The 72,089-nt window shown below is 39.3% G+C and overlaps 1 protein-coding gene across 1 annotated transcript; it reads right to left on the bottom strand.

The window, feature by feature from the left end:
- Positions 1-31,702: 31,702 nt before the first annotated feature.
- KCNA4 (potassium voltage-gated channel subfamily A member 4) lies at positions 31,703-38,768 on the bottom strand. Its single transcript, XM_061381001.1, has 2 exons — positions 38,350-38,768; positions 31,703-35,245 (listed from the first exon to the last, which is right to left on the bottom strand). Exon 2 carries the CDS (start codon positions 34,482-34,484, stop codon positions 32,502-32,504), a length of 1,983 nt encoding a protein of 660 aa, XP_061236985.1. The 5' UTR covers positions 34,485-35,245; positions 38,350-38,768; the 3' UTR covers positions 31,703-32,501.
- Positions 38,769-72,089: the final 33,321 nt, after the last annotated feature.

Genomic DNA, 72,089 nt, shown 5'->3' on the forward strand with positions numbered 1-72,089 from the left:
TTCACTTGGCCTGGTATACTGGTATTCTGACTTTTACTTCCCATTCATAACAGGGCCACAACAACAGAGTTTAACCAATCACACTGATGACTGGAGAGCCTTTGTGGATTTTATGAATTAGTGATAAAGTGGAACAAATCTGTAAAATAAAGGAAAACATCTCATCAAATTTATTCATTTATTTTGACAAGAGCAATTTTGTTTTAATTGCTTATGATAGCATCTCAGGAAATGTGTTGCAGCATGTTTTCCCAAATTAATTAGGCCCCCTTTTCCCACCAAGGACTTCTGCTTACACAAGAAAAAGAAAATGGAGAAAAAGCCCCACAAATGTAGTCATTTTTAGGACTTCAGGAGAATATATGAAAATTTTTTAAAAGACAGTATCTGTTCTTTTTGAGTAAATACTCTATAAGCTCATTTGGAGAGAAAATTAGGTATTGCTCTTAAAAGATAAATTTGGATATGAATTGAATTTGGAGCTGAATTTGCTTCTCTATGTGAAAAGTGTTTTGAAATGTGCTCTAAGAGGAAATAGTTTCAACTAAACTGTTTTTACTGATTCATAGACTTTCGGTACTAAAAGTAATTGAAAAACTGTCTAATCTAATATACTAATAGATGCAATATTTTCTATTTTGTGTCCCATGTATTACCTTATGAAAGAACTTAATCCCAATGCAGTTGAAATGAAGACTTTTGTTTCCATTTAGAATGTCTCATTTTTTGACTAGTTTCATATTAATACACTGGAGGAAGTATAACATGTCACTTAAGAGAAAAGACCCTGAAAGCCCAGATAACTGGGGTCATATCTCATCTTCACCATTTCCCACCCATATAAACTTAAATAAGTTCTGAACCTCAGTCTATGATATTATTTAAATGCAGATAATGATAATATATTCCTCATCATATTGTTCTGAGAATAAAATGGTGTAAGGTACATAAAGTGCTTGACAGAGTGTCTGGCATTATAAGCACTAATATACATAAACTATTTTTAGGAAGTTGAGAACCACACATTAGGAGAAGCTTGATCCAAGCACAGAACTCAGAATGTGGATCCACTTGCTGAGTTGGAACAAATTAATGAAGTCTCCTAATACCCTTATTTCTCACCCTACAAAATGGAGTTGAATGGCTAACCAAGAAGAAAAATCTACATTAGATGAATTTAGGTCCATCATAAATGTCCAGGACTCTATCTTATGGCACTTAATCACAATATCCATTATCTTGATTTTGTGTGTAGAGCAAAATACATAATCCTTGCTGAGGAATCATAGCATACTTTAACTTGTTAAAGCCCTTCTCTGACCTTGGTAAAAGATTTTTACTTGACTGAGTTTTGTGTTTCAATTAACACAGTGGCACTGATTCAAATCTACTGCATTTTTTTAAACTAGCACTTTAGCAAACTCAATTAGGATTATGGCTAAAGTTCCATACTCTAAAGTTACTTTCCCATCATACTCTTTCAGCAAACAGAAGACTATCATATTATGGGTTGACCACAGGCACCAATTACACATACATGATAAACTGCCTGGCATCAGGTTGTACTGTGAAAACATTTTCCTGTTTATGTAAAGTATTATATAATGATACTTAAATTTTTATTTCTCTTTAAAGCACAACACTCCCCTTTTGTTCACGAGTGGTAATGGCTTCTGGATAACTGAAAGCTGATTTCTAAATGTGAATAATGCATTTGTCTTAACTGTCATTCTCAGTGATGCTGAGAAAACATACTCAAGGAAATTATGTATCTGTATCTGACAAATTAAAGAAGAATGGAATTGTATTTACATTTTAAAAGATTTAAAAATTTGAGCAAACTCAAATAACCATTTGAGTTTTATTTCAATAATTGATTTAAAACTTGTTTTGACTGAGTTGAAGCTTTTGATTCTTTCTTCTCCCTCTCCTCCCCATATATAATTTTGATTGAGATATTCCCTTGAATTGTTTTATGTTCTAGACTCTGCTTATGGCCTTTGTCAGATTTTATGCCTCCTTACAGCCTGAAGAAAAATAGACATGATTGGGGATTCCACAATTAATACACTTGCTCTGCAGAGAGCCCCATGTGGGGTATTCAGAAAGAGAAATATGAAAGACATGGTCCTGCTCTCCAAGAAGATTATCCATCATGCTATGATCTCTTCTCCCCTATTCATTGACTATGTGAAGCTGCTCAGTCGGGTCCAACTGTTTGCGACCCCATGGACTGTAACCTACCAGGCTTCTCTGGCCATGGGATTTTACAGGCAAGAGTACTGGAGTGGGTTGCCATTTCCTTCTCCAGGGGATCTTCCCAACCCAGGGATCGAACCCTGGTCTCCTGCATTGCAGGCAGATGCTTTACCATCTGAACCATCAGGGAAGCTTTGTATAAAGCTACATGAAATAAATTTCTCTATTTTTTCTGCCTGGTAACCTACATTCTCATCTTTTGTGATATATAAATGAGAAAACAATATTCTGTACACACATTTGAATTAGCTTTTTTTATTTTCTTCAAAAGCAGTGTGGTAATCATACAGCAACAGGCGCTGAACTTACAGTAGTACAACTATGATAAAATTTGCATTCTTATATTATAGAGCTATGATACATACCTTCTTAGAGCAGCCAGAGCCAGCCATCTAAACTTTTGAAGAGGTGGACACAGAGTAGCCCAACACATTATATACAACTCAGAAATTGGAGACAGCTCATCCAGCTCTTTATCCTGACTTTCTACTACCAAGTCAGAAAAGCTCTTATTTGGATTTATATGGGGAACAAGAAAACTAAACAAAGTAAAACAATAATATACGCTACCACCAACACAAGAACATATGTCCTAGAATATGCACCAGTACCCAGGATATTTTATGTCACTTAAAAATTGTAGTTTATAGTTGAATAAATCACTAGATAAATTTGCATCTGTTTTTCCCCCCACAGTGGATGTCTATATTATGTTGAATCTCTTCTGCTTCAACAAACAAGATGAAAAAAGCATTTTGATTGTTATTATTATTAGTGCTTTATTATATTATTCTAGGAATATAATAAAATTGTGATTCAGATTCAATTAATTTAAAATTTTTGACATGACTAAGGAGTAGACTAAAGATAAACTTTGTCACAATCATGAAGAAAGTGTTTGTAATCAAAACTGCAAAAAATATGTCTAATCTACTGAAAACTTTTAGTGACTCCATCATTTGTTTGCAAATAGTAGTTTCTAATTACAAATAAATCTGAAATAATTCTGTAATAGGCCCTCTACTACAAAGAATTTGTTAGCAAGGAATGTCAGTAGTCGTCAAGCAAAGCACTGAGAAGGGAACTAAAGGAACAACACTGCATTTATTTTTAGCACAATCTAGATATTTTGCTGGAATCTCGGCCCAGTTACTCTGAGTACAAAGCCTAAAAATCAATTTTAGTACTTGGAAAAATAATAATAAAATGGCATTTGAGGCAGATCATTTTTATAATAGCTTTAACCAGTATTTAAGTATTTGACAGTGAATGCTAACCAGACCACAGTGGGAAGCAAAGACCATCTGGTGACAACATGGCTCCAGCATAACCCAATGCCTTATCAGCTCCACTACTGTGAGGGTATTTCCCTTCCCACGCCCAGCATATATACACATCACTAACCAATTGTGTCACTCTTTTCCATCAAGCTCAGACTATAGTCTCTGGAGCTTTCTATAGACATCTGTTCAAGAAGAAAAGAATGGAGTTAGTCGAAGAGATGAACCTTATTTGCTACTTCCATCTTAAGATTAAATCATGATAATCCTTTCTGAATTGCTGATAAACTGTCATGAGATTCAGTAAACTCTGTTCCAGGCAGGGTGCATGAGTGTTGAAATGGGATGCGGTTTATGTGAGTAGGTCTAACTAAGAACTTTAGATGTGTCTTTACCATTCAAAGCTATTATTTACAGAACAGAGACTCAAACTCTCCCACTCTGGACTTCTCAAATATGCCATGGGATACTTTAGACACAAGTGTCAAAGCACAGAGCTGCTTGCCACTTCATTGTAAATCTATGAATGTGTATATCCCCTCATAGCCAGAAAAAAAAATTATAAGAAAAAATAAAGAGCATGTTAAGTCATATATAAGTGCATTATCTGACTTGCACGATAACTACTTAGTTCAAACTTCGAGTCCCATAGAGGAAATGCCTTTCTAAACAGCTCACCTCTGAAGCCCCAGGTAGCAAAGACCATTTTAACTTTTTTCACCTGGGAATGCCCTGAATCAAACTGTGCTTCAGAGATCAGTAGCATTCGTATCACCTGGGAGCTTGTTAGAAATGCAAAAATCATGGCCCTCATTGAGACCAACTGAATCAAATTCTGCATATTAACAGGCTATTGAACAAATCTGTATGCACATTAAAGTTTTAGAAGCACTTATCTAGACTTGCAGATGCCCAGACCCAAGAGAGATGTTACAGAATTTTAATACAAATTTTCAAAAATTTTCTTTTCTAGATTCTACAGTGTAGACCAAATTCTGCTCTGTGGAACAAAAAAAACCCAATGAGATTCTCTGAAAAGAAATAAGAGATAGAAAGGGGGGCAGTTATGTTTAAAAACATGAAAGCCCATACACGAACCTTTTGGAAATTCACTATATACATTAGCATAGTATAGGCTCTAAAAAGTACCATCACAAAGAAACTAGTTTCTCTTTGTTTAACTTACTCTTTCAAAAAAATGACTATTAACTGTTTATGAGCCCCTGTGGGAAAACTGCTAAAAACTAATTTCCTGCAGCACACAAAACTCTGCAGCACATGAAAGCCTCCTACTTCATCTTTGGGATCTATATTATTCAAAGACAAAGGTATAGTGAAGTCTTTTTGGTATATCTGAAAGCATAAAATAAAAGAAAAATGAAAATCTAAGGCCCCAGAATAACCTGTATCAAAGTGAATTTTTGCTATATAAGACTGTATTCACAAGCTCGTATATATTTGTCTGGAATCAAAGTACAGATAAAGATCTAGAGTTGGAAACTGAACCATGTCAAAAAAGTAGCCACATCCTACAAACATAATAATAAAAGATTTTGATGTTCTCTGCTCCATGCTTTAGAATTAGTTCTCAGGGTGATCTTACTGCTCAAGATGATTCACAAATACTGAGTTTTGTCCTTATCTTTATGAGTATCTTTGCAGGTTCACAATAAAAACATCATTGCTCCCTGAACACTGTGATCAGGAAGCTACTCAAATGTAGGGTACGACCCAACACTCAAATGGACTAACGATTCAGTACCACCCAAATCTGTATATTTAAAGAAAGCAGACAGAACTTGAGACAGGGCGAAACAACACCTGAATGAGAAAGCAGGGTGGTAACAGGATGAAGAAAACCGCTTCCAGCCCTTGTACTCACCACCCAAGTCTTCCACCCTCGAACGTGTCACAACCTGGTTATATGGATTCACACATTTTCTTAGCAAGTTTCCAAATTCCCGTCTCTCCCAAAAGACATTTCTAGTGGGTTCTAAAAATTTCACAAAGCCCCAACCTTTCACTTATTTTTACTTTTACCTTCTGGACAGTTAGCCGAAGGCAAAACTTGAACCAGTAGTTGAGAGCAGCCAGGTCCTTCAGAGGAACCTACTCTATAACCCAGACACCTGGGTTACTATCTACTCACTCATATAAGCAACACCTGATGTTAGGATTAAAGGTAGAGTCCCTTCTCTGTCCACAAAACCCTACTTGTTGGATCCCAAATGTGAAAAGAACAAAATAAAATGACAGGCTCCCATCTGGGGAGGTAGATGTTGCCCCTCTGAATCCTTACCACTAAGATCTCAGAGACTGTGATTCTTTTTAATGGCAGAGAATCGCCAGCCAAGAAAGGAAGGCCAAGCCCATCAGCAAACAATTGTTTGATCCCAAATCAAAAGGAATACAGCCCTCAGATATGCCTTGTTATGAACCAGGAATGAACAACCATACAGTCACTTATCTGAACATTCCCCCAAATCTAAATACATCCTCTTATATCATGATTATTATTAACAGCTATTAATAATTAAGAACTCTTAATAGCTTATATTCTAATCAAAGTTATCCACTTTGGGGCCAAAATTCAGTGTTGCAATTTAAAGGAAACTAATTTTTTTTAACTGACATCTGAAAAGGAGAAAAGGGTCCTTAATAGTAAAAAATGGTATAGCAACCAACCAGGTTTGAGCTATGCACACAACACACACACACACATACATATATGATAAAATCGGCCCTTAAATTGGATTCTATATAATATATTCCAACTTTTGATTCAGAAAATATGATCACTCAAACATTCACAAGAGTAAAGGTATGTGAGAGATCTTGAATCAATTTTGGTAGAGGCTACATGACTTTGGAGGTAAATAAGGAGGAAAAGCCACATCTGGGACTCTTAATCTAGTACAAATTTGTAAGTCACTAGAAAGGAGTAACTCCAAACAGCTGATCCACGGCTTATGCAATTTTCTAAATCAGGTCTTCAGTGAAGTGCAGAGGTCAATGGAGGCTGCACTGCTATTATGAGGGACTACGATGCGGCGTCATAAATGAAACGAGTTGTGTGGGCAACAATGGCGAGGAAATCCAGAATCACACACCGAAAAGAAAAACAAATCTGACAATTGCTTTTTCTCTGAAAGAAAACTTGGATTGCAAGGGTCATGAACAATTCCCTTCAAGAGCTTCCCCCAAAACTAGCATAGATCTTTGCCCACCAACCACAGGAAATTACTCTAATTGGATCCATCTTGCTATCAGAAATTATTTCAGAGGAAAAAATGACTCCTAGAAACAGATAAAGTTATTTTATTTACGTGAGATAAAATTCTAAAAAGTGTAAAAGCATCAGACCAGACAGCGTGCCATTGCAGGAAAATATATTAATTCTGAATGATATACGAGCACAGCCAGAAGTCAGAGAAAACCCGAGCACCGGATAATGCACAGAAAGCAAGCTAGTGGAAGATCAACCAGGAGATAAAAGCACAAATCACAGGGCCTGTATCTTGACGTGTCTAAATTTTCTTCCCTTTTTAAGGGCTAGGTAAGATGCCATGAAAATACTCCAAGAAACCTTCTCTCATCCCCATAACAAAATTCATGTCTGACCTCCAACAGCTCCTTATCTGGCTGGACCTCTCTCGTGCCACTTCTCACTTCTGCCTTATATTACAGTTATTTATAGATAGCTCATCTTTTCTACTAGGCTGTGAGCTCTTTGAAGATGGAAACTAACATTTGGTAAATCACTCGCTCTGCCCAAGGTACTGTATTTGGTGTTTTCACATGCATTACCACAATTAATCCTTGTAAACCCCCCTGGGAGATAGGTCTCATTTTCACATTTCTGGAAGTTCAAAGAAGGCTTTGCTCACAGTCTGACTTTTACTAAGGGCTGTGGTGGCTCAGTGGTAAAGAATCTGCCTGCCAAGCATGAGATGCAGGTTGGATCTCTGGACTGAGAAGATCCCCCCAGAGAGGGAATGGCAACCTACTCCAGAATTCTTGCCTGGGAAATCCCCTGGACAGAGATGCCTGGTGGGCTACAGATCATGAGGTCACAAAAGAGTCAGATATGACTTAGTGTCTAAACAACAGATAGAAGATAGGAACTTAGGTTGAATCTGAAGTTGATGGCTATCCCATTATAAAGAATTATATCTAACTCATCTTGATAACCAACCCCAGCATGGTTATCTGAACATATGAGATGCTCAATACACCCTTGCTTATTTGGTTAGGTAATGTCTACTGAATACAAAGACAAGATTAATTGTCTATCTTTCAGGGCATCTTCTAAAATCCTGCCCAGAAAATAAAACAGCATCAAAATGACTAAATGTATCCTCTGTAGACTGTAAAAATTCAAACTTCAAAAAGAGTAAAAAAGAAAAAAGAGGCAGCAAGCCAGTTTCTAATTTATCCTTGGATGAGCTCCATAAAAACCATGTATGTTGTACATAAGAACACACTGTTCTGATTGACTATAGCATCCTGACACACTACACAGATGAAACATAGGAAATTAAATGGTACTGGGAGTTTTCTCAACAGTCCATTAAATAGTCTATCAAAATAAGCAATAACATTGCTCTAATCAGGCCCACTTTTCATAAAAATCAATTGTTTATCTTTTTTTATATGGAAGCTTCTTAATTGTGGCCTGAATGGGGAGAATCATTCACAAAGATCATATTTTCCCCTCTAAAGAGGAAGAATTCTGAGTTTCACTATTTCAGCTGGACCCACAGTTATAAATTTGATAAGCTTCTTGGGAGTGCCTTAAGTATTTTTCCCTTTAATAAACAAGTCTCTACACTAATTTTGAAATAGCCAGCTCTTTTGATAACTGTGTCAAAATGAAGTCCAAGAGGATAAACTGCCTTGAGATTTGAAAGTGGCTTCAAATTCAGTCTAAAATTATTTAGAATTTTATAATATGGCTTCTTAATTTTAAAAAAGTAATTAATTGGACAATGGGCACAGTGCTAAGAAATGCTGCATACAAACTGGAAAAGTCATCTGATTAGAGATATAAGACCTAGGTTTAGCCCCAGGTAGTATAATCCTTATTTACCAAGTTTTAGTTACTTCATCTCTAAAATGACTGATCTAATGACTTTTAGATCTAAAGTCCCATGATTCTACTCAACAAGTAATGGTCATGGTTTTCACCAGAACTTCGATCAGGGAAAATGTGTGAAGTGTTAGTCACTCAGTCATGTTTGATTCTTTGCAACTCCAGGGACTGTAGCCCACCAGGCTCCTCTGTCCATGGAATTCTCCAGGCAATACTGGAGTGGGTTGCCATTCCATTCTCCAGGGGATCTTCCTGACCCATGGACTGAACTTGGGTCTCCTGCATTGCAGGCAGATTCTTTACCATCTCAGCCACCAGGGAAGACCTCTCAGGAACAATCATGAACCCCTAATATATTCACATCCTGATTCCCAGAATGTGTGAGAAATTTTGTAGATGCGATACAGTAAAAGATTTTGAGATGGGAGATTATCCAGATGGGCTCAATGCAATCATAGAATCCACGTAAGCATGAGTTGAAAGGGTCAGAGTCAGAGAAGAGGTGAAGTGGAGGCTGGAGTGATGGCAACTGCTGGCTGTGAAGATGGAAGAGGGCCAGGAGCCTAGGGATGTGGGAAGCCCCTAAAAGCTGAAAGAGGCAAGGAAGTAGGTCCTCCACCAGAGCCTCTAGAAGGAATGCAACTCTGCTGATTTCTTGATTGTAGAAACTCTGATCTCCATAATTGTAAGATAATAAATTTGTGTTGTTTCAAGACACAAATCTGTGGTAACAGAAAACTAACACAGACCTGAATATGCTTCAGTACCATTTGTATCAGATATACCACAAAAATATGGAAATATTATGTTATCTTTCTTACATTTGTCAATTGATATATTCAAAAGTGAAAATTTTTCTATTGCTTATGATTATGAGGAACAGTATCAATACTTAAATTACTCAATCCTATAATCATGAGATGTTCATGTAAAAGTGGAGTAATGAAAATAATAATCACAACAATAAACAAATACTGAGCATTTAGTCACTTTGTGTGTGTTATCTTGGTTGAGGCATATTCTGATTTCAATGACTCTGTCTTCTGCCTTCTTACCTCCTTCCCAAAGGTGGGAAGCCATGGAGGAGGAAGGCAAGACAAGATTAGTTAGTATTACATACTGTTCTTCAGAAAGAGGAACTGAAACCATTTTTCTGATTTAATTCAGAGACAAATTCATGCTACAATCATGAAATATGAGGTCAGCCTTCTCATTAGACTCCACATCAGAGCAGTCAGCCACAGTCTACAATGTATCAGACAACCTCTGTTCCATTTGAGACTCAAACAGGCAATACTTTGTATTAAAGCCATCACCCAGAAGCCAAGAGCAGCAACTTAAAAACAAATGCTTAATTGATCCATTTACCTAGATACTTCCTATGGGAAGAATTGTATTACTATTACTTGACTGAAGCTCATATTATATTTTGTGCATGTGTGTGTGGGGGTGTGGGTGTGAGAAAGAGAGACAGAGAAGGGAAATAAGGCACAGCAATTGATTAGATGCTTCCTCATTTAATTCAATTACTTAGAAGAGCAAAAGGCCATAAGTGAAATTCTAACTGTTGCAAGAGACAGATGCTAATAGATGCTGAGAGACAACCAAAGTTATATCTCTAGGAGCAATATAATAATCAGCTAACAAAATATCAAGTTAGAGAGACATGAAGAAGTCATGGAAAAAACATGACCCCTCCATTGTAAATGTCAATATCCAATTTTAGAATCTTCTGCAAAGAAAATATTTCATCATATGTGAGAATATCCCTGCTTTCACTTGATTCCAATCAATTTCTCGCATCATCTCTCTAAATATGAAATATAAAATGCTTCTTTTCAATAGGACCATTATTTCAAAAATAAGCTACAAAATTTAAAAAATATTAAATCTACAAAATTTAACCATTATTAAATCCAAATACATATATGCAGCAGTCTAAAATAAAAATAGCAAAGTTTGTGCTTTCCTCTGAACAGAAATGTTCCTAAAGCAGCAGACTGTGTTTAGCTGACAAAATCAGTTTTCCTCCCTCCATTAGTTTTCATAAAGATCTGGTATAAAAGAAATGTCAAGTCAACAAAGTCAACGACAAATTTAAGATTTCCACAGCACTGATATATACTCCCATTTACATGTCTCACAGTGACCAACATGATTTTTTCCCAAATCAGCCTCTCTCACAAGACGGTAAGCTCAAGGGTAAGAATGAGTATCTTCCTGATCTCTGTGCATCTCCAGAACATCAAATATTTGTTGGCAAGTAATGAGTGCCGATAGGTACTCACTAAGAGTTTTTTTAATGATAAATTAATGAATTAATGACAAAGACTTTGATCTGAATATACATTGAAGTCAAGTGTATGCCTCATTGAAACTTAAGCCCCAGTCTATTAATAATAAAGACTTGCAGAAGATGATGAGAAAAACAAAGATTTAAATGGATGTCAGATGTAACCTTTTGAAGAAGAAAGTCAAGTGTTGTGGTGCTACTTCTGTATACATCCTTTTTTAATACCAAAAAAGAAGAGTATGTTTCATCCATGCCACTGACCCAGCACAGGAGTCTTCATATAGTAAATGCTCACTAAATATTAGCTGACGACTGGATTAATGAACAATTATACGATATACTATGAGTGGTCTTCTTAAATTTTAAAATCAGTGACACTTGTCAAATTATAACAATTTTATAAGACCCTTAAATGTCCACATGCAAAGTCTGATGTATTTTCTCCCCGCTGTAAGAGTGATTGCTAACATGGTTGTAAATCAAATTAAAACTGGCAATTTTCTTTTATTAATGCTCATAGACAACCCACCCTGACCTACAAGAACATCTTTTCCATACCTCTCCCACCACTCCATTCACCCCTCCATCCACTTAACCAACTGGTTGACCACAGTTCAGATCTGCAGTTGAAATCAGAAGTGCAGCTGCCTGTTGTACAGAAGAAATTAATGTAACATTGTAAAGCAGTTACGTTCCACTTGAACACAACACTGCAAATCAACTATACTTCAATACAATAAATTAAAAATTTTAAAACAGAAGTACAACTGCCTAATTGTTATATCATTATGACTAAGGTAAAAAAATACATGATTATTTGAACATGAAATGTAATGAGTCCCAGGAGCCTTACACAGTCAGTGCTGTCAAAGCAACTGAGTAGGAAAAAGGAAGTGCTCTGGGGGTATAAGAGGAAGGTGCTTCAGTGGCTTAATTAGTTTGTGTAAGTGTATATATATATATATATGTATGTATATATTCAAGTATATACATACACACATTTGCATTTTATATACATAATCTTTACACTGATGAAGTGGTCATGTACTTTGGCAAAACATTTCAAGGAAATGAATTTGGCTGAAATCTTTTAGGAAAGCAAACTGAATGATGCTACAAAGATCTTAAGGCAGTTTCTAAAACAGAAATCCCACTGTGACCAGTTCTAGGAGCTTTGCCAGGGTATAAGATACAGAGCTCACTCCAGCAACATCTTTGAGAATTCTGAGTTAGGAAAGCAAAATTTCATAGGCAAGATGGTGAAAACAAAGCAGAGTTTCTCTTGTGGTGCTCAGTCCTTCCTTGGAGAATCTGTAGCTAGAGGGGAAAAGGAAGAAAAAGAGAGAACTATAAATGCAGATGGAAAATACAGAAGAAAGAGAACTGGAGAGAAAGAGAGAATAGGAATTAAAATGTGAATTTAAAAATTTAAATTCTTAGTGGAGAGGCTACAGTTCATAAGTGTAACTTCTAGAAGAAGGCTGTTACTTTAAAAAAAAAAAAACAACGAAAACTTATGGAAAGCTCAGAGTTTGTATTTCAAGTGGGGAATATAGAAAACACTACATTCCATTAATCAACTTTTATAACTGAAATCACTCTAATTGCCATATACTGTTTTTTGAAGCAAGGAAGGGCTCTGTCAGCACACTTCTGGTCTACCTATATGTCAGCATATATTTCTAGGGAAATCTTCATCACTGCTGCCAACAATGTGACAGAAAGGGCCCAGAGATAAAAGTGACCTCTGGAAAAAATGACTATACATTCTTGATTAGAAGAAAATTCATTCAGGAAAGAAATCATTAAGAAATATTGTTTTTAAATATTAAGCAATTCCACTTACATATCCTATATAAATTTTTAATCCTAGATTGGTTTCTTATAGTGTATAAAGTATATATCTAATTAGTAGAGTAAATTAACAAAGGATGAATAAATTTAGGTTTAAGGACATGAAACTATTAGCAGATGACACCAAGAACAAAACTTGGTGGAAAAAAGTCAACAAAACACAGTTTAAAAAACCTAAATATCCTTCAAGAGGTGAATGGATTAAACAAAATGTGGTACGTCCATACAATGAAATTGTACTCAGCAATAAAAAGAAACCAACTGCTGACTGATACATGCCACAACACAGATAAATCACAAACATGAGGCTAAGTAAAAGTAACCAAAAACAGGAGTCCATAGTGTATGATTCCATTTATACAAAATTCTAGAAATTGCAAAACTAATCTATAGGGACAAAATGCATATTTCATTGGTGCTGGAGTCAAGGATCAGATGTCTGCATCTTGACTGTAGTGGTGGATTCATAGGTATATACATTTGTCAAAATTCATTGACTTCTACATTTAAGTGGGCACTACTTATTTTACAAATGCTATATATACCTCAATAGAGATGATTTTTTAAAAATAATAGAAAAAATAGATATGGGTTTAATTTTGCCATATTTTCCAAGATAAGTTAGCAAGCATTTAACATTTGCCATAACAGAATTAATGAGGTAGAGTTGCATGGTGGGGCCTATTTCCTGAATGCTTCACCTACTGATTGGTTCAGCTCTTTCACAACTATTGGATAAGTGAGAGGTCCAAAATTCAACGGTTTCCTCCATCAGAAGGGAAAAGACTGAGGCATGGACATGAATTGGACAGTCAGTGTAGACGACTGCACTGCAGCAATAGGTGGTCCGATAAAACAGCTTCTTACTCCAGTCTTGCTTTTGGATTGCGACTTTTCACATTTTATAGTGATATTAAAAGATGTCTGAAAGTACCAGCAGCATGTCACAGGATACAGAAGTGTAAGTCTGTCCAGCCATTTTTGACAAATATGCCAAATTGAAAGTTCTTCCAGATCTTTCAATCCTGGTCCCTGTCACCTCTGGATCCTGAATATTTTTTCTTTTGCTTTGAAATATTAGCCATCACATCACTGGGCAAAGAGCACACATAAAAAATGACCTATAAAAATAGTATGTGTTCCTTTTATGAAAAGCAAGATAAATGTTATAAAATGAAACAGAATGTAAATTTAGGTTTTGACTACTACTATCTTCTTTCATTAAATATACACTTATAATTTTTGTGATCTTCCCCATGCTGTAGTCCATGGGGTCACAAAGAGTAGACAAGACTGGACAACTGAATGGAACTGATTATTATATGACTATGGGTAGTGATGAGAACTTTTCTAAATACATAGATTTATCTGTTCCACCGACAGTACTTTCCAAAGTCTCTGTAACATTATATGATTTGCTGATAGAAAGATTATCAAACACATTTGGAAAAGCATCTTAATACCATAGGGAGGGGCAAAAAAATATAGTCATTCTTAAGTCATTTTCTCACAGGCACATTAGAAAAAATATTAGCTTCCTTGTTCTGTGACTGCTAGACATCTACTATAACATGGCAAGAAAAGTACCAAGTTTAACATAACTATTATTGGTATCAGTAAGTAGCCAGAAAGAATACTCTGAAATCACTTGAAAACTTATTGCAAGATTAATACTTCACTCAACAGATATCAAATTGAACACATTTTAATACCAGATGTTTCACTGGCAGCTGACAGAATTGAAATTCATGTGTGCTGCATGTAGAACAACAGATCCAAAGTTTGACACTCCTTATCAGATTTCACAAGAAATAAACTTTACATTCACAGTAGAAACCAGTGTTCTTGGCTCAAAATTCAAGGCACAAATAAGTAGCTCAAGCTAATGCAAAGATTCATTTTTCAAATAATTCTTTCAAACAACTGCTAAAAAGCACTGAGCCACAAGTAAACATAATAAAATGATATAATTACACTTAACATGAAATTCTTGTCTATGTCTAGTCAGTGGAGACTATGGATTAGAGAATAACGTTATGTGCAGGCTACCAGACTGGGAAAGAATACCAAAAGAAGCAATCAATCCTTTATCTCTCAAAGCTTATAATTTTCTCAGAAAGAAAAAAATTTTTTAAAGTAAGAGATAAAAAAATAACTTTAAGGCACTTGTTATAAACTACTTCCTTCACAAGCACATATAACCCAGAGTCCATAAATGTCCCAAAGTACACTAGACAGAAGAGAGTTTCAAAAGTGAGCTAAATTAAAATATTCTTTTTCCCATGCATTCTCTCTATAGACAAGGACAGCTATTTGTTCTGGGATACATTTTTGTTGTTGTTGTTGTTTTGGGGGGCGGGCGGCTAGGCCACATGGCTTGCAGGATCTTAGTTCCCTAACCAGGAATTGAACCGGCACCCCAGCAGTGAACATGTGGAATCCTACCAACTGGACTGCCAGGGAATTCCCATGTTCTGGGATAGATTCTCTATCAGAAGAAATTTGGTCATGTTGTCATCAACTGAAAAATGGCCAAAACTTCTCTAATCACAAAGAGAACTCTGTTTCTCCACTCCCTTGAATCTGGGCTTGGCCATGTATCTTGTTTGGATAATGGGATGTTGGCAAAGAAGATGTAAGCAGAGGTTTGAGAAGTGCTTACCTCATGTTTGCCTTCTTTTGCTGCTTTTGGAACCCAGCTGCCATGTGAAGAAGCACAGATTGTCCTGCTACTAATAAATGCTGGAGGCACATGGATTGATCACCCCCATTAATTTAAAATATGTGTTTGAGGCCATCTGGGATCAATCGGCCAGAAGTAGTCCACTCAGCTAACTGCACTCATATGTAGGATCTTTGGTAAGACCAGAATAAAAACCAACCAGTGGAACTTAATCCAAATTGTCACCCTACAAAATCATGCCGAATAACTGTCTGTTGTTTTCAGCCACTAGGTTTTGGCCTGATACACAGAAAATGCTAATTGATCTACATACTAACATGTAAACCAAGGTATAATTAAAACCTTTGATCACTAGACAAATTCCAACTGGTGTTTGTCCATCCTTTCTATGAGTCTTCCCTGGGACTTCCCTGGTGGCTCAGAGGTTAAAGCGTCTGCCTGCAATGTGAGAGACCTGGGTTCGATCCCTGGGTCAGGAAGATTCCCCTGGAGAAGGAAATGGCAACCCACTCCAGTATTCTTGCCTGGAGAATCCCATGGACAGATGAGCCTGGTGGGCTACAGTCTATGGGGTCGCAAAGACTAGGACACGACTGAGAGATTGATCTCCTGTTTCCTGTTTCTATGAGTCTGGTTTCCTCAGACCCTGGTGCAAATGGATAGACTAAGGCATAGAAGAAGTAGATCTACAATACCTGCAGCTAAAGTTGATATCAGAACTAGAAACAAAATCCAGAAATGCTAGAACTACTGGATCACCTGAAGACTGGTCTCACATCAGGAATGATATTTAAATATACTTACAACTGATAAAGCATGAACAATTAAGATAAATCATAGCCTTAGCAGTTGGGCTGAGTTTTAGAGGGCCCCTGACATTCCGGGAGTTTAATTCATGGATCTTGAAGAGATTTGAAGGGAGGAGCCAAGACTTTGGGGCACTTGGTAAGCTCCAGAGAGTCTGCTGGGTACCAATCAGTACAAACAACATTTCGGCATTTAAATAATTGGTACAACCATGCCAGTGCACAGAAATTATCCCCAAACACAACTAGTAAATGTTCAAAAATGTAAGCATTATTCATAATCTCACTGTTTCACTTAGTAAATTAAAATGTTCTAATTTCTTTGTTTACTTGTTTGTTCTAGAAACCAAGATTTGGTTCCTGGCTTTACTGCCTTTTTATTGGAACAATTGACCCTTAAACCCCATAGTTATGGCTTAAGATACCAAGACTTCTCTCTCTGAAAGGTACAATAGAAGAAATGTAGTAAGCAAGCTGTCCGTGAGATACTACAAGTTGTTTCAAACCTTAAAAAAAAAAAAAAAAACTTGCTCATTTCTACTATTTCTTCCTAAAGCAAGAGGGGGCTCCAGGAATAAGTAGAAACAGCTAAATTCTCCAAAACCAGTATTTCCAAAGATAAGCAGATAATAAGAAACAAGCGTTATGAGCTCAGAGTTTAAAATCAGCAATTTTTCAAAAATTTCATAAATCCACTTAGGAGTCCTGGAAAAAGTAGCTAAAAATGTGCTTTTAACTGCCAAGGAAAAGAAGAAAAAAAATCATCCATTCCTATTCCCCACCCCTAGTTTTTTTCATTAAAATACTGAATTCAAGAAGTTCATCAAACAGAGATTATTCCTCAAGGGCAGGAATTAATATTCCCAGGAATAACCTGTATTATTTCCAGAGACAACTACCATAAGAATATAACATTTAATCTCTGTAGAATTCAATAGTTTACATAGCTCAGTTCTCTTACAGAGACAGACTGCTTGGCTTGAATCTCAACAGTTCTCAAACTGTTTTCATCTGAAAAGCTAGATATTCAATGGAGAAAGAGAGAGAGAGAAGAAAAGGAATTGAAGGATAAGAAGAAAAAAGAGAAGAGAAAGAGGAGAAATGGAGCTGGAGATAAAACCTATCCCCTGTTATTAAATATCCCATGATGCAATTACCATGAAATCATTCACAAGCCACACAGAGATCAGGAGTTCAGGAGAGTATGTTGTCTTAAGGACAGGTGAAAGGCTTGAGTGATGATAGGGTTAAGAGAGATTAGAGAGCTGAAGGCAAGTCCTTCAGGTAATAAAAAGAGGTACAGTTGGGCCTCCATATCCATGGATTCCACATCCTTGGATTCAACCAACCATGGATCAAAAATATTTGGGGAAAAAAAATTCTAGCAAATTCCAAAAGAAGCAAAACTTGAATTTGCCACACGCTGACAACGATTAACGTAGCACTTACATTGTATGCACAACTCTGACCACAACATTTACATTGTATTAGGTATTATAAGTAATCAAGGAATGATTTAAAGTATATAAGAGGGTGTGTGTAGATTATATGCAAATACTACACCATTTTATACAAAGGACTTAAGAATTATTGGATTTGGTGTCTGATGGGAGTCCTGGAACCAATCTCTCGTGGATACTAGGGACTAAATATATAATTATCTTGATCACCAAAAACCAAATGAAAAGGTACAGGAGTCTGATTACAATAGGAGAGCAGAGAACTAATGTGCACCACTTTGTCATGAGCTGCTCAAGCAATATTTATCATCTAAAACAATTTGCTATATGAATAGGCAAAGCTAAGGTCAGTATATAGCCACTACATTATTGATAATAGTAAAATGACTAATGTTTGCTAAACTGTAGAGAACAGCAAATAAATTATTTTCAAAATTTATTTCTTACCCCACTAGATTTATTTTTAACATATTATATTGGAAAAGACTGCAATAGCATTTAAAATTAAAATCTCTTTATTTAAAAACAGCTACTATTGTGAAGCTAGTTTTAAAAAAAATAGTAACTTTTTAAAAAATATTATATTCAGGAAGATATTAGTTTTATTTAAAATTAAATAAATAAAGCAATCTAAAAATTAGACATCATACTGAATGAACAAGAAAACTATGCACAATGATTTAACAGCTTATGGTGCAGACACAAAATCATGCAAAATATAAAAGAATAATAAAAAACTAAGTAGTGACACTAAGGAAAAGCTAATGATATTATGATCAGGAAAAAACACAACTCAGATTATAAATATATTATAATTATAATGAGGTAGGATAACAATGCATAGGAAAAAAGGAGTTAGAATAACAAAACACCCCCTCGCCTTTTCTCTATTCTATATATTGAGAATATTATTTTAGTTTAAAAAATATTTTAAATAACTCCTTGGGCCTTAACTATGTAACTATTATTCTTTTTGTTATTGATCATATGCCCTCATGGTTGCATGTGATCATTAAATTATACTCTGAAATATAAGCATGAAATAAACAGACTTCAATAGTACTTTTAAAAAATATATGAAAGCATCTGCACAGCCTCTACAAAAGCAATGAATAAATACTTTGGTCAACCTCATCAAGATAAAGGCACAATTCAAATGATTCCAGAACCTCTTACAATTTGCTGGAATGCATGGGGCACACCACATCCCCTTGAGTTTCCCATGTCATTAAGTAGTAGCACAAGACAGGCTTAAGTATGAAGCTTATCTTCCCCTAGTATGAATACAAATGATGACTCTTTTCTCAGCTGTGTATGACTTTCTTTTAAACCACTTCACACGGATAAGAAGCAGACATCAACCACTTTATCCAATCAAGGAAAATTATATGTAAGTTTTGATTTGGAAATGAACAGACAACCTAAGTGGCCAAAACTATGAAAAATATACAACTACTTCTCCCACACTCTATTGCCACATGATCTCCATTTCACGGACAGAGTCAATACATTCTCCTAAAAAAATAATGATTTTCTTAAATTAAATAAAAAATAAACACTCTTCTCTGAGAACCTAAGGAAGAAATGAAAAATAAGCTTTCAGCACAAATATGTTTACAGTACTAATAGTGATGTAGACAGTAGCAAACTCTATGACCATGTCTGTGCATCTGCTAAATGGTAGCTGGCTACAATGCACACAGCCTAAATTTACCACCTAGGCTTCCCTGGAAATTACTAATTATAACTTCCACTGGAAGTTATTAAAATATGATATTAATATGCAAATGATACAAATTATAAGATAATCAGTTTGTGTTATAGCCACAAGCGTAAACACCACAAAAAGCAAATTCTGCTTATTCTGATTCATCTGACTTGAACTTCTTGCTCTTGTTATCTGCCAGTTAGAAAACTAAGCATCTCCTATAATTAGAATTTGTTTTGAGGTGAGAATGGAACTAAATTTAAAATTAAAATGTTATTTTATTTAATAGCAAAACTATACCTCACCCCCAATTTTTCATTTGACCATCCACTGATTTAAAAGATTGGACCTATGGTAACATTCGACTTGATAAGAATATAGGCTTCTTTTCCTTTTTTAAGTGAAATTGAATCACTAAGTTGTACTTTCCATTAAATGACCCTAGAGCTGCCTATAATACTGTCCTTGAATATCTACCATGGAATCATCTTTCTGGTGAGAGTTTTATTACAAGATGCTTTTAAAACTACTCTGTGGGGGCCAAGAGGTTTATTTCTCCTATGACATATAGTCAGGTTTTGACAAAGAGCATGAGTAGATTGCAATAAATACTTAGTTAAATAATGTTAGTTTCGAATTTTTAAAAAGCAGAAAAACATAATTACTGAGAAATGGCTCTACATGAGCAGTGAAAAAAGAAATGTTTGTTTTATGTACTAATTCTGTAGGGGTCAATCTGTACAAATTATTAGTCCCTCTTATTTTTAAGGTAAAGTTTTATTCTAATAGAAAAAAATAATTAATGATTATTTAATGTCACAGAAACTATCCAGTTGATACCTTAAACCAAATTTAAGATCAAGATCTAAAATAAAAGTTACAATTTGAGTCATATATTTATATTCAAATGTGTACATAAAGTAACTTTTCTTCTGCAAACATATAGCTCTTCCAGGGAAATAGGCTTTTAAATTGTCAAACTCTATTCTGAGAACATTCACACACACCCATTAGACTATTTAGTGTGTATTTTTAAAGGCTCTAAATATAGGTAATGTTATATAATATGAATTTATTTTAAAATTTCAGAAATACAACCTACTTAATGTAATATCATGTTTCTAAATTACATTCTCTTGTTAGGTATAGATAAATCTGATATATTTTCAGTGCAATTGGCTTCTGTTTAAGGACTTCTGAATGAACCACACAAAACATTTTGCTGTTACCTTCAGTCTCTTCCAGAAATTATAAATAAATATATGTATTTTCATTTCCAATATCTAATGAGGTAAAAAAAATTGTAAGAGTCCTCTCCTTCTTCACAGTAAATAATGAGCAACTCAGCTATTTGGCTAAAAATCGTCAAATATTAACTATGTATTTTGCTAATTTAGGCTAAACTATACCTTTTAAAAGTTTCAAATACTTTCAGGAAAAATTGTGAAGGGAAAACCATGTTAGTTTTAAGAAATCACATAAACCATGGCTTTGTTTGCTTTTAAGTGTGCAGAATGTCCTATTGCTAAGGGACAGGAATAGCTGCAATTTGCTCAAGTAAAAAGAGAAAAAAAAAGAAGAAAATCCCACAAAATAATGGTTTTATAATGAAAGGTATTTCCCTGACAGGATAGATAGTACTTGAAAACTCCCCAAATTTAAAAAGAATCTAGGATGCGTTTCATACTAGTGACTTTTAAGAAGCAGAATTGAATCAGTGATCTCACAATGCCAGACATCAACTTGGCTTTTTTTTCTTCCTTTAACTGACCCGACCAATTGTTTTGTCTTCAAATCAGAAGCAGCTTCAATTAAAAATAATGGTTGTTTGACTTGAATGAAGACTAAAATCCAAGGTCTCTAACGTATGTTCTGAAACACTCAGAAAATAAAAAATGATGTTCCTGAAGATAAATCTCATAGAAGTTTGAGTTGTTCTGAAGAAGTTAAAGCTAGATGTAGAAAGCTAAACATGTTACTACAACCGAACTTCAAATGTGACAGCCTTAATTCCAAGAGAAAGAAATCAAGACAGCATCTTGAAAGCAAATAGACATTTGAGCAAACACTTATGTGATCTAAGCAATGCAGACAGAAGGCATCTCAGAAATATTCTGAACAGCGGCCTCAACTGCCCTGATTTAGATATGTAATTGACGCAGTCTCATCTGGCTTGCCTAGGTAGCTAGTCCATAAGAAGCACAATCTTTTTTACATTTATTCAAAGAACTCCGGTCTTTACTCAAGTCAAAATCTGAAAATGCACCATCAGTGACACTCATATTAGTCCCAAGGAAAAAGGAACATACAGATGTGCTTAACAACTGTTTTTTGTGGAACAAAAAACCATGGTCCTAGAAAAAAATCTACTTTGGCATTAAAAAATACAATTATTGTTTACTGTTTCACAGATGTTTATTATTTCTGTCAAATCTTTGCCTCTCTCCTCCTGAGTTATAATCACATGTTATCGAATAGAAGAAATATAAATTCTGGGAATTAAAATAAGTAAATACTCTTTGTAGAGGTGATTACTGTTTGAAAGCACTGAAAATTATTATTATATGAACAAGAATCCTGAAAAATTGGCCAGTTGAATCTGGTCCCATTTACTATGCAGTTTAAATAGAAGCTATTACAGAAATGGAAGCACTTTACAGACACGAGATAGAATTTATAAAAAATATTAATAACGCATGATACCTTGGCAATTTATTCTCTAAAGAGAAATCAGACCCAGTCACACATATAGATTCTAGTGGGAAGAGAGGGGGTAATAGTAATAATAAACAAGAATCAATCTTTCCTTAATTCAAAAATCCTTCTAGGTAGACTGTGATTCTCTGAAGTGTTAGTCCATTTAGAGACTGGAATGCAAGCACAGCCCAGCCACTTAATGAGAGCTTAACAAACCTCTTTTGAAAAAAATAATTGGTGAAAGAAAAGAAGTTATTCTAATTTTAGCCCTGGATGAGGAACCAACAAACAGCGCCTGAATTAAATGTGTCCCTTTCACAATTCCAAACAGTTTTATAAACCTGCAAATGTTCATAATAAAACATGGTGTTGTCTTCGAATTTCAACCCCTCTAGTTAGGGCTGAAGTTAGTCACAAAGGGACCAATCTAAAAATAGGCCCTGGTGAGTGAGAGGACCGGAGCCTGCCTGCTCTGTCAGCTCCCCTTGCCAACAGTGAATGGAAAACTCAGGTGATGTCTCCTCCTGTGTAGACATTTCCCCTTAAGCAAGTAAAATGTAACAGCCAAAGCAGAACTTCAGCAGCCTGAGGACTATCGCACGAGCCATTTAAAAAGTTGGTAAATCAGTTGCTTTGTCCAGGAATGGAAATGAGTGCATTGCTTCTAACAACATGCTTTTAAAGTAAACTACAGTCAAAACTGTTTGCCCTTAATTTTCTTCATTATGTTCCTAATAACAACGGTGGCATCAAAGCAAGATTTTTGCTATTATACTCCCAGCTCATTCCACACTGGGGTTGTTTCTACACAGTAATAAAGCATCTGGGTGAAAAAAAAAAGGGAAATACACAACTAATCATCCAGCTGTTTCTAAAATCCCAGCTGTTCCGTAATAGGCAGAAAATAACCTAACCATAATAACTGAACCTAACAGTCTCACATTTCAGGTGATCATAAAAGCTTTCTGGGTATGCACTGGCATGACCTGATTTATAAAATGGGAAGACATCTACCTAGATCATACAAAAAAAGCTTTCCCTGAGAAATCTGTGAACCTGGGATGGCAGAAGCATTCCCAATTTGGGCTTTTGTTGAAACAAAAGCAAGGGGGTGCCAAGCATTTCACATGTTGATCTCTGCTGTTTAAAAGCAACAGGCCTAATAACTGAGGGGGGAAACTCAAAGAGGAAACTAAAAAGGAAAGCTTTGAACAGTTTATCTGGAACCAGTTTATACTTGGTTGGAACTTATATTAGAATCTTCTATTTCCTTTTCAAATTCTTTAGGGATGCAGTAAAATTTTTGAAAGTCGAATGACTTTCTAATCTCTCTTGCAAAGCTTATAACGTAACTACAGCTTTACATAACAGAAACAAACAAACCAAAAAAAAGTGTTTCCAGCATATTATTTTCAGCTTATTTTAGCAATGACAGCAGGATTTATCCCATGCTAGACTGATCTCCAACAGTGATACCATGAACAAACAAAAGAGAAACAGTAATTCCTAAGTAACCTTTCCCCTCCAAAGAGTCACTTTAGTCCCTTGAATGCGTAAATATACTCTGGTGACACAAGACAATTCTCACCTTAAAATACTGTACATTACTTCATCTTCATCTGTCCAATCTAACCCTTTCTCCACTGTTTGTCACACTGCCTTGCAGCTTGTGAAGTATGTGAATTCTAGTAGTGAAATAACACCTCTTCTCTGTGGATGAGCAGCAGCTAAATCAGCAAGGAGCATATGACAGCAGCAAGGAGTTCTAATTTTGTTGCTGCACAGATTTTATGATTTATTTTTTCATTCCTCTAAGAATTGCACACCAGCATTAACCAACATAAACACATCATTCAGCTCTGTATTAGTGACATTCACTCCCAGGGCTTCAATTGGTTGCTTAATTCTGTACTGGTTTTAATACCCTACCACAATAACATTCTGTATTAGGATGAGGGAGTGAGGTGAGAGGAGGGAATTATTCCCTGTGAAATATAGTAATTGCCCAACTGGTAATCGTCTGAGGACGTGAAAGAATCCCTTGTTCTGAAGGGAAGGGTGAGTTTAATAAGACAGATAGCTTTAATTCTCAGCAACAGATTTATGGTTTTGAATGTGAGTGCTCTCAAAGACTAGGAGCAAAGGGAATTAGGGTATTGTGACCTGTACAAACACAGGCCTACTAGGTCTGGTACCAATACCAAGTGATAAACTCACTTTTCTGTATTTATTGGGTTAACACATATTAGTAGGCAGCACTATCAAACAAAGTACTGTTTAGACTGACCTAGCTATTTTTGCCATCCAATTAATGACTTCATTTAGGCATAACTCTTTGTCCCTTACCCCTCCCTCTCACTTCCTTATCTCCCCCTTAGTTCCCATCCTTCTTATATCCTGCTGCTACTGCAAGGAAAAAAAAAAAAAAAGCAGTTTACTAGCTTCTCATTGGCTGCATCAGGTCTGGAAGAAACAGGTCAAGAACTCTGAGATTTCTAAACCCAGAAGGAAAATTTATTCCTAGCACTCCTTCTCTGTCATCTAGATGGTATTATTTTATATATGTATTTCCCTATGTCATGTTTCAAATATACTGAAATCAGTTTCTAGATCATTTAACAGCCAAAGCTGCAAAACAGATCATCAAACATTCTTGTCATTCTCTAGTCATTCATAACCAACTATTTCACCTGGTCTGCTGGAAGATAAACATTTATATCCACCAATTTAAATATAATCATAAATTTAAATAAAATGTGGAAAAGACACAATAAAGAGAAGAAAAACATTATCCTCTCACAAAATCTGAATAAATGAATCATTATTTATGGGATAACTCTCCCTCCAAATAAATGGCTCTAGATAGATACTGCAATCTCCAAATCTCAAATTAATTTCTAAAAGTATTTAATCAGAGATACTCTTGAAGCTAATAAGATAATGTAGAACTCACAGTCTCTATTTTCTTATCAAAGTCCTGTTAATATTAGGTAAACTACCCAAAAACTAAAATCTATCTTCCAATAGTAATGTCAATAAGACACTGACAAGAAATTGCAAGAAAAAAAAAAAAAACACACATAAATATAAAATCTTACTACATCCCTAGAGATTCCATCACCTTTCGATAGATTTCAGTCCAGGAGGAGCTTCATTAATTATTTCCTACCCTGCCTGATAGCAAATGAAAGCCTCATTTGGCTCATGATCCCTACCAATTGAAGGAGAAAAAAAAGACTCACTCAGGTGCCATCAACACCGCTAGTGCTCTCCAGGGAGGAGAATCACCAGTCTATTCAGGTATGAGTGAATTAAGTTTATAAACAGAATTGCATGCATCGTCCATGTTAACAAACGTGGCCTCTATCACTGAGAGAGTTCAGAGAATACAGGCCTGGTCTCTGAAAGATACAGAACTTTCCACTTTCCAGTTTTGTATGTGAGTGCCCTCAGAGGCTGAAAGATACTAGAACATTCACCAAAGCAAAAACAAAAAATAACCTGACACTTTTAATCCTATAACTGAATCTACGAGAATTAAGGACAAACAACAGGTACAACAAAAATGCAAGTTCAAGTCAATCTACTTCTAGAGAGCACAGAGTAGATCTGCGGAGCCGTATAGTCCAGTTTCCATACAGTCCAGTTTATATACATCCTTTATATAATGTCCATGAAGAGTAAAATAGACATTTTGCAATGTTCCATAAAATATAAACACCTTGCTTGACAATGAACTCCACATCTTCTTACCCAGTGGAATGGCTCAGAGCTTAACCCTAATACCACAGTGGCTGTATAGCATAAAAATCCAATGTAGAGTATGAAGACTCTTCCACCCTTAAGTGTTACCATTTCCCCAAACACATGATATTTACATATTGTCATTTCACTTTAACAAGTTTTTTTAGTGCCTCAGACCGTTCATTTGCTTATATATCTTTGCCAGAATAAAGGCAGAAAATGACACATATGATATATATAAACATATGAATATATGAATCTAATTATGCTAAAACAAACATAATTCTTTGGCTCAGCATTGACACAACTTTAGGTGATATCCACAGGGGATATTTATTTAAGTACTTTGACTGATTTAAGAGGTGACTGATTAACTCCTCAACAGCAAGTAGCTTACTGTGGATAAAAATGCCTTCATGCTCTTTGGCTTTAAACATGTCTCTGGTCTACAGAATCATCAAAAACAATCCAAGTGCATTTCCACATAATACCAAAAACTGGAAAAAGACAGCATATTTTCCATGTTTATTAATTATTCCTACAAATTCCTGTTAAGATCATTGTTAAAGTAAGTTGTTAAAGAAGCTCCAATACTTTGGCCACCTGATGCAAACAGCTGACTCATTGGAAAAGACCCTGATGCTGAGAAAGACTGAAGGCAAAAAGGGAAGAGGGCAGCAAAGGGTGAGATGGTTGGATAGTATCACCAGTTCAGTAGACATGAAGTTGGGCAAACTTTGGGAGTAGTGAGGGGCAGAGAAGCCTGGCGGGCTGCAGTCCATAAGGTCGCAAAGAGTCGGACATGACTTAGTGACGGAACAACAAAAGTATGTTGGGATTTCCACTGTTTTCACAGAAATTGTTCACAATGTATATTCTTCCAGTGACTTATCTCTGCTTTATGTCATCCACCATGACAGTCACCACTTAGTTATCTCTGCTACTGGTGAGAAGCCATGACAAAAGATAACCCTAAATCCTCCATACTTCACTCTAACCTATGTGATACATTGATCTGAACAATAGACTTGGCTTCCCAGATAGGGTTTTCTTGGCTTTCTGATTTCTGTATATTTTTTTGATTCTTTGTACTGCATTGCTTTCTTTTTATGATATTGTATTTCTAGACTGGCTGTTTAATGGGAGACAATGGTTCTGAGTTTGAGTAAAGCCAGCCTCAAATGAGAAACTGGCTATTGAAAATCTGTACAATAGATAATTTGCAGGTCAGGAAGCAAAAGTTGAATATCTGTGGGTCAACTATCACTTAGTTCCTAGTACTCAAGATACAAATTCTCCTTCACAGATACCAATGATAGCAAATGGATTAAAAACTGAATTGCAGATCAGCAACACCATGACAAAGGAATGTGGAACTATTCTTTCCTGCTGCTGCTGCTGCTAAGTCACCTCAGTCATGTCCGATTCTGTGCAACCCCATAGACGGCAGCCCACCAGGCTCCCCTGTCTCTGGGATTCTCCAGGCAAGAACACTGGAGTGGGTTGCCACTTCCTTCTCCAATGCATGAAAGTGAAAAGTGAAAGTGAAGTCGCTCAGTTATGTCCAACCCTCAGCGTCCCCATGCAGCCTACCAGGCTCCTCCATCCATAGGATTTTAACTTCTTATTTAGCACATCACTTGCCTTATACACCAATTCCACATAGTATTACCTACAGACCTGAAAGGGGATGTGCTAGGGTCTCACTCAGAGCTGCAGCTCATTCAGTATGTGCTGTTTTTTAAATCACTTAACTCATACTCTGGATTAATTTATTTACCATAAAGTAACCATATTTTCTGAACCTCCAGTTGAGTCATATGGTCTAATATGTATTAGCATACTTTGGGAAGACACTAATGAGAAATTAGGGATGCTATGGAAACAGAAAACTAAGTCAGAAATAACACTCATATCACAATCCTAATCTTAATTCACATTTCAAAAGTACATATTCCCACTTACTGAATAAACAGGTCTGGTCCCTTCAATCTTAAACACATACCACTCCATCAACCTTCTTTCAAACAGATCTTTTTGATCTCCATCCTAGAAAATAGGATTGTCTTCTAACCTGTAGTGGTGAAAACATTGGCCTGAGGAACTCTGTGTTTTGAGTCAAGCTTCTTTTCAGGCAGGAAAACCAAGAGGTACCTTTTGTTCACACCAAATGTCCCTTGCAGAATTCAAAATGGCTTTTGGGTCAGGAAGATTTCCTGGAACAGGCCCCTTTGTCACTGAATGACAACCCGTAATCATTCTAAACTGTATCAATAAAAAAAAAAAAAAAATAGAGAGGAATGTTACACTCTGCATCGTGTGCATAAGAACATCACACGTTCACTTAAAAATGTAAACTGAACTGAGGTGTATTTATTTCCCACTTTACCAAGGAATAGCTGCAATGTTAGTGCTGAAGATGTATCACAATCTGAAAATCAACAACCCTGCCTGATTCTCTTGGGACATGGAGGTGCTAATGTTTATGATTCCGATGCAATTAAAAATAATTTTTCACTGGTTAATGTTGACTTCCCAAAAAATGGGGAAAAGAGTATATATGTATGTATGTAACTCAGAGTATTTTCCTTAGATATTTCTTATTCCATATATTGAATTCTATTTCAACACATGCTTAATGAAGATTTTCAGAGCTTCGGCGATCCTGTTTAAAACAAATTTGACAAGGAAAGCAGCAGCACTTGTGAAACACTACATGTGTCTAAGCATAAAATGAGTTCCCCAGCACAGGTTGGCACACTGTTTTCTGACAAGACTGTACTGTAACAAAGCAAGAAATCAAAATGTTTACTTACCAACTTTCACCATGTGTATTCAACTGGAGACTGAGGAGTTATTTTTTAATAAGTGAATCTCTTTGCTTTAGAAGTTGCTAGAATAAATAGCTTCAACATAAACCCAATTTATTTGGTTTAGTTCACACTCTAAAGCTAAATTTGAAACTCCTGGTTCTGCATTTAACCTAACAGGGAGATTTAAAAACTGTTTTGTTCTTACTACTTAACTATAAAACCAAGGCTGATATGAGTTGAGGGATACATTATCATTTGATTGGGCTACATTATCATTTAATTCCTTCCAGCACCAACATTCTGTGGAATTGAAGAAAATACTAAATTAGCTTGACATGTAGCCTAGTCACCTGACTGTACATTTAAAAACAAAAACCTGAGAATCAGGGACTAGAAATGATGTGCCCACAGTCAACAAGTTGACTCTGGACCCCTAAACCAGCTGTCACACACCTCAGGAACCCACAAGCTCCCTTTTCACAGAAAATCAAAGGAGTATTTAAATCCCCTGTTTATCCCATAACTGTTATGCATAACTGTTTCCTTCACAAGGATTTGCAAAAGAGAACAATGCATCTACCCTTGAAAAGACTCTGATTAGGATAACCCTCAAACATTGTACTTTTGGTAACATTTATTATCATCTAAAAAGCAACAAAAGGATCCCAGATCCCAAGAATTCAAATCTCTAAATGGGGTCATCTTTCTTTTATGTTACAATCAAATGTGTATGGTGGCCTTGAAGAAAATACCGTTTGCTAAATCAGTTACAAATAACCCCTAGAAGCATATTTTAGTATAAAACATTCACAAATGGTACTAAAGAACTTTGTCTAGCTGTGATTTGAAAAGAAAAAACTCAGCTGCACTGAGGACTCTACCTTCACACATTCTCTATAAGGGAACTGTTCCACACCAAAGTGTTCCTATACAAGTCTTGAGGGCTTAAATGCGTCCTTCCTAGTGTGGAATCAAGATCCAGACATCCTAAAATAAACGTGTCTTGCAGGAAGAAAAGCACAAACAAACATTTAGTGATAACCTAGAAATATTTGGTTTGGAAGCCCCTGCTGTCACTTCGTGACCCTTAAGAAAACCATTTAAGATAAAGAAACAACGCTTAGGGTCCCTAAATGACTATATTACAGAATTTCCTAAATTCTGGATTCTCAGAATTACCAACTCCATTACATATCAATACAATTTAATGTAACTTTTCAGATTTAAAAAGGAGATGCTGTAGAACCAACAAAATACATTTTCTCAACAGCCAAATCATTGCTATTGCTATTATAGCATGGTCAATAAACAATCAATGCCACAGTTACATTTAAACTATTTTAAGATATAATCTGACCTTGTTGGGTACAGCAAAAGATACATGGTATCTTGTCCACAGAGCCAATTTTTTATACCACAACATGCCTGGGATCCTCCCCCAAGAGAAGAAACTGAAGTAATCATTCAATGACAGGCTATCTTGTGTCTGCAAACCATCTGCTTATAAGGAGCTCAAAATTAAAGAAACTATCCATGATTTTTACAATATCCTAATAAACCATGTAACTCAAGGGTTCTAAACCTCTTTTTCTCCCAGAGGAGCATGAAGCACTGCAGACGTAACATCAGGCATTTATACGGAACTCTGCATTTCAGAGTTTTCACATGTTCTCATTTGCCTTCTGTAAAAACTCTGTGACATAACAAATGCACCACGTGTCCTCTTTTTCAGTAAGAGGAAACTGGAGGGGCAGAGATGAACAGAGAAACCTTCCCAAATGAACGGTGACCAACCTGAACAGTGTTACCCTAGTCTAATGTTTGCTACATTTTTTGCTCTAAATCCAAAATATATTAAAATGCCACCTTGGAAGTCTTGTTACAAGATGGCATTTCCTTGCTCTGTAACTCTGTTGTCCACTAGAGATTTTTGGTCTGCACATTCAACTGACCCCCATACTCCCCCACCGCCGCTGTTCTTCATTCTCCAAAAGGTGTTCTTGAAAGGTGTAGCTCTATAGTGGTGGAGAAGGGGATAAAACTTGGGTTTTAAATCCAACATTGAATTTACTTTGAATTTTAAGTATCATTAAAGGAGAGATAAGATTTATGTTATTATCAAATGATGACCTGGGGTTATAAGTCTTGAGAAAAGCTACTCTAGCTCTTTTTTTTTTTTTTTAAAGTTCACAGTTGTCAGAGTTCATTATGTGCTGAGATACCTTCCATAGCATTTTCCCCCCAGACCTCCGAATAACCATTTTACAAAGAACAGAAGTTAAAATATTGGAGAATAAGGCCTCTTATGCATTCTGAGTTTGCTAACCTACATCTCTTGATAACTTAACAATATAAGTCACATCACTAGCTGTTACCTCACATTCTAGAGCACCTTGTCGTGAGTTAAATTCAGTTTTAAGTGTCATAAATTCCTTTCATAAAAATGATAATGATGGTGATGTGGAAACCCAATGTGTTGACACCAGTTCTATCAATCTGAGCAAATAGAATGCTGAATTCTGAGGTGAATCCCCACATTCTGCCCTTAAGTCGCTGCACAAATAAATAAACTTAGTAAATCTAGCATTTATGTTGCACATTTAATAGAAAGCTCTTAAGCCATAATCACTGTAGCTGCTGGGCATCTTATTTCTTCAAGAATTCTTTCAGTGCATGCATTAACTTTGGTTAAATTATTCTGGCTTTAAAGGCAGAAGAATATATAAAATAGTATGGTTTCAGAAGCATCATTGTTAACAGACCAATTTCAAAAGATTCATTTGCTAAATTTGACTTCATAGTCCCTTTGCAGATCAATTATTGAGATTTTAAAAAAGAAGGGAATCATGTGCTGCTATCTGTGTGGCCATTTGTCTTACACAAAGAAAATAAGAGAACAATAAAATAAGACTAAGAAATCATTCTTCCAATGATTGTCATTGAACTGTTACATTTGTAAACATTCACAGTATGAAGTCTTTCTCAATCTCCAGCATATAAAGTAGTGCAAAGGAAAAAAAAAAAAAGTAAAGAAAATTCCAGTCCTGTTATCTGTGAACAAAATTTGTTACAGTTTCTCTGATTTCATTTCTTCCATTATTGTTAGACATTTGATGTCACATCTTCCCAAAATTAATAATAAAATATAATCAATTTCTAAAGGCCCCTGCAGCCTTTTTAAAAGTTAATTTCCAGTTAAAAATAAACTTTAATTAAATCCAAGATAAAATTGTGACCTATATTCTATTAAATAATTCACTTTCTTTTTTCTACATAATATTTCTTACAATTTTTAAAAAACAACAGCTATGGAATCCAAAGACATGAAATGCTATTAAAGCACTGAATAAACAACTGCTCAAATTCATTAGTTCTTACATAGTAAATACTTCAAAATGCCAACTTTTCCCATCACTGCACGATTACTAACAACGTTGACAATTTACTTGTACATACACACATATGCGCGCACACACCACACACACACACACACACACACACATTCTCTCCAGGGAACTGTGTTTACTTTTAACATCTCTTCCAGTTAATGTGCAAAATTCTTGCATTCTAATAAAAATATAAAGATAGATTTGCTCCTACTTAAGCCTCCCTTCTCTCCAAGATGTATCATTTATTTGATATGTAATACAAGTTTAGTAACAATTATGCCATGTATAACCATTAAATGGTGTACTACTGTATGCATTGGATTCATTTGCATATATCATTTTCATAACTGCACTCTCTATGCATAAATATATTTGGAGATGCTGGGATTGGGGGAGCGGGCAGCATCGGGTGGAGAGCGAGATTCACACGTCGGTCTCCACAGCCTTCGCATTAGAACAGTTGTTTTTATCTGTCTCACTGTCATCCCCCTTTCCCTGACACTTCTCCTTTGCACAGAGAGATTCCTTAACTCCTTCTTCCATCTCTAGATACTCTGACTTGTCCCCCAGGGAAGAAGAAGTAGAGCTCCGAAATTTCTTCAGCAAATTAGAAGGGAGGTATGGGCAACTGACTGCATTCTGTGTGAGCTGTGTCTGTTCCTCATTTTCAGTCTCTCTGTGGTAGAAATAGTTAAAGTTAGAGACAATCACTGGCACGGGCAGAGCGATGGTTAAGACACCTGCAATGGCACACAGAGACCCTACAATCTTGCCCCCCACCGTGATGGGCTTCATGTCCCCATAGCCCACGGTTGTCATGGTCACCACAGCCCACCAAAATGCATCGGGGATGCTTTGGAAGTGGGTGGTCGGCTCATCTGCCTCCGCGAAATACACAGCGCTGGAGAAGAGGATGACCCCGATGAAGAGGAAGAAGATCAGGAGGCCTAGTTCGCGCATGCTGGCTCGGAGCGTGTGGCCCAGGATCTGCAGGCCTTTGGAGTGTCTGGAGAGCTTGAAGATCCGGAATACTCGGACCAGACGGATGATCCTGAGAATGGCAAAGGACATGGCCTGCTGCTGCTGCCCGTTGCCACCCCCCTGCTGCTGGGCCAGATCCGTGCCCAGCGTGATGAAGTAAGGCAAAATGGAGACGATGTCAATGATGTTCATGATGTTTTTGAAGAAGAGGGCTTGGCTGGGACAAGCAAAGCAGCGAACCACAAACTCGAAAGAAAACCACACGATGCACACTGTCTCCACGATGAAGAAGGGGTCGTTGAAGATCGTGTGCCCTGAGTTCTCCGGGTGGGGAGCCGACGTGTCGTTCAACAACCCACCGTGCCCGCCCGTGCTCAGGGCCATGATGAGATCCCTGTCGTCCCGAAACTCCGGCAAGGTTTCCAAGCAGAAGATGACGATGGAGATGAGGATAACCAGGACGGAGACAATGGCTATGCCCCTCGCTGGACTGGAGCTCTCCGGATACTCAAAGAGCAGCCAGATCTGCTTCTTAAATTCGTTCTCCGGCAAGGCCCTGTCCTCCTCCTCTCTCACAAAGCCCTCATCCTCCCGAAACTTGAGCAGGGCCTCCTCCCCCAGCTGGTAGAACTTCACCTCCTCAGTGAAGATATCAAAGGGGACGTTGACTGGCCTCTTCAGGCGGCCCCCTGACTGGTAATAATATAAGATGGCATCAAAGCTAGGCCTGTTCCTGTCGAAAAAATACTCGTTGCGCAGAGGGTCGAAATACTGAGTCCTCTTCTCAGGGTCCCCCAGCAAAGTCTCGGGAAACTGGGCCAGGGTTTTCATCTGGGTCTCGAAGCGCAGACCCGAGACATTGATCACCACGCGTTCACAGCAGTCGCTGTAGCGGACAGAGCTGTAGCCGCCGCCGCCGCTGCCGCCGCCACCGCCGCCCCCATCGTCCTGCGCCAGCAGGTCGGTGTAGGAACACTCCTCCCCATGGTCCTCCTCGCTGTAATAAAACCTTCCCTCCTCTTCCTCGTCCTCCTCGTCGTCCTCCTCTTCGTCCTCCTCACTCAGATCCCGCAGGATCTTCTCCTCCGAGCCACTGGGCATCAGGTCGGAGCAGTGAGGGAAGCTGCTCTGCCGGTGATGGACTTTCTTCTTCTCCGGGTGCGGTCGCCGCCTCCTCCGACTTCCCCGGCCGCTCTGGGGGTCGTGGGAGGTGCAGGCCCCGCGCGATGGGTGGTGGTGGTGGGCACCCCCTCCAGAGCCCCCACCGCCTTCCACCGCAGCAGTGGCCGCGGCCACCGCGGCAGCCGCAGCCGCCCTCGAGTGAGCCAGCCTCTCGCGCTCCCGCGCCCGGGCCTGAGCCGCGTAACCATAAGGCATGTGACTGTTGCACCCTGAGCTCTCAGCACTCACCATTGCAACCTCCATGGTGGCGGTTTGGGGAAATGGCTGGTTCCAGTTGGAGAAGAAGAAAGAAAAATAGGGCAGATTCTTTTCTCACCAAATTAAGGTAAGTTTGGAACCCTTAAGCAGATTGCTTGGAAGATGAAGGATATTTTCAGTCCAACTTTGCATTTTCTGTTTTTAAATCAGCACGCCCCATGCTCTCTCTTCTCAGGGATTCAACGTTGCTCTCCAGAGAGATGGCCTGGCACTTTCAAGTAAAAGTCAGAAAATGTCGGGGTCTCCCAAACACCTGTTTTGGGGTGGATGTTCAAATCTGGAAATATAACTAGGATGTCATTGGTCTTGATGCTGAAAGTTTCAACGACAGCAAGTAGCCGACCGCCGGCAGTTGTGCCTAGAGAATGGAATATATTTTTTCTGCCATGGAAATTGTCCAAAGCTCAGTCCATGAAATTTAAATAAAATGCAAATAAGCCTTTAAGTCTTAACACTTGCCTTCTAGTGACAGCCTGACCCATGTTAACATGTGATTTGAAGTATGTCCAGGCATTGCCACTCAAAGCCTAGCAGGATGATTCTCCCGGCTCTCCCCTTAAGTTCATCACAGGCTTCCTGGACCTAGGGGCAATGTTGAGCTAGCTGTAGAGGCAAAGACCTTGGGAGGTAGAGTAGATGCAAGATGAGGTGTCAGTGGGGGGCAAGCCCAGCTCTGAGGTCTCCATAGAAATCAAGGAAATGCAGAGCATCCTTCATCTAAAATCATGCAGAAGAAGCCACTTCACCTGGAAAAAGGAAGGGAAACAAGCATGGGAGAAAAATAAAAAGAATCAAATAATAAAGAGCAAACTGAGTATTTCCTTTACACACACTTCTTTCTCTTCTCCTCAAGCAAGCAAGCCATTATATAAAGCACCAAAGCGACTATAAATTTCCAAGGAGTAGTAATGGGGCAGGTTGTTAAATCTCCTTCTCACTAAATATCCTTCTATCCTTTTTCTTTGGCTATCATTTCAGCACTGTCTACTTTCATCGTAACTTAATTATTTTTCCTCTCTCCACTCTCCACCCATATGGTTCTTCTTTCAGTCCACCTTTTCACTAATGCTAGGTCTTAATTCTCACTGTCACCCTCTTCATTCCACAATAAACAGTGTTGTCACTTTACAGCTGCTTCCATCATTCACTGATCTCAAGGCATTTTTTTCAAATTTCCACGCAGTAAGTATTTCTGAATTCAGTGGCCTTCCACCCCTCTGACTTGATTCAGGATTAGAGGAGTTGGAAAAACCAGTTTTCTTTAATCCAGGTTCCACCACTCGAACAAGCATCAGTCACCTCATCTACAAAGTGCAGATAATAATACAACCTCTCCCATCCCACTTGTGTAAGGATTAAATGAGATAATTGATGTTGACAGAACACCACAGTGCCTTGTACATGAGGAATATCAATAAAGGCTTGCAGTTATTAATAACATAATAATACTTAATGGTCAATCTCCCCACCCCCAAATGCATATGTCCTTATACCACTGTCTAAGCAGGGGAAGAACAGAACGTGAAGTCATTCCGGACATTTTGAGGCTCGCAAGTGGTCTGTATTGAGTTGGCATTCCCTGACTCCCTGAAGCATGTCCCTGTTGTTGTTTTTCTGTTCCCCAGACTCCAGAACACTCCCTACCACCCACAGCGTAGGAGCTAATCCCAGTTTCCACTTCTCTAATAATCATCTACTCTGCTTGCAGTTCCCCCATGTTCACCTTGATGCTTCCTCCTACACTTTGCTCAAGGACTGTCTTCTTATGTTTCAAATCCCAGTTTGTGTGCACTTTGTTTTCAGCCTATGATACTTTCTTCCCTATAATTTAACCATAGTTTCCATGGCCCAAATCCCCCTCTCTTTTCCCGCCCTCCCTCCTTCCCTTTATTTCCAATCTGCCACTTCCTGATCACATCTTCCCTGCAGCCCTCTTCTGTTCCCCCGACACCTGGTATTCCTGACCTTCATTCTTCCTTAGTTTGTTCTCCGTAGGTCCAACTAACTCATCTCCTCTGCCAGAACCTGTAAATATTCCTGTCCTAATCTCGCTTCCTTGTCTCCTCTTGCGTCTTCCCTTCCCTGAGTCCAACAAGACTTCCAAGAATGCAGAGTGACCCAGAGAATTGGGGAGGATAACAGCCAGGATTCCGGGCAGCTACCAACCTCAGTTACTGGAAGCTCTTGGGGAGCATAAGAGAAATGGCTTCCTGGCGCCATTAACAGGACCCACCTCTTGACCACCTGCTGCTGAATCCTGTCGGCCCAGAAGACTAAACACACCCAGGTTTTATCAAGTGACAGTCGGGGAAGTAGCAAAGGTCTTCCGGATCACACATCCCTTCCGGATCAATCACATTCTCCCAGGACAAGAGGTGAGATTGACTGGGACACAGAACCCAGAAAATACACCTCTGAAGCTTTCTGGAATGGTATCCTCCTTTGCCTGACTCCCAAGATCATTTTCTACTCTGAAATGTTCACTCTCACAAGGTCTCCAAATATCTATCTTCTCTGTGGAGGGTCAGGCCAACATCCTTTAAAGACTTCCATAAGCCAAACAGCCTGAGAGTTTCCTCAGTTTCTTCCCCAACCCCCTCAAAGCAGTTATAATATACTAAATACAGCCCCAGTGTAACCAAAGTGCCTGTGAATTCTTATACTACGCACACCCCCTCTTCCGCCAAACAAACAGACTCCGGGAAGGTCATGAGTTAGAGGGTCTTCTAATTCACAGTCAACTCTGCAGGAGAGCTAGACTTGCACCAAATAGTTTCTTATTTACTTACTTCTTTACCTGGGTTTGTTAATTTTTGTTTACCTAACTCCCTCCCCCACTGTACACAGAGCAAATTATCTTCCTTCTAATTTGTTACCAGTTACCTCACTATTCTCATCTTAGAAGAAGAGAAGGAAGAGTCTATAAAAAGGGAGAGAGTGGGGAGAAAAAAGAAAGAAAAAGAAAAAAGAGGAAAAAATCCTTCCAACCAGCAAATCAGACTAGTTTAAAATCTTTCTTCCTTCTCCACTCAAGGTATTCATGTTAGGAGAATCTACTGAAGCTGACTCTCAGGAGACTTTATGGGGGAGACCTTGCAGGAGACTTTATGAAGAGATCTTGCAGGGGAATATCCTTTCCTCTTTAACACCACGAACTAATAGAATTTTGCTGACTACCTATTCCCCAATCCCTGCGCCCCCAAACAAGAGTCAAGCATCACGCCCCTCCTCCTCCCACCCCACCCCCAATAACAAGGCTGTTTTCCTCACTCAGTTCTAATTCCTGCAACTGTAGGGTGGTACCTGAACCTTATCAGAGAGAGAAAAGGAGAAAGAGATTGAGAGAATTCCAAGGGCCAGTACCGTGAGAAATACATACTTCAACGCACGCCATTTATACAGTCTCTATGTATTGCTCAAATGCTCAGAAAATGCACTCAACCCCAAATGTTGGGAGAAGCAACAATTCAAACCCCTTCACCAGCTGTTCTCAAAGAAATAGAACCGGTGAGTCTGAGATGAGACAAAACGATGCTAAATCTAAACCCCACCTCGTTGGGAAACGACATCTTTAATCGCGCCCTCGCCTCCAGACCTAGGTTCCCGCTCGGGCACATTAACCAGGGCGCACGCACCCCATCCCCGGGGTTGGGAAAATAACAACTGTTGGCCCCCCGGAGCGCCGCGCAGCATCTGCACCTCCCTTCTCCCACCTCCTGTTTTATTTTTAACCGTCTTCCATTCATGCCCTTCTGTCACATTCTCGATATTATTTATCCCTCAAATGTCCACTGTTTCTTAATAGCCAAAGAGGAGAGGAGAGGAAAGGTAAGAGAGGTGTCATACTTACCATTCCCAGGCGGGGTGCAAAATAAAAATAAAGAAAATCCCCGGTTGGCTTTTTTCCCCCTCAAGCTGCAACAGCTGGAGGAGGGGAAGAAGGATCTTGGGGGTGGAAGGAATCGCTCCGGTGTGGCAGGTGGGAGCTCCCAAATATCCACGGAACAAGTTCTACTGCCTGGTCGGGGGCGGAGGGATGGGGGTCACAGAGTCCTAGCTGCTGGAGCCGGGGGGTGAGGATCAGGGCTGCCCCAGGGAAGACCCCAAGACTCCTGCTTCCTCTGGAGTTCAGCACAGAAGGGCTCGACGGGGAAAAGAAGTCAAGGTTCCCCAGAAAAAAAAAAAAAAAAATCCTAGACAGCAGCGATCACTTGTTAAGCCCGAATTCCTCCTCCAATATCCATCCCTCTCGCTCTCTCGCTGGCTGCAGAAGCAGCACACGCCTCCCCTGGCCGGGAGCGCGCGCCGGCCGGGGGCGGGGCCAGGGCCGTCCGAGGGTGGGGCGTTCACCGCGGTCGCCAGGGGCGCCTCCAGGCGCGGCGGGGCGGGCGCAGTCACGACGCCGCGGCTGCCCGCCCCCTGGCCCGGCCCCCAGACGCCGAAGCTCCCGGGAACCACTAGGCAGCATTCCAGGGTCCCCTAGCTGGCGCCCCCAGAGGCGAGGAGCTAATCGCAGAGGGAGAGGTGTCCCCTTTGGAGCTGAAAAGGGGTCCCGACGGCAGGGCAGAAACGTCAGGAGAGGCTGGAAGAGGTGACTTCGACGGCAGGTCCAAGCTCGCCCGCAAGGTGCTTCTGGGTGTCTTCTCCTCTTCCTGACGCGTTTTCTCTGCATCTCCCCCGGCACCCCACCCACCACACCACCCCACCACACACACAAAGCCTCCCTTCCCCCGACATCATAACGAGTTTGTGGGGTTGGGAACCCCGGGGGCATCCCTGGCGAGGCCTCCAGCCGGGAGCTGTCCGGTCGCCCGCAAGCGCGCCCAGACCCCTCGGTCTCCGCCTCCCTTGTGGAGTTTGTTGGCCTCAGCTCTGGGGTCGGACGTCTCCGGCGCGGAGGAGATCGACTTTACACAGGTGTTGTACTCGGAGAAGAGAAGGATTACTGAAATTAGAATCGGGCCCAGGCTAAGGGCTACGAAAGGGAGGCTGAGGTCCGAGTTAGAAGAGTCAAAGGGCTGGGAACAGGTTGCCAGTCCGCCCCGGCGGCGGGGGACAGCCCTCGGGGAACCTGTTGCTGCAAAAAGAAATACGTTGGCGAGAAGTTTGGCTCCTGGGAGGTCTCTGTCCTAGTGGTCGGATCTCCAATGCCACCCACCTCCATTGAACAACAAAAAACGCACTCCTCCCACATACCCCGACACCCCGTGGACGGGCGAGTGCGCCCGCAGCGTCTCCTCACCCCCGATGGACTCCAGATTGCTTATTTGGTGGCTTCCTTGTGAAGTGCCCCTGGACGTGGATGTTAACACGCAATTCTCATAAATATGCCAAAAGAAAGATTAGCGGTGGGAAGTGAGAGATTACACACACAGACGCGCGCGCGCTCACTGGCGGCGGGGCTCCGGGCACCTCTCCCGGCTCCCCCTGTGGCCAAGCTGGCAGTGGTGGCGCGCGCCCGGACTGCTGGAGCAAATCCGACCTTGGGCGGGTCACTTGGCTCCGAGACGACCACTGTCGTCCTCAGCTGGCAGCTTTGTTCGAGGGCCCTATTGGGCCTCCTTTTGTGGCACTCTATTAATTATTAAGAGAAATATTCCCGAGCTGAATTATAGATATGCCCTCTGCTCACTCACCTAACCGCTGCTGGCTTGGCGAAGGACACTATCAGGACTGCATTTCGTTGCTTTTTAATTTTTTGGATCTTTTTAAATAACTAAAAAAATTCACATTGTATTCGGTGAAAAGGAAAAAAAATAAATTTACCTGATATGAGGTCTGATTTTCCTAACTTCTTCCAGTTAGTGACAAAAGTTAGAACCTATGTCGTGAACACATGTACTGTGATCCTCTGGCCTCAACCGCAGGTGGAAGAATTGAGAGAATGGTGCTTCCTCCCCCGATAGAGAGGCTCTGTCTCCATTCATGCCCCACTATCGTCCGTTTCAGAAAGTAGGGAAGGTGGATTCCTCCAAAAGCTCAAAACCATCCAGGGTACCGGCCCCAGACCCGGTCTCTACTCCACAATGTGGGGTAGTCACTGTGCCAAAAGCAGCTGATTAAGTTTATCATCTCATCAGAAGGATATTTCTTGGGATGGTAAAGGCAAGGTTGAGAGCATAGGATCTTGAGATCAAAAAAAGCAACTGTGGAATATTTTCAGGGAGATGAAAACTGAGGTTGAACAACACACAAAAGAGAACATGTATACTGAAGCTTGGACATTTTAATTGGATCATATTAAAACTTATGTATCATGCTTCCACATGCCATTTACTGTTCGTTCCTATCACTGCCCAGAGAATTTTAAAGTTTAAAATGCCCAATAGTTGCTTAGTTCTGTCCAACTTTTTGCAGCCCCATGGACTGTGACCACCAGGCTCCTCTGTCCATGGAATATGAGAATGGTGTTCCTGAGATGCAACAAATGGTGTGTGTGTGTGTGTGTGTGTGTGTGTGTTGCTCAGTCATGTCCAACTCTTTGTGACCCCATAGACTATAGGCTGTTAGGCTCCTCTGTCCATGGAATTCTCCAGGCAAGAATACTTACTAGAGTGGGTTGCCACTTCCTTCTCCAGAGAATCTTCCCAACCCAGGGATGGAACCCCGGTCTCCTGAATTGCAAGCTGATTCTTTACCATCTGAGCCACCAGGGAAGCCCCAGTGGAGTAGTATATAATTCGGGGGCAGCAAGCAAGGACTGACAAAGAAAGGGGAAATGTGTCTGAAGAATGGTGAGAATTGGAGTGTTTGCCATACAGAATACACGGGCACGTGGCACTGAGGTGGGCGGAGTAACTGGAACCTAAGAGGTAGTTGGGGCCCAATTGAGAAGAGCATTCTCCTTACCCAGGCATCCCCCCCATTTCCAAACACACACACACCCACCCCTCCTTGAACTTTAAAAGAATTTCTTAATAAAGAAAACAAGAAACATTCCATTTGTCTTCCTGAAATTCTCTTAAAGATTCCTAAAAACTCCCACAGATAAATAGTAGCAGAAAGATTCTTTGCTGTGACCAACAAAAATTGACCTTGTCTCAGTTTCAAAACTGTATTTTCTTTGGAGAGGAGAAAATTATTTTCTTGCCTTTTTTAGTCATCAGCTAGTCAAAATTCTTCAAACACATCCAAATATACCTATTACCACAAATAATTTCTTCCTGGCTTTGAATTCTCTCAGTGGTAATACAGATATTCCAGATCACACTATGAAGCCTATGCTTATATATAAAAAAAGGGCAAAGGGCAGCAGATTTTCCTTTGTACAAAGCAGACAAACTACCTCCATTATAAAAGCTTTTGTTCTCTTTGGGGACCATGGTCTCCAGGGAATTGCAGTGTTCTGTTCACTCCTCCTCTCTCTCCCCAAGAAGCCCGCAACACCTCCCTGAATACAGGCACTGTATCCCAAGCAACCAGCGCAATACCTGACTCAGAGTAGGCACTCGATAAGAATGTACTAAAATGAATGAATAATGGAAGAGGCTTTCATTTGCCAAGAAAGCTCAGTGAATGTGTTGGGAGAAAACCCAAAGAAGATTGCTTTTTTACCTGCTTACCCCAGCCTCACAGCTATCAGCCTTTTTAAAGTTCTGAAGGGATGTGACGGGGAAAGAATTCTGTGGATCGACTTGATTCCATGCTTCCCTAATGTATGGATGCAGATGTTCTGAGCAGCCCATAATTCCTAATGAAAGATGAATCATTCAGCCAGGTTTCCCTTGTAGATGGATGTTTCAATGACTTTTCATCACACCACCTTCCATTCCATTGCAGGCATACCACTACTGGTCAGGTCTCAAGACCTCAGAACAGCATAACCACTTCTCATTAAAGTGAGGAAACATCCGTCCTGAAGAGAAAGACTAACTACTCACTTCCTGACTCTCTGAGCACAGCTCAACATCAGATAGAGCAAGCAGATGCCTGCTTTCTGCCCTGGGTGGACACCTGTGCATCTCTAAAGAGTGAGAGATGCATCCATGCACCCATGTGGTCAGGGTCTGATAGAAGTCACACAAGGAGCAGAGAGAAGCAGCACTAACTGAGGTTAGAAAGGTCCTCAAGGCGGAAGGAGCCATGGGACAAAGGCTTATGGGATAAGAATGGCAAGAATAACTGTAAGGGGACTTCCTTTTTGGTCCAGGGGTTAAGAATCCATCTTCCTAGTATGAAGATTCCTTAAAAAACTGGAACCATATGACCCAGCATTCCCACTAATAGGCATATACCCTGAGGAAACCAAAATTGAAAAAGACACTTGTACTCCAATGTTCATTGCAGCACCGTTTACAATAGCCAAGACATGGAAGCAACCTAGATGTCCTTTGACAGATGAATGGATAAAGAAGCTGTGGTACATAAATATAATGGAATATTGCTCAGTCATAAAAATGAAAGCATTTGAGTCAATGCTAATGAGATGGATGAAACTAGAGCCTATTATACAGAGAGAAGTAAGTCAGAAACAGAAAAACAAATATCATATATTAATGTATATATATGGAATCTACAAAGATGGTACTGACAAACCTATTTGCAGGGCAGCAATGGAGATGCAGACATAGAAAACAGACTTATGGACACAGGCAGAGGAGGAGGGAGGACAAAGAGGGTGGGACAAATGGAGAAAGTAGCAAGGAAACATATAGATTATGATATGTAAGATAGATAAGCAATGGGAATTTGCTATATGACTCAGGGAACTCAAACTGGGGCTCTGTAACAACCTAGAACGGTGAAAGAGGCTGAGAAGTGGAAGGGGGTTCAAGAAGGAGGGGACATATGTATACCTACAACTGATTCATGCTGATGTATAGCAGAAAGCAACACAATATTGTAAAGCAATTATCCTTAAATTAAAAATAATTTAAAGAAAAAAGTATCTGTCTTCCAATGCAGGCGACATGGGTTTAATCCCTGGTCAGGAAACTAACAACCCACAGGCCTTGGAGCAATTAAGCCTGCTCACAACAATGAAAGACCCTGCATGCCACAACTGGGACTGGACTCAGCCAAATAAATAATTTAAAAAAGAAAGAATGAGTGTAAAAATAAGCAAAGATAGGCAGAGGATCCAATTGGAATGGCAAAAGGAAGTAGTGAGTGTGCACTTACATATGCCTGTCTATTCAAGAGTTTGAACTAGGATCTATGATAAAACACTGCATTGTTGAATTCTCAACCCTTTTTCCACCTTTACACACAGGGCAGATGTGGTTCACATGGATGACACACTCCCCTGGGCAAACCCAGATTAGCAGCTGCAGAATCCACTAAATAAACTGTGTCACAGACATTTCCAGGCTTCCTGGCTACAGTAGCATCTTTTTCTTCCATCTATGAATGCATCTGAGAAGCCAAGTGAGAGAAATTGAGTTGGCAGAAACTTAAATCATCTCAGACTTAGATTTCTGAATGTAAATCAATCAAAAATGCCCTTCTTTAACTGAAGAAACTGAGAATTTGTGATGTACTTCACCTTTAACAATAATATACCAATATGGGGAAACACTGCAGTTGAGATCCACCCTGGTCGGATCCAGTCATTCCTCTGATCTAAGATGCCCTGTGGATACCAAAACCCACAGATACTGAAAGCCCTTAATATAAAATGGCATAGTACCATCAGCCTTCCGTTTCTGCGGGCCTTCCATCAGCAGATTGGTTTGGTGGGCTGCACAGATGTAGAACTGGTAGGTACTGAGGGCCACCTGTACACTATAACAAGGTGAAGCAGATTCATCCTTTTAGCTCTTCGTTATGCTTTCCTTATATGTAGTTTAGAAGATAGGGTAATTATGGGGACTCACTTATAAGAAGTACCCACCTTAGTACAGACAAAATTCACCCACAGCCTTTTGTGCTGGCACCCATCAATCAGGAGCAAACTTGGGACAGAGTTCAGGTATAAAAGTGTTTTCAGTTTATACAGACATTATCACCACTGTGCCTTCCATATTAACTCCTAAAAACTTATGTCAAGGAACTTTGCCCATATAACTGAAGGTGGGCCCTTTTATAAAAATAAAAGGTCATGGTATACTTCCTGCCAAGAATGTGTTCCAGACTCTTTGAAGGTCCCATTAAATATGGTCAGTGACTTCAGAACAGGCTGGATTCCAGTCTTTTATTAGTTGGCTCCTTTCCCATCTCCTCCATTTTGATTGTGATCAATACCTCTTGCCCCCTAGAACAGACATGACCAAGGTTTAAAACGGGCCTTTTCTCTACAGCATAAGAACATTTGTTCACCTTCTCCAGGCTTCCAGCACCTGTCACAACCCTGATTACCTCTCCTTCATCAGACAAACATTGCTTCTGATTTGAATAAGTACTACAAAGACTTTGTTCAGCATATGCTTTCCAAAAGAAGGGCCAATGTTGTAAGAAGGATGTAGAAGAAATTTCTAGTAGGTACACATTGGTTAAGAAATCTACCCCAAATTATTGCTGCTCGTTGCTCACTTTCTTCACTCCTGGCTGGAAATAGAAACACAGTTCTGGGGGTTAGTCAACTGATACACTGTTAGGGTTAGGGGCACCATAACCCTCTGTGCAGTCAAAAATCTGAGTATAATTTCTCCCTTTCTGCAGTTCATGGATGTTTGTGCAGTTCATGGCTGTTCGTGGATTTAATCAACCAACTACAGTGTATCTGAAAAAAATTCTATGTAAGTGGATCTGCACAATTCAAATCCATGTTGTTTAAGAATCAACTGTATTTTAGAACCAAAACCACAAATAAACAATGCTGAGAATATGAGTGTCATAGGTTGTTAACTTATGGTTTCTCATCATGGTTGCTGAGAACAGCACATTAGTCATTAGGTTCTATATACACTAGAAGTCCCTCTGATTTACATCTCAGTCAAACTCACAAATCAGCTCTTATTCTGAATAGACACAGAGAACATAGGCTGACAGCCCCAAAGGTCACAGGAGAGTACAAAAACCTGACAGTCTTCTTTGGATAGTTTTTCAAAAAGAGTCATTTTCTGGATTCATACATAGATTTGAACTTGAAAGGAAATTACAGTGAAATTCTAATGATTTACAGCAGCCTTCAGGGGAAAGAAATAAACATTAGACTAAAGCAATTACTCTTGGATTGTTTTCAGGGCTGGAGCAGAGATCCGATGCTGAGGTTATAGGATTGTCTCTCTGTAGCCTCTTGGGTGCAAAACCTCCAACAAGCTACTTAACCTTTGTGAACCTTAGTTTCCTTATCTGTAAAAAAAAACAAACGGTACAATCAGTCCCAATTTATAAGAACCTGAGAGTGGAATCATAAAAGAACATGTAGGAAAACTGCTCTACAACCATAGAAGTACAATACAAAAAGGAGACAATGTTATTTTAAAGTAGCAATCATTTGTTATGGACTGAATTTTTGTGCATCTCCCACCCTCCAAATTCTTATGTTGAATCCCAAAACTCCAGTGTGTTGGTGTTTGGAAATGAGGCTTTTGGGAGGTCCTTAAAGTTAGGTGAGGTCATAAGGATGGGGCCCTTATGAAGGGACTGATGCCCTTATAAAAAAGAGACACTAGAGAGAGATTAATCTCTCTCAATCTATCCCCACCTTCTCTCTCTTAGAAAGACAGTGGCTGCCTAAAAGCTCAGAGAAGAGGCCTCAGAATGAAACCAACCTTACCAGTACCTTGATCTTAGACGTTCCAGCACTCAAACTTAAGAAAATAAACTCCTATTGTTTAAGCCACTCAGTCTATGGTATTTTTCCATGGCAGCCTGAACTGATTAAGACATCATCAAAATTTGATAACAGATATTTAACTTGTCTTTACTAGCAGACTTCACTATGGTATTGGAAACTGGTACCTGACACTCTGGGCTGGAAGAAGCACAAGCTGGAATCAAGATTGCCAGGAGAAATATCAATAACCTCAGATATGCAGATGACACCACACTTATGGCAGAAAGTGAAGAGGAACTAAAAAGCCTCTTGATGAAAGGGAAAGAGGAGAGTGAAAAAGTTGGCTTAAAGCTCAACATTCAGAAAATGAAGATCATGTCATCTGGTCCCATCACTTCATGGGAAATAGATGGGGAAACAGTGGAAACAGTGTCAGACTTTATTTTGGGGGGCTCCAAAATCACTGCAGATGGTGACTGCAGCCATGAAATTAAAAGACGCTTATTCATTGGAAGGAAAGTTATGACCAACCTAGATAGCATATTCAAAAGCAGAGACATTACTTTGCCAACAAAGGCCCGTCTAGTCAAGGCTATGGTTTTTCCAGTAGTCATGTGTGGATGTGAGAGTTGGACTGTGAAGAAAGCTGAGTGCCGAAGAATTGATGCTTTTAAACTATGGTGTTGGAGAAGACTCTTGAGAGTCCCTTGGAGTCAAGGATATCCAACCAGTCCATTCTAAAGGAGATCAGCCCTGGGTGTTCTTTGGAAGGAATGATGCTAAAGCTGAAACTCCAGTACTTTAGCCACCTCATGCAAAGAGTTGACTCATTGGAAAAGACTCTGATGCTGGGAGGGATTGGGGGCAGGAGGAAAAGGGGACGACAGAGGATGAGATGGCTGGATGGCATCACTGACTCGATGGACGTGAGTTTGAGTGAACTCCGGAAGATGGTGATGGACAGGGAGGCCAGACGTGCTGCATGCAGTTCATGGGGTCAAAAAGAGTCAGACATGACTGAGCAACTGAACTGATTGAACTGACTGACCTGACATCCAGCATGGTGTCAGGTAAGAAATGGGTCATTACAGGTTCTCATTTAAGGAATGGAAAGATTTGTAATCAACTTGCAAATTGTTAAAATGGTAGTAAAATTTTATCAAGTCTTCATGACCTAAAACTCACTCTAAACCAATTTGTAATTTGGGGCAGTTTTTCTTGTAAAATGACTATAGATGATATTAGCTTGAATATTCTGAATATTGTTAATGGTATTAACTGTTCATTGTGAAAGTTTCAGTTGCTCAGTCGTGTCCAGCTCTTTTCGAACCTATGGACTGTAGCCTATGAGGCGCCTCTGTTCATGGGATTCTCCAGGAAAGAATATTGGAATGTATTGCCACTCCCTTTTCCAGGGGACCTTCCCAACCCAGGGATCTCAAACCCGGGTTCCTACATTGCAAGTGGATTCTTTACCATCTGAGCCACAGGGAAGAACTTCAACCATTTATGAAGTCAACAAAATTTTATTGAGCATTTCTTTTGTCTCTGGCATTCATCTAAGCACGAAGCAGTAATGATAAAGTCCCTGCTTTTAAAAAAATAATAAAAATAAAAACAAAACAAAGTTATTTCAGACAACAGTAACTGTTATGAGGAAAATTTTAAAGTAATAGAGTGTCAGGAAAAATAGTTTAAACTTCAGTTGAATAACTGTAGAAAGCCTTCTCAGAAAGTGACATTTGAGGCCTACATGACAAGAAAGCATGCCATGTGACGATTTAGGGCAGAGAAGAGAAAAACTGTTAGCAAAGGTATGAGATGTGGTCCAAGAATTGAAAATGTCAGACAAGGATAGCTAGAAAGCAGACTTTCCCAAAGGAGTCTAGTGAACAGACACCATCTAAATGCACATGAGTCCTAATATGATTTAATTCTACTACCACCACCTAATCATTCTAAGTGGGGATTGTGGAAGTGCATTTCCCACCTTCCTTCCTCAGCCCCCAATTTCAGGCTTAATCACTTTTCTAAGTACCTGAGAATGGAGGGAAAGGGGCCTTCCTAGGGGGTTAGAGAGGTAGTCCTAGGTGGAAAGAAGAGTTCATATTTCTACATCAGAAAACCCGCTCACATTTATGAAAGAAGCAATGATTGCTCTCCCCAGGTGTTCAGATTTGTAAATTAGTTTCCAGATTTATATCCCTGATCTGGTGCTACCTAGTCTCTAAAAGGATGTGGTGTCTCTGTTACAGCTTCTTTTTTATTAACGATTCTTTTCATAGAAAGGAATAGTGCGGGGAGCCGGAGGGAGGCACTCCGCCCGTGGCAAAGGTCATGAAGAAGGAGGCTCGACATACGCAAAGGCGGATAGAGCCTCAGGAGTCCCCCTGGAAATCCTGGAGCATCTACCCCCATAACCAGAGCCTGCCTACTTTACTACTTTGTGCTCTCACCTACACCTCTGACTTTACGGGGGGCTGTCCCCCACCACCTCTTTCGGAGAAGGAGTTAACCTAGAGCTCCAGTTAATTAAAGACTCCTGGGCGTGACAAGAGTGTTTTAACCTACAAACTCCTCTGAAGGTTCTCTAGCCTGCCTGACAGCCTTGTCCGGCCACATGTGATTGCTCACAGCCTCCCAACCGTGAGAGGCACGAGATGCTTTAAACCTTCTAAAAACAGGTTCCTTAGAAAAGTTAGAAAACCATTAGTATAAGTATAGTGGGCTGATTAGAAATTGTATTGGTGAAGGGTTTTTCATTTGTTGAGCCAATGTTTACTGCCAAGTCTCCACATCCCCTGCCCTTACACACATTAATGAATATATAGAAGAAATAAGTATTAAACTTTGATATAAATCACGTTAGACCTTAGGCTAAGTAAATTCTTTCCTTAACTAAAACCCACTACGCCCTCACCCTATAGGAATGTAACTTTATTTGGGTGGCGTCTGTTTTAAGAATAATCACCCCTGGAGAAATAAGTGTTGACTGACCGCTGTCACAAGGAGAGGGTCATAAATTGTCAGCAGGCCCCCTGGCCAGAAGATGATGTAACACCCCTAAGACCTCTGTATACATTTGTATGAAGCACCTGACTTTAATAAAAGTCAGGACTGCTGTCCCCACGTGACTTTGTATAACATCTCAGTGTATAAAAACAGACTCTGGAAAATGAAGAATTGGGATCAGTTCCTCAAAATACTGGTCTCCCCATGTCCTTCTCTCTCTCAAACTCTGGCTGAGTCTCCATCTGGAGCACAGAGCCCGCCATGCTTACTAATTATGCCTGGGCTTCTAAGATCCGACTGGGGAGGCCTCAGTGTCTCCTCTCCTTCAGGAGAATGGAAGGATGCCTGTGGCCTACGTAAGTGGTGCAAGCTTCTTGTCTTGAAGTTTTATTGGTTTCCCGCGTAAACCAAGCTACTCAGCCTCTTTTCTCCACTGAATTTTCCTGCTGAGTTATCCTCATTCTATTACTCTTTATATCTCTAATTAATATTTAAATAAGTTGCTGACGCAGTCCCCACTTCGAATACCCTGGATCAGCTGGGGCTGGACCCCGGCAGAATAGAAAGCAGGTCAAATTAGCTCACAATATATCAGCTTACAGTAAGGATACTGTCAGATCTTACAGGAGTCCACAAAAGAGCTGAAGAACTAAGATTTAAGAAAAACAGAGGTATATATTGAGACAACCTAAAAGTTCGTTCACATTTTTCTGTAGTGAAGTGAGGTGAACGTCGTGTCCAACTCTTTGAGACTCCATGGACTATACAGTCCATGAAATTCTCCAGGCCAGAATACTGAAGTGGGTAGCCTTCCCTTCTCCAGGGGATCTTCCCAACCCAAAGATCGAACCCAGGTCTCCTGCATTGCAGGCAGAGTCTTTACCAGCTGAGTCACAAGGGGAGTCCACATTTTGGTAAGATGTCATATTTTTCTGTAACATTTTACCAAAAACCCAAATGAACTTTTTGAGTTGAGTTCAGTTGCTCAGTCATGTCCAACTCTTTGCAACCCCACGGACTGCAGAACACCAGGCCTCCCTGTCCATCACCAACTCCTGGAGCCTACTCAAACTCATGTCCATTGAATTGGTGATGCCATCCAACCATCTCATCCTCTGTCATTCCCTTCTCCTCCCACCTTCAATCTTTCCCAGCATCAGGGTCTTTTCCAACGACTCAGTTTTTCGCATCAGATGGCCAAAGTATTGGAGTTTCAGCTTCAGCATCAGTTCTTCCAATGAATATTCAGGACCAATTTCTTTTAGGATGGACTGGTTGGATCTCCTTGCAGTCCAAGGGACTCTCAAGAGTCTTCTCCAACACCACAGTTCTAAAGCATCAATTCTTTGGCACTCAGCTTTCTTTATGGTCCAACTCTCACATCCATACATGACTGCTGGAAAAACCATAGCCTTGACTAGATGGACGTTTGTGGCAAAGTAACGTCTCTGCTTTTTAAATATGCTGTCTAGGTTGGTCATAACTTTCTTCCAAGGAGTAAGCATCTTTTAATTTCATGGCTGCAGTCACCATCTGCAGTGATTTTGGAGCCCCAAAAAATAAATTCTCTCACTGTTTCCACTGTTTCCCCATCTATTTCCCATGAAGTGGTGGAACCAGATGCCATGATCTTAGTTTTCTGAATGTTGAGCTTTAAGCCAACCTTTTCACTCTCCTCTTTCACTTTCATCAAGAGGCTCTTTAGTTCTTCTTTGCTTTCTGCCATAAGTGTGGTGTCATCTGCATATCTGAGGTTATTGATATTTCTCCCGGCAATCTTGATTCCAGCTTGTGCTTCATCCAGTCCAGCATTTCTCATGGTGTACTCTGCATATAAGTTAAATAAGCAGGGTGACAATATACAGCCTTGACATATTCCTTTTCCGATTTGGAACAAATCTGTTGTTCCTTGTCCAGTTCTAACTGTTGCTTCTTGACCTGCATACAGATTTCTCAGGAGAAATGAACTTTGGGTGAACCCTATAGGCTTCCCTGGTGGCTCAGATGATAAAGAATCTGCCTGAAATCCAGCAGACCCAGGTTTAACCCCTGCGTCAGGAAGATCCCCAGGAGAAGGCAATGGCTACCTACTCCAGTATTCTTGCCTAGAGAATTCCATGGACAAAGGAACCTGGCAGGCTATAGCACATGGGGTTGCAAATATAGAGAGATAGAGATTCTCAGTAATGAGTCTGCTTTTCCATAAAATCTCCATGCATGTGGTCCCACATGGCCACTTAGTCCATCATTATAGAGTCTTTCAATTTAAAGGTCCTTCACATGCTTTAAAATTTCTAAAAGAAGAAATCTGATTGATTGAGCTCAACTTTTTAACCAAGCCATTCAAGTCACAAATTACTGGCTTAACGGGTCAAATCGCCAATATCCCAAAGGGAAGTTCACTCATCTGAGTCTGTGCTTGGAACGAGATTTTCTGAACAGGGGCCAACACAAGTCCAGCTCACTAATTCTAACAGCAGCATGCCAGGTTGTTCTAAGATCTTGGGAAACCTTTGCTACTCTTACTTATAGAGGATCTTCTTGGCCTCACATCTAGCATATTTTAAATGTTTACACTTTCCAGGTTAGGGATTATGTAAACTATTTTACAATGGAGTTGCAGCTCTCTAGTAGACAGCATTACACTGAAATTTTGCAGTATGTTCAGTTTTTTCTGTACTTCAGAGATAATGATTTCATTTTAAGAATGTAGACATTTTGCAGCCTCCTGGAAAGCATATAGACACATAGGCATGGCCCAGAAACAAACCACAATCCCTGAACAAAAAAATAGCTCCTTGATAACTGTCAAGTACTTAAGAATCTTGACTTTTAAGGTATTATTAAATAATCATATTTTTGGCTGACAAACTGTGGTTGAAAGACATCCTCACTTACCTGTTTATTCGTCTGCCTGTGAATACATGCTGATGTATGTGAACGTGTTCTATGTTTGTGTTGTCTTCTGTGTTGTGTGTAAGCCATAGTGGGAAAGCTAATTACTAAACTCTGCAAATGCACCCAGAGGCTACTTTGAGCAATGCATCCAAAAAAAAAAAAAAATCTAAAAATAACTAACTAAGTAATAAATAGCCATTTGCAGATGGGAATTTTTTATGCAGCTTTCTAAACAATAGCAGCTTTCCTTAAGACGTTACAGAATTTTTCCTGATGTTCTACTAGGTATACTAAATCTTCCATACTTCAAAACAGATCATTTGAATAAGGATGTAATAAAATTGACTGGATCCAAATTAAAGTTATTTTTAGGACAATATCAAACCACTGCTTTCATCTTAGAATAGATTCACACATGCATATTCTTCTGTGTTAGTTAAAAGCACCAAGAGAGTCATTTCTGAGAGGCAGAGCATTCCAGTAAATATTTTAGAATACTACATTGCCAAAAATGTCAGGACCACTCTGAAAAATAATATCTTGATTGCTTAGTGTTTTAATTGTTCAAAGTCACTCAGAAGAAAAATTTTAAAAAGGAGACTAAACTAGAATGTAAAAGTTCATTATGGTTGAGGAATATGCTGCAGAAATATTTAGTTTAGAAAGATGCAGAATCTGCAGCAAGAGACTTACTGAAAAATGCAAGAGAATTGGGAGTTTCTTAGCAGGGGTAACATGCTGCTGCTACTGCTGCTAAGTCACTTCAGTCGTGTCCAACTCTGTGTGACCCCAGAGACGGCAGCCCACCAGGCTCTGCCATCCCTGGGATTCTCCAGGCAAGAACACTGGAGTGAGATGCCATTTCCTTCTCCAATGCATGAAAGTGAAAAGTGAAAGTGAAGTCACTCAGTCGTGTCCGACTCTTATCAACCCCATGGACTGCAGCCCACCAGGCTCCTCTGTCCATAGGATTTTCCAGGCAAGAGTACTGGAGTGGGGTGCCATTGCCGGACATATCTGCAAAAAATCAACAGCTCTGTAAACAGAGCTGTATAAACAATCAAAATAATATTTAATAATAGCCAAAATTGATGTGTGATAATCTGAGATGGTTTCTTCCATCTGGGACAAAAGTATTTGGTGCCCTCTTTCAAGAGAGCTCTGGTTCATACAGCCTTCTGCCACCACTAATGTATATGCAGTTAGTGGTCTAGTCATGTACCTCAAACTTAGCTCAAGAGAGTCCCCATACTAATAATATATTCAATAGCACTATAAATTTTCCTGCTCAAGACAGAGCATCTCCTTGAAGTGATGAACTTTGGCTCTGGTTTGAAGCTTAAAGAAAGGACTGATGCTGAAGTTGAAACTCCAATAATTTGGCCACCTGATGTGAATAGTCAACTAATTGAAAAAGATTCCGATGCTGGGGAAAATTGAGGGCAAGAGGAGAAGGGGGCAACATAAGATGAGATGGTTGGATGGCATCACTGATTCAATGGAAATACATTTGAGCAAACTCTGGGAGATAGTGAAAGACAGGAGAGCCTGGCGTGGTGCAGTCCATGGGGTCTCAAAGAGTGGGACACAACTTAAAGATTGAACAACAACAACTCCTCTTTAACTCACAGAAGCTATTGAACATTTTATTGCTAAATTGAATGTGCTGTATACAAAGTATAATTTGACTTGTTTATGTTGATATATAGATTACAGATTAAGAGCACAGTCTCTAAAACCAGCAAATCTCTATCCACTACTACATAGATACCTGACCTTGATTAGTTTTCTTGAGTTTTCTAAATGGAATGTTTAGACATCCACCAAGTGAAAATGATGATTCCTGCTTGATAAGGTTGTTGTAAGAATTGGAGGAGAAAAAAAAAAGTATGTGAAAGACAAAATGCACAAGACAACAGGGAACTGATTTTATTCTAGCCATTACAATGTGTAGATTATTCACTAATGAGGAAATTTTCAGATAAAACAGGACTCATCCTTGAATCATATGGGGGTCATGAGAAAAGACGGAGGTGAGTCTTACCCTAGAACATGGAAATAGAATAAAAGTCTATGTGTTTATCATACCCAATGCTGATAAATCAGAGAAAACATCATTGTTTTTATTACACAAAAAATATTAAACAACTCTCATTTGCCAAAGATTTACATAAAGCATGTAAGTTTGAAATAATAAAACTTTTCTGATTTGGTTTCTGTGAGAATATTTTCAAAATTTGGCATATTGAAAATCTTAGTAGTTCACGAAACTCCCCTGGTGGTCTAGCAGTTAAGAATCTGCCTGCCATGCATGGGACATGGTTTTGATATCTGGTCCAGGAAGATCCCACATGCCCCTGAGCAGCTAAACCTACATGCCACAACTACTGAGCCTGTGCTGCATAGCAAATGAAGTCCCTACAATGAGATGCTCGCACTCCACAGCTAGATTACCTTTGCTTGTCACAACTAGAGAAAACCAGCATACAGCAATGGATACCCTGTGCAGACAAAAGTAAATAACTGCATAAAATAAAAAACATTTTTAAAAAGAAAATGTTAGTAGTTTAATTTCCTTAATTTCTGGATATTTTAGGAATATTCAATTTACGTATGCAATAATTTACCTGTCAGCCAATCAAAATAGAAGTCCTTAAGCAGTTCGTTAAGGTATAATCAAATTTGGTAATTCCAACTGGAGGTAGGAAATATTACACACTCACATATTGAGAGGTAAAGACCTTTCTGAGTCACAGACATAGACATGTGGCTTCAGTTCTAAAAATTTTGGTCATAGGTCAAGTACATACAAACCCAGAAAAGAAAAACTCACTAATCCATATCAAAGAACTATTCTAAATTGATCTGGACTCCAAATAGACAAACAGACAAGACTAACAAAGCAGAATCTCAGTCTCTATCATCCGACAGAGAGAAGAACTCTATAATCCAGTCATTCCTTTACAGAGACTCCCAAATGGTCAGACCACAAAACCCGAAGAAGCTAGCAGTAGAAATCAGGCACATGTTTAAAAAGAATTAAAATCAAATCCTAACCATGCTACCAAATAGACTATACACAAGTCCATAGCACAGGACCAGGAGGTGGACTTACCATTGGGCTACAAATCATTAGCCAGGAGCAGAGGACAAAGGGTCCCAGAAGTCCTTTCCTGGGTAGAGTACACAGGGGTCCAAAAGTGATGTCATGTCTGAGTTACAGTACCAAACTGTGAAAGGCAAAGGCAGAAAAGGAGGTGATTTTATGTATACTGTTACAATAGGAGGAACATTCATAAATGGGGAAGGTCTCAAAAAAACAGCAGGGAACTTGGAATTTTTAGGGATAAATATGCAAGAAGGTCATCCTAGAGTTTATGGAAGTCCTTGAAAAGGAGTGAGTCTTCACTCAAAATACAGCAGCACAGCAGAGTCATTAGAGGGCAGGAAGATTTCTTAACTATTATTGCTTTTCGGGAGCAAAGGGCTCAGACATAAAGTTCAGCATTATTACATCATCAGCTTTGTAAAATATTTACTCATGAACAACGTGTTGGCAATTATTGTTGGAGAGGACAGTGTATTTAACAGTACACTTTATGTATTCTGTATAGAGTAAAATACCCACTATTCTTTACTAGCTGCCTGACTTTGGGGAAATTACATGATTTCTCTGATTTTAATTTTCTTATCAGTTCATTGGACATAAAAGCATTGCCTTCTTCATAAAGCTAAATTCTAAGACTAGATTCTCACCAGTGAGCTCTCATAAACAATGGTGAACTGTTACCATCACTATTTACAACTGAATGAATCTATTGGAAAGTACTTCATTTTCTTTTTTTATTTCTAAAACCCACCTGACAAAGTAAACATTTCTAGAGCACAAGGATTCACTTTTTTAATTTGCCAGATCAGTTTGGTAATTTTAACAGAAACTTAATACTTGTTAACATGATATTTTAAATTTTTAACACTTCTTTGGGCTGTGTGTGTGTATATGTGTTTGGTCGCTCAGTCATGTCCAACTCTTTGAGATCACATGCACCGTACTCTCTGTCCATGGAATTTCTCAAGCATTGGGATAGACATTTTTAATTTATTTCTTTGAAAAGTTCTGATATCATAAAGGAAACTAGGACTAAGCTGTCAATTAAATGAATATTAAAATCAAAGTTGGAAAAAACTAGCTGGCATTTGTCTGTGTTGTGTTAAAATCCATAATTCTGCTGTAGTCCAAGCTGAGCTGATGTAAACTGGAAAACTGATAAAGGATGGTTTGAGAAAATCTTTTTTAAAAAAATCTTGTCATCTTTCCTTTTGATGAGTAAAATTAATGGTATAGAAACCTTACGATATCATTGTTCATGTGAATATGGTTCTGGGAAGATAAACAGTTTTGCTGTTTAAGAATACCAAATAAAGTAGTCCTAGATGTTCTTTTGGGGGCACAGGAGGGCCGAGAGGAGCTACTCCACGTTCAAGGTCAGGAGGGGTGGTTGTGAGGAGATACCCCTCGTAAAAGGTAAGGAGCAGTGGCTACGCTTTGCTGGAGCAACTGTGAAGAGGTACCCCATGTCCAAGGTAAGAGAAACCCAAGTAAGATGATAGGTGTTGCGAGAGGCATCAGAGGGCAGACACACAAATCATAATCACAGAAAACTAGTCAATCTAATCACACGGATTACAGCCTTGTCTAACTCAATGAAACTAAGCCATGCCCTGTGAGGCCACTCAGGATGGGCGGGTCATTGTAGAGAGGTCTGATAGAATGTGGCCCACTGGAGAAGGGAATAGCAAACCACTTCAGTATTCTTGCCTTGAGAATTCCATGAACAGTATGAAAGGGCAAAATGTTAGGATACTGAAAGAGGAACTCCCCAGGTCAGTAGGTGCCCAATATGCTACTGGAGATCAGTGGATAAATAACTCCAGAAAGAATGAAGGGATGGAGCCAAAGCAAAAACAATACCCAGTTGTGGATGTGAAGGTGATAGAAGCAAGGTCCGATGCTGACAAGAGCAGTATTACATAGGACCTGGAATGCCAGGTCCATGAATCAAGGCAAATTGGAAGTGGCCAAACAGGAGATGGCAAGAGTGAACGTCAACATTCTAGGAATCAGCGAACTAAAATGGACTGGAATGGGTGAATTTAACTCAGATGACCATTATATCTACTACTGCGGGCAGGAATCCCTCAGAAGAAATGGAGTAGCCATCATGGTCAACAAAAGAGTCCAAAATGCAGTAATTGGATGCAATCTCAAAAACGACAGAATGATCTCTGTTCGTTTTCGAGGCAAACCATTCAATATCATGGTAATCCAAGCCTATGACCCAACCAATAATGCTGAAGAAGCTGAAGTTGAACAGGTCTATGAAGACTTACAAGACCTTTTAGAACTAACACCCAAAAAAAATGTCCTTTTCGTTCTAGGGGACTGGAATGCAAAAGTAGGAAGTCAAGAAACACCTGGAGTAACAGGCAAATTTGGCCTTGGAATGCGGAATGAAGCAGGGCAAAGGCTAATAGAGTTTTGCCAAGAGAACGCACTGATCATGGCAAACACCCTCTTCCAACAACACAAGAGAAGACTCTACACATGGACATCACCAGATGGTCAACACTGAAATCAGATTGATTATATTCTTTGCAGCCAAAGATGGAGAAGCTCTATCCAGTCAGCAAAAACTATACCAGGAGCTGACTGTGGCTCAGATCATGAACTCCTTATTACCAAATTCAGATTTAAATTGAAGAAAGTAGGGAAAACCACTAGACCATTCAGGTATGACCTAAATCAAATTCCTTATGATTATACAGTGGAAGTGAGAAATAGATATAAGGGACTAGATCTGATAGAGTGCCTGATGAACTATGGATGGAGGTTCATGACATTGTACAGGAGATAGGGATCAAGACCATCCCCATGGAAAAGAAATGCAAAAAAGCAAAATGGCTGTTTGAGGAGGCCTTACAAATAGCTGTGAAAAGAAGAGAAGCAAAAAGCAAAGGAGAAAAGGAAAGATAAAAGCATCTGAATGCAGAGTTCCAAAGAATAGCAAGAAGAGATAAGAAAGCCTTCCTCAGTGACTAATGCAATGAAATAGAGGAAAACAACAGAATAAGAAAGACTAGAGATCTCTTCAAGAAAATTAGAGATACCAAGGGAACATTTCATGCAAAGATGGGCTCAGTAAAGGACAGAAATTGTAGGGACCTAACAGAAGCAGAAAATATTAAGAAGAGGTGGCAAGAATACACAGAAGAACTGTACAAAAAAGATCTTCATGACCCAGATAATCACGATGGTGTGATTCACTGGCCTAGAGCCAGACATCCTGGAATGTGAAGTCAAGTGGGCCTTAGGAAGCATCACTACGAACAAAGCTAGTGGAGGTGATGGAATTCCAGTTGAGCTATTTCAAATCCTGAAAGATGATGCTGTGGAAGTGCTGCACTCAATATGCCAGCAAATTTGGAAAACTCAACAGTGGCCACAGGACTGGAAAAGCTCAGTTTTCATTCCAATCCCAAAGAAAGGCAATGCCAAAAATGCTCAAACTACCGCACAATTGCATTCATCTCACACGCTAGTATAGTAATGCTCAAAATTCTCCAAGCCAGGCTTCAGCAATACGTGAACCATGAACCTCCAGATGTTCAAGCTGGTTTTAGAAAAGGCAGAGGAACCAGAGATCAAATTGCCAACATCCGCTGGATCATCGAAACAGCAAGACAGTTTCAGAAAAACATCTATTTCTGCTTTATTGACTATGCCAAAGCCTTTGATTGTGTGGATCACAATAAACTGTGGAAAATTCTGAAAGAGATGGGAATACTAGACCACCTGACCTGCCTCTTGAGAAACCTGTACGCAGGTCAGGAAGCAACAGTTAGAACTGGACATGGAACGACAGGTTCCAAATAGGAAAAGGAGTACATCAAAGTTGTATATTGTCACCTTGCTTCTTTAAGTTATATGCAGAGTACATCATGAGAAACGCTGGGCTGGAAGAAGCACAAGCTGGAATCAAGATTGCCTGGAGAAATATCAATAACCTCAGATATGCAGATGACACCACCATTATGGCAGAAAGTGAAGAGGAACTCAAAAGCCTCTTGATGAAAGTGAAAGAGAAGAGTGAAAAAGTTGGCTTAAAGCTCAACATTCAGAAAACTAAGATCATGGCATCTGGTCCCATCACTTCCTGGGAAATAAATGGGGAATCAGTGGAAACAGTGGCTGACTTTACTTTAGGGGCTCCAAAACCACTGCAGATGGTGACTGCAGTCATGAAATTAAAAGATGCTTACTCCTTGGAAGGAAAGTTATGACCAATCTAAACAGCATATTCAAAAGCAGAGATATTACTTTGCCAACAAAGGTCCGTCTAGTCAAGGCTATGGTTTTTCCAGTGGTCATGTATGGATGTGAGAGTTGGACTGTGAAGAAAGCTGAGCACTGAAGAATTGATGCTTTTGAACTGTGGTCTTGGAAAAAACTCTTGAGAGTCCCTTGGACTGCAAGGAGATCCAACCAGTCCATCCTAAAGGAGATCAGTCCTGGGTGTTCATTGGAAGGACTGATGCTAAAGCTGAAACTCTAATACTTTGGCCACCTCATGCGAAGAGTTGATTCATTAGAAAAGACCCTGATGCTGGGAGGGATTGGGCAGGAGGAGAAGGGGACGACAGAGGATGAGATGGCTGGATGGCATCACCAACTCGATGCAGATGAGTTTGAGTGAACTCCAGGAGTTGGTGATGGACAGGGAGGCCTGGTGTGCTGCAATTCATGGGGTCGCAAAGAGTCAGACACGACTGGCTGACTGAACTGAACTGAGATGTTCTTCTTTTTTTTCTTTTTCTTTAAGTTTATTTATTGGCTTCACTACGCAGCACATGGGATCTTAGTTCTCCAACCAGGGATTGAGCCTTCAACTTCTGCATTGAAATAGCAGAATTTCAACCACAGGACCATCAGGGAAGTCCCAGCCCTAGACATTCTTGAACAGACATGTAATTCTCTGCCTCTAGAGCTGAGAGAGCTTTGGCAAAGGATTCAGAGTCTATTTCTAACCATTCACAACTTCCGACTGATGGTATTAATGCTACCTACATTATGACCTTGAAAATACTGAGAATGAAAACAATTTATGCTGATTTCCTTGACTCCCTACCTTGGAGGAAGACTAGCTTAAAGGGTGAAACGGATGAAATGGGGGAGCAGTTTGGGTTATTTTGAGCAGTCTCTCAACTGGGTACATCTGTATTGCTGATGGGAGTAAAATTATAGCTATCGGCTAAAGAACTCTTTATGTCATCCAGTTCAGGACCAGAAACAAACAAACAAACAAAGATTCATTTCAAGAAGTCAGCATCATAATAGACCATCATAGAAAGCACAAGTATGGTTAAGAAGCTTTGATTCCACACAGATGCTTGGGAAGGTGAAACCAAATCTTACATGGTTTAGTGGCAAATAAATAAGATAATATACAAGTCTTTGTGACAAGTCTCTGAAGTTAGACAGCTTTGACTCAAATTCTGATTCCATCACTTATGGACCATCACTTGGCCATGGGCAATTAACTAAAATTTGTTTTCTTCATCTGAAAAGGAAATAAAGGCAGTACACACAAGGTGGAATTGCTTTGAGGATTAAAAGAGAGAATTTAAGTACTCAGTTCCTGGTGCATTGTAAGTACTCTAGTGAATGTTTGCCACAGTAATATGATGTAGTAAAACAGTATATAAGTAGTGTATATTATAAGGAATTTATATATAGGCCACTTGCATAGCCTACAATTAATTTACCTGACAGTATATAATTAAATAGTGTTTATGGTGGTACAGATATAAATGTTATACCAAGTCAAAGGAAGGAAGAACAGTGCGGGTATCAGAAGGGAAATTAATGCTCTTGGTACCATGCCTGGCAGGTATTAATGTGCTGTGCGGTGCTTAGTCACTTGGTCACGTTTGACTCTTTGCAACCCCATGGACTGTAGGCTTCTGGGGATTCTCCAAGCAAGAATACTGGGGTGGGTTGCCATCCCTCCTCCAGGGGATCTTCCCAGCAAAGGGATCAAACCCAGGTGTCCTGCATTGTAGGCAGATTCTTTACTGTCTGAGCCACCAGGCAAGTATTAGTAGTAAGGACTTAATACATGTTAGGTGTTTTATTTCCACTGCTATTGATTTAGTAGGTTTTGTAGGGGAGGTTAAACTTGAACTGAACTTCAAAATTGGGTAAGATAAGGCTATTAAGGATCTCTCATGTGGAGACAATAGCAGAAGTGGAGTCACTGATGAGGGTATTACCATGACACAGTCCACCAAAGCCAAACATTACTCTAATGAGAGCCAGTGGGGATATGCTCTGATTTTTCTACCAAGTCATTATCATTACTTTCCTCTTTATTAAGAGCTGTTCTTCCTTATAGTGTTTGGTGCCAGTGACTATACACACTGAGCTGGATGATGGAAACAACAAGATATGTCCTCCATATCCTAATTCCCAGAATCTGTAATGTTATCTTATTTGGAAAAAAAAAAAAAAAGATCTTTGCAGATGTGACTCAGATCTTGAGATGAAGAGATCAGGCTGGTTTATCCAAAAAGGAAAGGAAAAGAAAAGTGAAGTTGCTCAGTTGTGTCCGACTCTTTGCGACACCATGGACTGTAGCCTACCAGGCTCCTCTGTCCATGGGATTTTCCTGGCAATAGTACTGGAGTGGATTGCCATTTCCTTCTCTAGGGGAATCTTCCCAACCCAGGGATCGAACCCAGGTCTCCCTCATTGCAGACAGACGCTTTACCACCTGAGCCACCAGGGAAGTCCTAAATCCAGGTTTATCTAGGTGGGCCCTAAATCTCCTTACAAAAGAAACACAGGTGAGATCCACAGATAAGAGAAGACAACATGGCCCCAAGGGCAGAGACTGGAATAAGGCAGCCATAAGCCAAGAATTTCCAATAGCCACAAAAAGCTGGGAGAGGCAAGGAACAGAATCTCCCTTAGAGACAGAACAATGCTGTCACGTTGATTTTGAACTTCTGGCTTCTAAAATGGTGGAAAAAATAAATTTCTATTTCTTTATTTAACCATCAACATTGTGATATTTTCTTACAGTTGCTGAAGAAAACTAAAACACTATGCCAAACTTTTTTATTTAATTAAAGCCTTCTATAATTTTCTACAGTCATCTGTAACAACATAGATGTTATGATTACCATTTACGAGTGCTACAGCAATGTTTAACAGGTGTATCTAACCTACTCTAAAGGGAAGGTCAGCAGAGACTTCTTAAAGGAAGAAGTGTCTAGAGTGCAATCTGTTGGGTAGGTAGGAGTTAGCTGAGACAGAGTTGAGAGGGGAGTTAAGTACATGGAGGTCCTAGATCAAAGGATAAGGGGCTAAATAAGGTTTGGAGAGGCTGGGGAGCACTAGGGAGCATAACAAAGGTCTAAAGAATGGTGGAGGATCATCCTGGGCTTGAGTTGTTGTTGTTCAATCACTAAGTTGTGTCTGACTCTTTGAGACCCCATGCTACCGCATGCCAGGCTTCTCTGTCCTCCACTATCTCCCAAAGTTTGTTCAAATTTATCCATTGAGTTGGTGATCTTATCCAACTATCTCATCCTCTGCCACCTCCTTCTTCTTTTGTCTTCAGTCTTTCCCAGCATTAGGGTCTTTTCAAATGAGTTGTCTCTTTGCATCAGGTGGCCCAACTACTGGAGCTTCAGCTTCAGCATCAGTCCTTCCAATGAATATTCAGGGTTGACTTCCTTTAGGATTGATTGATTTGATCTCCTTGCAGTCCAAGGGGCTCTCAAGAGTCTTCTCCAGCTCCACAATTCAAAAGCATCAATTCTTCAGTGCTCAGCCTCTTTTTTGGTCCAACTCTCACATCTATACATGACTACTGGAAAAGCCAATGGCTTTGACTATATGGACCTTTGTCAGCAAAGTGATGCCTCTGCTTTTTAATACGCTATCTAGCTTGGTCATAGTTTTCCTTCCAAGAAGCAAGTGTCTTAATTTCATGGCTGCAGTCATCATCCACAGTGATTTTGGAGCCCAAGAACATAAAATCTGTCATTGCTTCCAATTTTCCCCTTCTACCTGCCATGAAATGACAGGACCAGATGCCTTGATCTCAGTTTTTTTAATGTTATTTTTCAAGTCAGCTTGAGTAGTGTTCCCTAAAAACAGTAAGAGGCTGGCTGTAGAAGAGGTCACACCTCCAACACTCTAAGAACAAGCAGAGGTCAGATTCTCTTTGTTTAATCAGCTAGTCTACTAATCTTTTGATAAATAATTGATAGGCCTGGATTATTTTAAACCTGTGAGGGTATGGGTGGGGTAGGGAAAGAGAAAGGAGATAAAATACGCATGGAAGTTGGCATATGCTATCCAGGGTTTTGCAGAAACCAGGTGGTAGCCCCCAAAGAAAATCAATAACCACTGCTTCTATTTGTAGCTCTGTTTCCACAGAAACATGTTTGTGGGTGAATTTGGAAAGCAGATTTACAATGCCAAAACCACCAGTTCAAAAAAGAGAAAAATGCAATTTGAATAAACTTTTTACTGTAGTGACAAATGTTTGATTTTACTAACATTTTTCCATTTAATTAACTGAATTTGGAAGGGATTATGAAATAAACTCAGCCATGCTCCTGTAGGCCAATAATACTGAAATCTGGAAGCAATATTAGCTTCAGTGTAAGCAGCATACATAGAAGGTGTAGAAAAAAGTTTGACTGAACTGTCAAGTGGAACTTACTTGCAAAAATAATGATTATAGTCAACTTTAAGACATTGTGCTAGTGAGGTTAACATTGATTAGAAGAAAAAACATCTCACTTCACTTTTGTGCCTTCCTAAATATTGAATGTTACACCGTGCATATTGTAGGCACATGGTTAAAAATGCCTTAAAATCATCTTCCACATGTAATTCCTCAGACAATATAAAATTCTTCCTAATATCCATTCTTCAGTAGAATGAATATGTTTTAGTATTTTTGGTAGTATCAAACCTAAAATACTAAAAACACTAAGTACTTGTATCATTAAAATACGTAAAATTGGTACAAGATGGTGGAGGAGTAGGTGGATGTGGAGTACATCTTTCTCCATGGATGCAACAGAAATACACCTTCAGAAACATAAGCACATGCAGAACACCAGCTGAGAGTGGACAGAAGGACCTGACCAGTGGAAAAGAATACATAGAACCACGCAAAACTCGGGAGGAGGAAGGAACTAGGGGGAAAAACAGGAGTATTAGTAGGACTGGACCTACCCTCAGCAGGTGGGGAACTGAAGCAGGGGTCCTATCCCCACAGTGTCTGAGTCAGAGGAGAAACATTTAAGGCTGAGAGTGAAACAGCTGATCTATGGCAACCTAAATGGAATGAAAATTAGACAGCCCTTGTTGCAGCCATATTTACACTGGGCAGGAACGCGGGTCTCCTAGAAGGGGTAGCTGCTGGAAGCTGGAGTTTAGGGATTGTGGAGCAATCCCAGTGCGAGGCCTGAGGTTGACTGCAGAGAGACAGATGGAGGGGAAGTGAGGGAGGAAATTAAGGTGGGAAATGCCTGTAGGGGAAAGCCAGGCAGCCAAAGAAGCAAGGCGATACTGCTGAGTCACACACAGTGGGTGGAGCCATCACCATAGCCTTTCTCTCTCCACATGCCAGCAGCTGCAGCTGAACAATAAAGAGCCTGGCCCATCAAATTCCTGAGGCATTGAATTACAGAGTAGGACCCCACCCAGGGTGCCCCTTTAAGTGCCTGATACACCAATCTGCAGAGTAGGACCCCAGTCAAGGCGGCCCCTCTATGTACCCGCGGAACAACAGAAAAGAACCCCAGGCAAGGGATCCCTCTAAGTGCCTGTGAATGGGCGGAGCTACTGAGAAAGACTGGCCAAAGAGGCCTTCTGATTGCCAGCTACAAGAAGCTTGAAAAGAGATTCTTTTTTTTTTTTTTTTTTGAAATCTGTTTTTTTATTTTTATTTTTATTTTTTTTATTTTTTTTTTTTCTTCCAATTTTATTTTATTTTTAAACTTTACATAATTGTATTAGTTTTGCCAAATATCAAAATGAATCCGCCACAGGTATACATGTGTTCCCCATCCCGAACCCTCCTCCCTCCTCCCTCCCCATACCATCCCTCTGGGCCGTCCCAGTGCACCAGCCCCAAGCAACTAGCATCATGCATCGAACCTGGACTGGCAACTCGTTTCCTACATGATATTTTACATGTTTCATTGCCATTCTCCCACACCTTCCCACCCTCTCCCTCTCCCACAGAGTCCATAAGACTGTTCTATACATCAGTGTCTCTTTTGCTGTCTCGTACACCGGGTTATTGTTACCATCTTTCTAAATTCCATATATATGCGTTAGTATACTGTATTTATGTTTTTCCTTCTGGCTTACTTCACTCTGTATAATAGGCTCCAGTTTCATCCACCTCATTAGAACCGATTCAAATGTATTCTTTTTAATGGCTGAGTAATACTCCATTGTGTATATGTACCACAGCTTTCTTATCCATTCATCTGCTGATGGACATCTAGGTTGCTTCCACGTCTTGGCTATTATAAATAGTGCTGCGATGAACATTGGGGTACACGTGTCTCTTTCCCTTCTGGTTTCCTCAGTGTGTATGCCCAGCAGTGGGGTTGCTGGATCATAAGGCAGTTCTATTTCCAGTTTTTTAAGGAATCTCCACACTGTTCTCCATAGTGGCTGTACTAGTTTGCATTCCCACCAACAGTGTAAGAGGGTTCCCTTTTCTCCACACCCTCTCCAGCATTTATTATTTGTAGACTTTTGGATCGCAGCCATTCTGACTGGTGTGAAATGGTACCTCATAGTGGTTTTGATTTGCATTTCTCTGATAATGAGTGATGTTGAGCATCTTTTCATGTGTTTGTTAGCCATCTGTATGTCTTTTTTGGAGAAATGTCTATTTAGTTCTTTGGCCCATTTTTTGATTGGGTCGTTTATTTTTCTGGAGTTGAGCTGTAGGAGTTGCTTGTATATTTTTGAGATTAGTTGTTTGTCGGTTGCTTCATTTGCTATTATTTTCTCCCATTCTGAAGGCTGTCTTTTCACCTTGCTAATAGTTTCCTTTGATGTGCAGAAGCTTTTCAGACAACACAACAGACAACACAGAAATACAAAGGATCATAAGAGACTACTATCAACAATTATATGCCAATAAAATGGACAACGTGGAAGAAATGGACAAATTCTTAGAAAAGTACAACTTTCCAAAACTGGACCAGGAAGAAATAGAAAATCTTAACAGACCCATCACAAGCATGGAAATTGAAACTGTAATCAAAAATCTTCCAGCAAACAAAAGCCCCGGTCCAGACGGCTTCACAGCTGAATTCTACCAAAAATTTAGAGAAGAGCTAACACCTATCCTGCTCAAACTCTTCCAGAAAATTGCAGAGGAAGGTAAACTTCCAAACTCATTCTATGAGGCCACCATCACCCTAATACCAAAACCTGACAAAGATCCCACAAAAAAAGAAAACTACAGGCCAATATCACTGATGAACATAGATGCAAAAATCCTTAACAAAATTCTAGCAATCAGAATCCAACAACACATTAAAAAGATCATACACCATGATCAAGTGGGCTTTATCCCAGGGATGCAAGGATTCTTCAATATCCGCAAATCAATCAATGAAAAGAGATTCTGATAGGGCCATAACTCTTGCGGTGGAAGCAGTCTGTGTCCCTGAACACTTGGTGCCGCCAGGGTAGCTGCAAGTCAAGCAGCTGCACCACCTTCACGCTCAACTCTCACTGGGGCAGAGCTGCCACAGGCAAAAAATAAAAAAAGTTTTGTGTTTATGCGCTCAGGGTCACGTCGGTCCAACTCTTTGCAACCCTGTAGACTGCAGCCTGCCAGGCTTCTCTGTCAGAGAGGGGGTTCTCCAGGCAAGAATACTGGAGTGTATTGACCAATACTGGTTGCCATACCCTTCTAGAGCACTATATTTCCTGCTGCCCTAGCTGCCAACCCCCCCTGAGTACCTGGTGCTGCCAGAACCCCTGCGACCCAAAGCAGTTGCACCACTTCCACACCTGGCCCGCACAGGGGCAAACCCAAGCCCTCCGGGGCAGCCCCAGGAGCTAAACCCCAGTGGACAAGGTGTAGAGGTGGAAATCAAACCACAGTAGAAACCCAGGGGCAGTGTGGCTAAGGAAGAAGACCCAAAACCTTCCCACCAGCTGTACAAGCTGCAGATTAAATCCACACGATCAACTAAGCAGACTGTGTCTATGGAATATATAAAAGGCCATTGGGAGCTCCCACAAAAGAAAATGCACTAACTCTGATAGCTGTGGACATTGGAGGCAAGAACACACAGGAGTAGGACCAGATTAGAATCTGAGCAGCCCATACATCAGGTCCAGAGATCAGTACAGTGTTGGAGGGCATCCTAGGGAGGTAAGGTGGACTGTGAGTCCCAGTGCAGAAAAGGACTGGGACTCAAGAAAAACATTTATTCTTATTTTTTGACTTGTTCTATAGATTCCTTTGGATTTTTTTTTCTTTTTTTTCCCTTTTTTCCCACTCTGTTGTAGTTGTCGATTTTATTGGCAGTATGAAATCCAGTTAAGCTTTTGAGATTTTTGTTTTTTCTTTTTCCTCAGTCACATTTTTTTTTTTTTTTATTGTTATCATAAACCTCTACCTCTACACTGGGCTTTTGCAGTTCTGTGGAGTTTTCCTCTTTTTTTTTTTTTTATTTTCTCTTTTTTTAATTTTAATTTTTTAAACTTATTATTATTTTTCTACATTTATACCTTTGTTTGCTTTTCTTACTGTTCTTTTCCCCTTGCAGTTAATCTTTAATGTATATAAATCTTCTTTATCTACCTCTATTTAACTTTGCATATCTATTCTTTCTTTCTTTTCTTTCCCTCCTTTCTTCTCAACATATTTGTTAGTTTTATTTTCATTGCTTTATTCCCCAGTTGGCACCTTGCTTTACTTTTGCTTTCCAGTTTGTGCTTTAACTAGTTTTGTTCTGGTAGATATAATTTTTGGTTTACTTTGTTTGCTGGGTCAATCTATTGTACTTAATTTTTGCTGGACTGTTTTGATTTTGCTTATGGGTGTATATGTATATGTGTATACTCAGTCACACTTTCTATTGTTATAGACCTCTGCCTCTACATTGGGCTTTTGCAGTTCTGTGGAGTTTTCCTTTTTTCCCCCCATTTTTCTTTCATCTTCTGTTTTGTTTTTTTGTTTTTCTCTTTTTTATAATTTTAATTTTTAAGTTTTTAAACCTATTATATTTTTCCTACAGTGATTTCTTCATTTGCCTTTCCTACTGTTGTTTTCCCCTTGCAGTTAATCTTTAATGTATATAAATCTTCATCTACCTCTTTTTAACTTTGCATATCTATTCTTTCTTTCTTTCCTTTCCTCTCAACACATTTGTTAGTTTTGTTTTCATTGCTTTATTCTCCACTTGGCACCTTGCTTGAGTTTTGTTTTTCAGTTTGTGCTAAAGTTAGTTTTGTTCTTAACTGGTAAATAAAATTTTCGATTACCTCTGTTTGCCAGATCAATCTACTGTACACTATTTTTGTTGGACTGTTTTCACTTTGCTTATGGGTGTATATTCCATTATTTTAATTATTATTTGCCTGATTTTGTAACTGCCATTTGTCTGGGGTTCATCTTTGATTTCTTGATTATGGATATTTGTTTTACTCTTCCTTAATGCCATAACAAACCACTTGCGGAATCTTTGTTCCTGACCAGAGATCAAACCCTGAGCCTTTGGCATGGGAGCACTGACTCCAAGACCCTAGACTACCAGAGAACTAACCCTAGGGAGTAGCAAATAGTGAGAACTCACACAAAGGAAACCACTTGAATACAAGACCTGGCATCACCCAACCTTCAGTAGCAGGCTGTGCAGGATACCTCATCTAAACAGCAAACAAGACAAAAATACAAACCCAATCATCAGCAGACAGGAGTACCACCTCACTCAGCCTTGCCCATCAGAGGAAAAACAAACAAACAAAAACTCAGCACAAATCTCACCCTATACAAAGCTCACACAAACTACTGGACCAATTTTAGGAGGGCAGAAACCAAAAGCAAAAAAGAATTCAACGTTCTTCAAGCAAAGAATTCAACTTTCCTTGAAGCCTGGGAAAAGGAGACCTCAAACACAATAACTTAAAAAAAAAAAGAAAGGCAGAGAAATATCGCACAAATGAAGGAATAATTATAAACACAGAAGTCCAAATAAATGAAGACGGAATAGGAAAATTATGTGAAAAAGAATTCAAATAATGATAGTAAAGATGAGCAAAAACCTTGAAAACAAAATGGAGAAAATGCAAGAATCAATTAACAAAGACCAAGAAGAATTAAATAATAAACATACAGAGACAAGCAACACAATTATTGAAATTAAAAATACTCTAGAAGGAATCAATAGCAGAATATCTGAAGCAGAAGAATGAATCAGTGAGCTGAAAGATAAAATGGTGGAAATAACTTCTGAAGAGCAAAATAAAGTTAAAAGAATGAAAAGAGCTGAGGACAGTCTCACAGACTTCTGGGACCATAACAAATGCAATGACATTTGAATTACAGGGATCTCAGAAGATACAGAGACAAAGAAAGGGTATGAGAAAATTTTTGAAGAGACTATAGTTGAAAATTTCCCCAATACAGAAAAGGAAATAGTCAATCAAGTCCAAGAAGCACAGAGTCCCATACAGAATAAACCCAAAGAGAAACATGCCAAGACACATATTAATCAAACTAACAAAGACTAGACACAAAAAAGAATATTAACAGCAGTGAGAAAGAAGCAACAAGTAACATACAAGAGAAACCCCATATGCTTAACAGCTGATCTTTCAGCAGAAACTCTGCAGACCAGAAGGGAATGGTAGGATACATTTAAAGTACTGAAAGGGAAAAATCTACAACCAAGATTACTGTACCCAGTAAGGATCTCATTCAAAATTGATGGAGAAATAAAAAGCTTTTAGACAAGCAAAAGTGGAGAGAATTCAGTACCACCAAACCAGCTTTACAATAAATGTTAAACGGACTTATATAGTCAAGAAATACAAAAAGATCTACAAAATCAACCCTAAACAATTAGAAATTGGGAATAGAAACATATATATCAATAATTACTTTAAATGTAAATAGATTAAATGCTCCAACCAAAAGACAGAGACTGGCTGAATGGATACAAAAACAAGACCCATATAGATGCTGTCTATAAGAAACTACAGACCTCAAGACACATATACAGTGAAAGTGAGAGCATGGAAAAATATATTCTATACAAATGGGAAGCAAAAGAAAGCTAGAGTAACAATCCTTATATCAGACAAAATAGACCTTAAAATAAAGGAGATTATAAGGGGTAAGGAAGGACACTACATAATGATAAAAGTATCAATCCAAGAGGAAGACATAACAATTGTAAATATCTATATACCCAACATAGGAGCACCTCAATACATAAGACAAACACTAACAGACATAAAAGGACATAAAAAGACATAAAAACACTAACAGACGGTAACCCAATAATAGTAGGAGACTTTAACACCCCACTCACACCAATGGACAGATCATCAAAACAGAAAATTAATAAGGAAATACAAGTCTTAAATGACACATCGGATGAGATAGAGCTCACTGATATCTTCAGGACTTTCCATCCAAATGCAGAAGAATATACCTTCTCAAGTGCACATGGAGCATTCTCCAGGATAGACCACATCTTGGGTCACAAATCAAACCTCAGGAAATTTAAGAAAATTGAAATTGTATCCAGCATCTTCTCTGACCACAATGCTATGAGACTAGATATCAATTACAAGAAAAACTACAAGAAAAACTTCAACTGTAAGAAACACAAGCACATGGAGATTAAATAACATGTTTCTAAATAACCAACAAGTTACTGAAGAAATCTCAAGGGAAATAAAAAAATTTCTAGATACAAATGACAATGAAAACATGACAGCTCAAAACCTATGGGATGCAGAAAAAGCAGTTCTAAGAGGGAAGTTTATAGCAATACAATCCTACCTCAAGAAACAAGGAAAACATCAAATAGACAGCCTAATTTTACACCTAAAAAAAAGAAGAAAAAAACTCCAGTATTAATAGAAGGAAAGAAATCATAAAGATCTGAGCAGAAATAAATGAAAAAGAAATGAAAGAAACAATAGTAAAGATTAATAAAACTAAAAGCTGCTTCTTTGAGAACATAAACAAAATGGACAAACCCTTAGCCAAACTAATTTAAAAAAAAAGAGAGAGAGAGAAAGAAGAATCAAATCAGCAAAATTAGAAATAAAAAAGGAGAGGTTACAACAGACAATGTAGAAAATACAAAGGATTATAAGAGACTATTATGAACAACTATATGGCAATAAATTGGATAACCTGGAAGAAATGGACAGATTCTTAGAAAAGTTCAATCTTCCAAGACTGAACCAGGAAGAAATAGAAATTATGAACAACCTAATTACAAGCACTGAAATTGAAGTTGTGATAAAAAAAAAAAAAAATCTCCCCCAAAACAAAAGCCCAGGACCAGATGGTTTCACAGGGAAATTCTATCTAACATTTAGAGAAGAACTAATACCTATCCTTCTAAAACTCTTTCAAAAAATTGCAAAGGAAGGAACACTTCCAAACTCATTCTACGAGGCCACCTTCTCCCTGATGCCAAAACTAAAGACAACACAAAAAAAGAAAACTACAGGCCAATATCACTGATGAACATAGATGCAAAAATCCTCAACAAAATTTTAGCAAACAGAATTCAGCAACACATCAAAAAGCTCATACACCATGATCAAGTTGGATTTATTCAGGGATGCAAGGATTCTTCAATATATGGAAATTAATCAATGTGATACACCATATTAACAAATTGAAAGATAAAAATCATATGATAATCTC

The sequence above is a fragment of the Bos javanicus genome, chromosome 15, assembly GCF_032452875.1.
Source record: "Bos javanicus breed banteng chromosome 15, ARS-OSU_banteng_1.0, whole genome shotgun sequence".
NCBI lineage: Eukaryota > Metazoa > Chordata > Mammalia > Artiodactyla > Bovidae > Bos > Bos javanicus.

Coding starts and splice junctions, on each gene's coding strand:
- KCNA4 (XM_061381001.1), bottom strand. CDS start 34,484: ATGGAGGTTGCAATGGTGAGTGCTGAGAGCTCAGGGTGCAACAGTCAC.